The sequence below is a fragment of the Clinocottus analis genome, unplaced genomic scaffold, assembly GCF_023055335.1.
Source record: "Clinocottus analis isolate CAN_PGR_092001 unplaced genomic scaffold, fCliAna1.0.p SCAF_24, whole genome shotgun sequence".
NCBI classification, from domain to species: Eukaryota; Metazoa; Chordata; class Actinopteri; order Perciformes; family Cottidae; genus Clinocottus; species Clinocottus analis.
In genome coordinates, this window is record NW_027175976.1 from 10,308,734 (window position 1) to 10,368,124 (window position 59,391).

The following is a 59,391-nucleotide window of genomic DNA, read 5'->3' on the forward strand; positions in this document are numbered from 1 at the left end:
GATCTCTCCTTGTCTCTGTGTTGGATCATCTGTTGTGTCGCTGATTCGCTTTCTTCTTTCTACTTTCATGTGTGCTCCTGAACTTCTGTTGTTAGCATTTGTCTCCTTGCTGGATCCTTTAATATATTTGTATTTTAACTGGTCACTACAAGTACACTTGACACAGCAGCTCATGAAACAATCACAACATGGACCCCATTGTTCTGTGGCGGGGACGAGAGTTAACGCCTCCTGAGGCCATGGCGCTCTGCCAGAAACCAGTGGATCGCCCCTCCAGGTGGGGACGGAGTGACTCTGAGATGAGGTTCCTCTGTAGGGCTCGGCCTTAGAGATTGAGTAAGGAGATGAGGTTCCTCTGTAGGGCTCGGCCTTAGAGATAGAATAAGGAGATGAGGTTCCTCTGTAGGGCTCAGCCTTAGAGATAGAGTAAGGAGATGAGGTTCCTCTGTAGGGCTCGGCCTTAGAGACAGAATAAGGAGATGAGGTTCCTCTGTAGGGCTCGGCCTTAGAGATAGAGTAAGGAGATGAGGTTCCTCTGTAGGGCTCGGCCTTAGAGATAGAGTAAGGAGATGAGGTTCCTCTGTAGGGCTCGGCCTTAGAGACAGAATAAGGAGATGAGGTTCCTCTGTAGGGCTCGGCCTTAGAGATAGAGTAAGGAGATGAGGTTCCTCCATAGGGCTCAGCCTTAGAGACAGAATAAGGAGATGAGGTTCCTCTGTAGGGCTCAGCCTTAGAGATAGGGTAAGGAGATGAGGTTCCTCTGTAGGGCTCGGCCTTGGAGATAGAGTAAGGAGATGAGGTTCCTCTGTAGGGCTCGGCCTTAGAGACAGAATAAGGAGATGAGGTTCCTCTGTAGGGCTCGGCCTTAGAGATAGAGTAAGGAGATGAGGTTCCTCTGTAGGGCTCAGCCTTAGAGACAGAATAAGGAGATGAGGTTCCTCTGTAGGGCTCAGCCTTAGATATAGGGTAAGGAGATGAGGTTCCTCTGTAGGGCTCAGCCTTAGAGACAGAATAAGGAGATGAGGTTCCTCTGTAGGGCTCAGCCTTAGATATAGGGTAAGGAGATGAGGTTCCTCTGTAGGGCTCGGCCTTAGAGATAGAGTAAGGAGATGAGGTTCCTCTGTAGGGCTCGGCCTTAGAGATAGAGTAAGGAGATGAGGTTCCTCTGTAGGGCTCGGCCTTAGAGATAGAGTAAGGAGATGAGGTTCCTCTGTAGGGCTCAGCCTTAGAGATAGAGTAAGGAGATGAGGTTCCTCTGTAGGGCTCGGCCTTAGAGATAGAGTAAGGAGATGAGGTTCCTCTGTAGGGCTCAGCCTTAGAGATAGAGTAAGGAGATGAGGTTCCTCTGTAGGGCTCAGCCTTAGAGATAGAGTAAGGAGATGAGGTTCCTCTGTAGGGCTCAGCCTTAGAGATAGAGTAAGGAGATAAGTCAGCTGGACTGGGAACGCCTCGGGGTCCCCAGAATGAGCTGGAAATGTTGCGCATGAAAGGGAAGCCTGGCTCGGCCTGCTGGACCTGCTGCCACCGAGACCCGACCCGGATAAGTGGGTGAAAGTGGATGGATGTTAAGGAAAATATCCCATTATTTGATATAAATATATTGTCGGGGTGAAGATATAATAACGTGTGAACCCTGAGATGCTGCAGAGATGAGGAGGTTCAGTCTCCATGTGACCAAATGTTAATTCCTAAAATTGTGTGAGAACTGTTAAAAAAAGCAACTTCCTGATGAAAGAAAGAAAAGGCCGTAGGAATTAAAGAGGAAATGAGAAGCGTACAAAGGAAGATCAAACCAGAATCAGGGGTTGCGAGGCAGCCCACAGGGCGAGGCACACTCCGAGGAAGCAGGAGGAAGAGTGTTCAGGGAGGAAACCAGAGGACGAGTCCTTCACTAACGACCTCCTCAAAGATCTGAAGCTGTGTTGGAGAACCAAGACCTCAGATTACAGCCAATGAGAGGAAGCAGAACAGAAGCACCGGGCTTCCTGTCAAACCTCCTCTGTGGGAGCACGACCCCGGAGGTGCTGGGGGTCACCTGGAGGTCACCTGGAGGTCACCTGGAGGTCACCTGGGAACAACAGCTGTGTTCTATACTTGAAATGACAAGGTCGTTCTCCATCATAAAGTAACAAGGAGATGATTATATCTATTTGTATGGATAGAGATGTGCTGACTCCTAAGACCTCGCATATTGCTCACTTATGCTTCCATATTTATCTCATTGTGTGGAGGGATAAACCTATAAAACATTCATAAATTCAACTTCTTCCAAAAACAAGCATACGTATTATGAATAACGCTGGTTACTACTTATGGTTTTATTGGACGAGCTCGTAGGGTTACAAAGAAGTGTCTTTTATTGAAATATGACTTTGTAACAGGTACTCATTATTAAAACTAAATTAATATCTAGGATCATGAGACCATGATCATGAATAAAAGCTATTCACATACATTCATGAATGCAGACTATTGATGTTTAGAGCAATACATTGCACCCACACACACACACACACACACACACACACACACACACACACACACACACACACACACACACACACACACACACACACACACACACCCACACACACACACACCCACACACACACACACACACACACGGTTTAGACACAGCTTGTTACCGTTTCTCAGTCCTCATAATGATTCTTCATCTTCATAACACACGGCATTTGTTCAAATGACGATGATGATGATGATGATGTCACCATGGCAACACACCGCCTCTCCTCTCTGCGTGACTGCTGAATATGATTTGTGTTGTTTCTTTATGTTATTGTATCATCATATCAGGAGAAGATCGAGGTAACGTTCTCTCGTTATAAACATTCTGAAGTCATCGTTTAGTTATGAATATTCTGATGTCATCGTTTAGTTATGAACATTCTGATGTCATGGTTAGTTATGAACATTCTGATGTCATCGTTTAGTTATGAATATTCTGATGTCATCGTTTAGTTATGAACATTCTGATGTCATCGTTTAGTTATGAATATTCTGATGTCATCGTTTAGTTATGAACATTCTGATGTCATCGTTTGGTTATGAACATTCTGGTGTCATCGTTTAGTTATGAACATTCTGATGTCATCGTTTAGTTATGAACATTCTGATGTCATCGTTTAGTTATGAACATTCTGATGTCATCGTTTAGTTATGAATATTCTGATGTCATCGTTTAGTTATGAACATTCTGATGTCATCGTTTAGTTATGAACATTCTGATGTCATCGTTTGGTTATGAACATTCTGATGTCATCGTTTAGTTATGAACATTCTGATGTCATCGTTTAGTTATGAACATTCTGATGTCATCGTTTAGTTATGAACATTCTGATGTCATCGTTTAGTTATGAACATTCTGATGTCATGGTTAGTTATGAATATTCTGATGTCATCGTTTAGTTATGAACATTCTGATGTCATCGTTTGGTTATGAATATTCTGATGTCATCGTTTAGTTATGAACATTCTGATGTCATCGTTTGGTTATGAACATTCTGATGTCATCGTTTGGTTATGAACATTCTGATGTCATCGTTTGGTTATGAACATTCTGATGTCATCGTTTGGTTATGAACATTCTGATGTCATCGTTTGGTTATGAACATTCTGATGTCATCGTTTGGTTATGAACATTCTGATGTCATGGTTAGTTTCATTAACGATGATCTTTTCATCAGTTTGAGACATTCTTGTGGTTCTGACTGAACAGCTGCTCCTCCCGTCGGGTCGGCTGCATGTTCTGATCGTTGGTTCCGTTTCGTTGGAATCGACTCTGGAACGACGGATTTGTAGTTTCTATCTGTGTTGCCGTGGTTACAGTGCCAGTGGGAGGGGCTATCTGTGGGTTCCAACATGGATACTTGCTTAAATAGAACACACATTACACAACTGAAGCAGGTCCAATTTATTGATCTTGATTGGTTTATTAATCACTCAGGAATGTTTCATGTTTCATGCTTTATGTTTTATGCTTCATGTTTAATGCTTCATGCTTCAAGTTTAATGCTTCATGTTTCATGTTTTATGCTTCATGCTTAATGTTTCATGCTTCAAGTTTCATGTTTCATGCTTCATGTTTCAAGTTTCATGTTTCATGTTTCATGTTTCATGTTTCAAGTTTCAAGTTTCATGTTTCATGTTTCATGTTTCATGCTTCATGTTTCATGTTTCAAGTTTCATGTTTCATGTTTCATGCTTCATGCTTCATGTTTCATGCTTCATGTTTCAAGTTTCATGTTTCATGTTTCATGTTTCATGTTTCAAGTTTCAAGTTTCATGTTTCATGTTTCATGTTTCATGCTTCATGTTTCATGTTTCAAGTTTCATGTTTCATGTTTCATGCTTCATGCTTCATGTTTCATGCTTCATGTTTCATGTTTCATGCTTCATGTTTCATGTTTCATGTTTTATGCTTCATGCTTTATGTTTCATGCTTCAAGTTTCATGTTTCATGCTTCATGTTTCAAGTTTCAAGTTTCATGTTTCATGTTTCATGTTTCAAGTTTCATGTTTCATGTTTCATGTTTCATGCTTCATGTTTCATGTTTCATGTTTCATGCTTCATGCTTCATCCATCCATCCATTTTCCGCTGCTTATCCGGGTCGGGTCGCGGTGGCAGCACCCAGCAGACCGACCCAGGCTTCCCTCTCACCCGCAACATGTTCCAGCTCGTTCTGGGGACCCGAGACGTTCCCAGACCAGCTGGGAGATATAATCCCTCCAGCGTGTCCTGGGCCTCCAGACACCAACATATAGATCTGATTCATCCTCTAAATGAAATGAAATAGATCTGATGAGTGGTTGTGTGTTTGAGTCTTTGTGTTCTGTGTTCTGTATGTTCTGTGTTCTGTATGTTCTGTGTTCTGTATGTTCTGTGTTCTGTGTTCTGTATGTTCTGTGTTCTGTGTGTTCTGTATGTTCTGTGTTCTGTATGTTCTGTATGTTCTGTGTTCTGTGTTCTGTGTTCTGTATGTTCTGTGTTCTGTGTGTTCTGTATGTTCTGTGTTCTGTATGTTCTGTGTTCTGTATGTTCTGTGTTCTGTGTGTTCTGTATGTTCTGTGTTCTGTATGTTCTGTATGTTCTGTATGTTCTGTGTTCTGTATGTTCTGTGTTCTGTGTTCTGTATGTTCTGTGTTCTGTGTGTTCTGTGTTCTGTATGTTCTGTATGTTCTGTGTTCTGTATGTTCTGTGTTCTGTGTTCTGTATGTTCTGTGTTCTGTATGTTCTGTATGTTCTGTGTTCTGTGTTCTGTATGTTCTGTGTTCTGTGTTCTGTATGTTCTGTGTTCTGTGTTCTGTATGTTCTGTGTTCTGTGTTCTGTATGTTCTGTGTTCTGTGTTCTGTATGTTCTGTGTTCTGTATGTTCTGTGTTCTGTATGTTCTGTATGTTCTGTATGTTCTGTGTTCTGTATGTTCTGTGTTCTGTGTTCTGTATGTTCTGTGTTCTGTATGTTCTGTATGTTCTGTGTTCTGTGTTCTGTATGTTCTGTGTTCTGTATGTTCTGTGTTCTGTGTTCTGTATGTTCTGTATGTTCTGTATGTTCTGTGTTCTGTGTTCTGTATGTTCTGTGTTCTGTATGTTCTGTGTTCTGTATGTTCTGTGTGTTCTGTGTTCTGTATGTTCTGTGTTCTGTGTTCTGTATGTTCTGTGTTCTGTATGTTCTGTGTTCTGTGTTCTGTATGTTCTGTGTTCTGTGTTCTGTATGTTCTGTATGTTCTGTATGTTCTGTGTTATGTGTTCTGTATGTTCTGTGTTCTGTGTTCTGTATGTTCTGTGTTATGTGTTCTGTATGTTCTGTGTTCTGTATGTTCTGTGTTCTGTATGTTCTGTATGTTCTGTGTTCTGTATGTTCTGTATGTTCTGTGTTATGTGTTCTGTATGTTCTGTGTTCTGTGTTATGTGTTCTGTATGTTCTGTGTTCTGTGTTCTGTATGTTCTGTGTTCTGTGTTCTGCATGTTCTGTATGTTCTGTATGTTCTGTGTTCTGTATGTTCTGTGTTCTGTATGTTCTGTGTTCTGTGTTCTGTATGTTCTGTATGTTCTGTGTTCTGTATGTTCTGTATGTTCTGTGTTCTGTATGTTCTGCATGTTCTGTATGTTCTGTATGTTCTGTGTTCTGTATGTTCTGTATGTTCTGTGTTCTGTGTTCTGCATGTTCTGCATGTTCTGTATGTTCTGTGTTCTGTATGTTCTGTGTTCTGTATGTTCTGTGTTCTGTGTTCTGTATGTTCTGTATGTTCTGTGTTCTGTATGTTCTGTATGTTCTGTATGTTCTGTATGTTCTGTGTTCTGTGTTCTGTATGTTCTGTGTTCTGTGTTATGTGTTCTGTATGTTCTGCATGTTCTGTGTTCTGTGTTCTGTATGTTCTGTATGTTCTGTATGTTCTGTGTTCTGTATGTTCTGTGTTCTGTATGTTCTGTATGTTCTGTATGTTCTGTGTTCTGTGTTCTGTGTTCTGTGTTCTGAGCAGATGCACAATCCAATGTAATGACAGCGTTTGGATTGACAGGTTGATGGAGCACATATATATTTACGTGTTCATGGCTGCTCAGAGCCGGCTGGAGGCCGTCTGCTGTGCTTCCGTCGCTCGTGGCCTCCGACCCTGCGGCCGTCGCTGGAGCTGTGTCCGTTAACCCTTCACCCTCACATGGGAGGGTCCGGCCAAAACCAAACCCTCACACTGAGCTTATAAAAATATGTATTTTCATCACTTGGGGAGCTCTTTCTAGTCATGTTCGAGTCCTTTGAGTCATATTGATGTTTCATGTTATTATTTATGGTTAAATTATTTTTAAAAACATGTCAAATGGACTCGTCTGCTCTTTGCCGTCACAGCAGCGTCTCTGGTGTGGACTCATGGAGAGTGAGGAAGACCTGATGAAGAGTTCAGCCCGCTCCTGGAGGCTGCATGAATACTACTGGTAATGAGCCGTCATGGTCACGGCTCCCCCTGGCTCCAGATACACTACTGAGACAATACAGGAGGCGGGCTCGTCTTTGAACAGCTGACTTACACAAACCGATTGTTTCCATCGTGAGCAGTTTGTCTTCGTCCAGCAGCGCTGCGTTGCATCCAGCACGTCCAGGACACAGCAGGACGTGAGCATGAGACGCCTTTCATTTCTTACTCATTTAATATCATCACTGCAGAATCATCATCTTCTGAACTCTGAGAATTTCATATTATTTTTACATTTGTGTCCAAATGTAAAATGCCCCTCCTGCGTTACATGACTGTTTACTTCCACACGCGTGTGTTCAGCTCGGTGAGGACCAACCAGAGGACCACACACTGTTAAAGCTGCTCAACACACACTGAGCTACACACATGTAGAGAAAGAACATGATGTGTGTAACATATAATGTGTATTAGACACTTCATCGTCTATATTCATCCTTAATGGATATGTTCAGATCAGCTCATTGAATGTAGTTGAAGACACACACACACACACACACGCACACACCTCCAACGTTTCAACAATACGTGTTTATTAGCATTACAGTGGTGTATCCACGCACATGGTTTTAATATACCTTCAATACATTTCATTTCACAGTAATGAGTGCTGTGCAGGCGTCTGCTGCTGGAGATCTATTCAAATACTGCTTTACATGACAAACAGGAAGTACACAGCCACGGAGCATCCTGCTGAACAACACAACCACCTGACAGGTTTCCCAGAAGCCAAGAGAACCCGACGACAGTGCTACTCCTGGAGGTAGATGCAGATCTCATGAGGAAGAGCATCATCTTCATCATCACTTCGTGTGGACTCCCTCTCCGGAGGGTCTCTGGTGGGGTCCTGTGTGCGGTTGGAGGAGCATGTAGTACATATACAGATGGGAACATCACGGCGGTGTTTCCTTCAGTTGACGTTACATCACAGATGGCCAGCTCTCCATATCAAACATGTCGGTCTCCTGAAGAAGCGTCAGCTGCTCTCCACGTGGTGAACATGAGTTTGAAAAGCAAACTGACAAAGTATACGACTACAATGTCTTTAGATCACTAACACGCATGCTCTGTACATCGGGAGCTAAATATATTTCATGACTTTGAAAGAACACAAAGACCACGTGTCCTCTCTTTGGAATGATTCAGTATGTGATACAGTATTAATATTCATAAGTATTGTGAGCAGTATTTACAGAAATGAACCAACAGAACTCTAAACTAGTGGCTAGTTACTACCTTTGAATTCTACTCTACGTTGACTTTTACACACAGATCTTTAATAGGTTTGGAGTTTCTCAGTGAAACTAAATGGAGGTTTCTGCAGGCGACGGCTTCACTGGCACCAGAGCAGTTATTATACAGAACATGTGATATTAAACATGCCGAACAAGAGCGATGATGCAGCGGCTCCTGAGCGGCTCCTGAGCCGCTGAGCTCTGGCTTTGCTAAACGTTCTGCTGTCTGAACCTCGTTACATCCTGGCGTCATGCAGCAGCAGGGCCGGCGGCATGAGTCCCGGGGGCCGCGGCGCGTCCAGAACCCGGGACAGAGCTTCCTGTGCTCAGACCTCAGGCCTCGACGCCTTCGTCCTCCTGGGTCTTGTTACTGTTCCTGTACAATGTCTTCTCTACTGCCGTTTTGAAAGTTAGGGGAAGTTGAAAAATGTACCAATACTTTTTCAACCATGGCAAACAAGCATCCAGAATGGCTCTTTGATTTATAACAACTTGGTTTTTATTCTGGCTCTGAGGTCATCCCGCTGGGCCCCGCCCGGCTGACCTTCAAGCAGGAGGCCGGGGGTTAGAGACCGGTTCTGTCCGGCAACCGTGAGTCAGGATGACGAGGCGGGACGAGGACAGCGGCCATAACACCGCTCTCACCAACGTAAAGGCTTGCTGTCTTAGTTTCCCTGTAAGCTGTAGAACACAGCTCACCTCTGTACAACCTTTCTCCTCCTCATCCTCACAGAGCTGAGACTAATAGCTGCTTTCTGCTTTGTGTCTGAGGCCGAGCTGATTAAAGTCAATATCTGGACAGACGATGACTTCCAGCAGCTCAACCCTCATCAGACTTGAGAGCATCAAAGCTCGTCCTGCTGCCTGGGGGTCTCCACCACTCCACCATCTGCTCAGAGGGATCAGCTGTCCTGGACCCGAAGGCACCTGGACCCAGAACGAAGCCTCTGAACGCAGCACGAGCTCTCAGCTGATCGGACCAGGGCCGAGGCCAGTAGATGGCCTGAGTCTTCAAAGCCCAGATCCCCATTGTTGAGAGCCCTGATGGAAGGAGGCCTCCTGCTGATGGGGATGGATGAGTCCAGACTGAGGATCAGTTCAACGCTCCACAGTACCGACTGGGTTGATCATGCATTCCTCTGGTCAGTCCAGTTCAACATGGAGGACCTGCTGGTGAAAACTGTCTAGTGAAGCTTTCAGTCTCCCAGTCAGAGAAGAAGTCAGCAGTCAGAGCAGTTTTCCTAAAGATGTGTTTATCTTTCATGCTGAGATCTAGTCAATGAAGTGTCTCTGCAGTCTGCTGATGTGAGCTCTCCTCCTGAGCACCGAGCAGCCTTCCCACCTCCATAGAGATGGAGGGAGAGAGAGAGAGAGAGAGAGAGAGAGAGAGAGAGAGAGAGAGAGAGAGAGAGAGGGGGAGGGAGAGAAAGAGGGAGAGAGAGAGAGAGAGAGGGGGAGGGAGAGAAAGATGGAGAGAGAGAGAGAGAGAGAGAGAGAGAGAGAGAGAGAGAGAGAGGGAGAGAGAGAGAGAGAGGGGGGGAGGGAGAGAAAGATGGAGAGAGAGAGTGAGAGGGGGGGGGGGGGGGTCGCCAACAGCTTAAAAACAGCGTTAGTTCAACGCAGGGCTCTGATTGGCTGATCTTCAGCCCCCTGTGCTTGTTGGTCCATTACTTTTTATTGGAGGACGAATCAGTCCCCTGGAGCTGGTGGAGTGGGCGGAGTCAGAGCTTTGTGTTTGTTCTCAGTACAAAGCAGCGTGACGTTCCTTCAGAGCGTGTCCTCCTCCTCTGAGGCTACGCTCCTCTAGAGCGCCACTAAACAAAGGCACTGTTGTCATTGATTCAAACCCCTCTAACTATATTCAAATATGGAAATCTGATTTTAAGGTTGAATAGGGGATGGTCTAACTCTAACTCCAATAACTCCGTACAAACACCTGTAGATGTTTGAACCTTCTCTGTCTTATAGTTCACAATGATGTAGGAAGCTTGAAACAGACACATAATGGGAAATAATCTGCTGCACTTGCAACGGAGAGAACAGTGAAGTCAAATGAAAGGATGTTGCTCTGCATGTGGAAGTGACTGGATGTTCCTCAAAAGGAATACGATCCTTCATGAATATGAGAAAGACAGCAGAATCAATGTTAATAAGAGCTGAGGAACTCTTCCAACTAAAAAGATGCTTCTGGCGTACTGCATGGGCTCCTGCTTTTAGATGAATGATTGTTTTCAGCATTTCTGTCTGACTTCATCTCCATCATGATGATGCATCCAGGACGGAAGGAGGAACGCATGTAGTTCCTTTTCCTTCCCATTGTGCCTCGGTTCCTTCCTCCAGCTCATCCTTCCTTTTCCTAAATCACTTCTTCCTTCTTCCTCTGAGTGACAGTGCTGTCCTGGTTAGTGCACGTGAGGGTTCTGTACTGGTTAGTGCACGTGAGGGTTCTGTACTGGTTAGTGCACGTGAGGGTTCTGTACTGGTTAGTGCACGTGAGGGTTCTGTACTGGTTAGTGCACGTGAGGGTCCTGTCCTGGTTAGTGCACGTGACATTGCTGTACTGGTTAGTGCACGTGAGGGTTCTGTACTGGTTAGTGCACGTGAGGGTTCTGTACTGGTTAGTGCACGTGAGGGTTCTGTACTGGTTAGTGCACGTGTGGGTTCTGTACTGGTTAGTGCACGTGACATTGCTGTACTGGTTAGTGCACGTGAGGGTTCTGTACTGGTTAGTGCACGTGAGGGTTCTGTACTGGTTAGTGCACGTGTGGGTTCTGTACTGGTTAGTGCACGTGAGGGTTCTGTACTGGTTAGTGCACGTGTGGGTTCTGTACTGGTTAGTGCACGTGACATTGCTGTACTGGTTAGTGCACGTGAGGGTTCTGTACTGGTTAGTGCACGTGAGGGTTCTGTCCTGGTTAGTGCACGTGAGGGTTCTGTACTGGTTAGTGCACGTGAGGGTTCTGTACGGGTTAGTGCACGTGAGGGTTCTGTACTGGTTAGTGCACGTGACAGTGCTGTCCTGGTTAGTGCACGTGAGGGTTCTGTACTGGTTAGTGCACGTGAGGGTTCTGTACTGGTTAGTGCACGTGAGGGTTCTGTACGGGTTAGTGCACGTGAGGGTTCTGTACTGGTTAGTGCACGTGAGGGTTCTGTACTGGTTAGTGCACGTGACAGTGCTGTCCTGGTTAGTGCACGTGAGGGTTCTGTACTGGTTAGTGCACGTGAGGGTTCTGTACTGGTTAGTGCACGTGAGGGTTCTGTACGGGTTAGTGCACGTGAGGGTTCTGTACTGGTTAGTGCACGTGAGGGTTCTGTACGGGTTAGTGCACGTGAGGGTTCTGTACTGGTTAGTGCACGTGAGGGTTCTGTACTGGTCAGCTTCAGCTCTGGTTCCCCCACTCAACACTGTTAGCTCTGTCAGCACTGTGGCTGCTCTTTGCACTGTTAGAAATCTTAGCACTGTTAGCGCTGTTAGCACTGTTAGCACTGTTAGCGCTGTTAGCGCCGCGCGTCAGTCCCTCAATCATAACCTGGAAGTCAGCGTCTTTAACGAACAGCTGTGGCTATGTACCTGCAGGGGAAGTTGTCCAGTCGCCTGTTTGAGGACACAGAGCTCAGCTGCTTCTTTTGCTAACCTCCATCATAACATGCGAGTATGCAAACCAGACCTTGATGGTTTTCACACCAGATTGTTATCTGGCGGTGTGTGAACTGGAACGACGTAAACACAAAGTGATCGCATGCTGTGGGGGAAACCACCACTATGTATGAAGCAGAAGCTCCGAGAGTGCTAGGAGCACGGTTAGCTTATCTACAATTAGCTGCTATTGTTGCCTTCCAACATGGCTGCCACAGTGTGTGCTACGCTACTTCAGCTCTCCGTCCTCCCCGTATCATCTGTACGCTCCTCATTGGTCTCAGTCGTCCCTTTCTCTGCTCTAAATGTACATTTCATCTATTTATATTTCATTTTTAATTTACTTTTGTCGTGTCTGTAGCATAGAACCAATGACACAATTTGAGGTATCGATCAGAATCGCAGTAGAAAAAAACTGAAAATTATGCTTAAATAAAAATGATGACTGAAAGGCCACGAGGGGATTTCCTTCTGACCTACTTTTGCATTTAATGGATTCACGTTCGAGCTACCTCGCAATACTTTATGCATTTCTACTGATCCATGAAGGAGGTTAAGATGCATCCAGCATTGATACATTATTATATGGCGTAATATCATTAATTATACTTAGTTATTGATTACGAGCCCAAATCTGAATCATCGTAGCATATTTTTGACACAGTGTGCATTGGAAGCACATCTGCTATGTATATATATATATATATATATATATATATATATATATATATATATATATATATATATATATATATATATATATATATATAGCAGCGTGGCCATCATTCCATCTTGGGGATCTGGTCTCAGGAGTCACTGGTTCACGCTCACATTCCACTCTGATTCTATTGGTACCAACTGGGATGACTGGCATCATTTACAGAATGAACTAGACGCTGTCTCTGGTCTTTCTCTCCTCCACTCACCTCTCTACAACCTTCCTCTCTCTGTGTCCCATGCCCTCATGCATCATCCTCAGTCTTCTGCTTCCATCTCATCTGGTTCCTATGTTTTTGTACTGGCACAGCAGCAGGTTCTTGAATGTCTTTTTGAAAGTGGCGTTGCACAGCGCGTAACACGCTGGGTTGATGGTGGAGTTGACGTAGCACAGCCAGTAGCCGATGGCCCACACGGTGTCAGGGACACACGACTGGCAGAAGGTTGAGATCAACACCATGACGTTGTACGGCGTCCATGTGATGATGAAAGCCAGCAGGATGGCGAAGATGGTCTTGGTCACCTGTAGAGAAAGAGGTGAACAGAGACGAGGAATATGAGAACACTGAGGAGCATTTGATTTCATTCATTTCACTGCGGAGGAAAATCAATTTGGTGAGAATTCAAACTGGATTGAGGTCGTTGTTCCTACCTTTTATTCCTAAACGTCTACTGGTTTAAAAGAAAGCAGCTAATTATAGCACTACAATGATGAAGCCGTTCACTCTGAAAGATTGATCACCTCAAGTCCTTTACCTCTGCAGGCTGATGGTTGAAATAAACTGAAATTGATGAAAGGCAATTTTGGAAGAAAATCCTTTAGAAATCTTAACAATTGAAATATATTCTTGGCTGAGCTCCAACATGCCAAAGTATTGTTGTGGTCCTTTTGATTTGAAGTACTGTGTGAAATAAAGAAGAGCCCTTTGTTACAAACCTTTTCTTCTAAAAGAACTGTTCTCTAACACAGAAGCCTTTCTGTTCAGTCACTACGGTCATGAACCCGGTTTACTGTCCAGGAGCCGCCATCGAGGCGTGGAGCTGATGTTGACGTCTCCTTCGTGGTGTTCTGCCGGTTACGATGGGTTTTATTCAGTAAAGTCGGCTCCTGTATTGTTGCCTCTCGGTTTCTATGGTCGACATGACGGCACCTTCTACTCTCACAGAAAAACAACCCTGCACGATGCAATGTGTCGGAGTAGCACATTGTTTCAGCTACTGCAGGAAAGAAGATCCATGAGCTCATCAGATACCAAAACAATAGACTGTTAGATATCATGTTACGCCTCGAGAAAGTCCTCCTGGCAGCAGATTATTGCACCGACTGAGGTAGAAATACACTGTTCCTGTCACAAAGACATCTGCCAGCAATGTACGTTTATGTTGTTTATGTTGCCGTCGCAAGGCCTGCCAGAGGACACCGACCGGCTGTCAGCGGGCTCGGGGGTTTGATCCTCGACCCCGAGTGCGGTTACAGAGCGAGGACGGCAGCTATTTTTTGATGATTGATTCTTTCGCACTAGAATATATAGTTTGCTCTAATGCTTTGAAGTCATATCTCTACTGTTCTCCACCACTGGGTTCTACTGAGGGCAATGGAACGTTCTGCTCAGGAACAAGAGTCATCTCTCATCTCCAACAATTTGAAGCGTTCACCATTAAATTGCAGATGTCTCATAACTTCCTGCAGTAGTTTAAAACGAGTGCGTTCATCAGAAACAGGAGGCTAGTGTGATTTATGTGTGCTGGACCGAAATCAGAGTGGTTGAAGATACCGCTCATTTAAAAGCTACGGGGACGTTTCTCAACGCCATCTGTCCTTCTGCTCACTAATGACTGAGACTCAGCAGCAACAGGTAGGCTGGCCGTCCCTCATGCAAAGCAGCCGAGCAGAAACACACTTCTAGCTTTGTTTGTTGTCAGAATCAAGCCGACTGCTCTCTTTTGTGGCTGGATAATTAGTGAGAAGGAAACTTGCATTTTGGAAGAGTTTGTTTAGACTGTGCTTCTTCACACGTTTCAGGGAAACTAATGTCCTTTTTGTTTCTTTGTCTGATCATTTATAAAACAAAGAAATAAAAAAATAGAAATCTAATAATGATTTGTATTTCCATTGTCCAACCGGATAAAGCAATGAATCTAAGAGTGAAAGAGCCACTCATATCTGCGTGTAAAGCAGCCGGTTCATGTCTCGTAGAGGTCAGCACAGCATGCGTTGTTGCCCTTATATTTAACGTACTTTCTTTTCTCTGGCAGCCATCTGTCTTTTCCTCTTCACTTGGCTTCGAGCAATGCTTGCAAACTTTCTGGCCACGGTCCGTGGCCGGCTGATTGGGATGGAATGCCTCTCGGCTCCCTCGACGGGGGGGACGATCTCTATCGCCGTGATGCATTCGTCCCCGGCCTGCTTGGTCACGATCTTTATCTTGGACCACCTCGAGCTGGAGCTGATCTTGGACGCTGCAGGATTGGAAGTTGTCGTGGCAACTGGGATGGGATTGGTTGCAGCCTGTAACAGAACCAAGAAAGTTGAGTGAGGATTGTTTCACCGAGGTGACGTGTTGGAGGTATCTGCCATATCGAGGCAGCCGGTTCATGTGAGCATCCCTCACCAGAGCTGCAGAAGCCTCCGTCTGTCAGAAACAGTCATCATGTTTATCATCATCATTGACTGCTCCGGGGAGGTTTGCTTTACAACGCCTGACAAACCCATGAGGGCGACGCCGTGGTTGATGGTTGCTGATTGCTAGAGCAACCTGCCCCAGGGTTGACTCTGCTGATGCTCAGCATGTGTGAGCCCTGTGGAGAAGACTGCTCTATAACTACCCTTTTGTCCTGTAATATTGAGTGCCATCTTCTATCAGGCTGATACGGAATACAGCGAATCAGGAACCAGGACACAGGACGGAGGAACCAGGACGCAAGAACCAGGGAGCAGGAACCAGGAAGCAGGAACCAGGAAGCAGGAACCGAGGAGCAGGTGTCAGAGGTAACTGCTCTGCCTGATTGTGTCCCTGGTGCAACTCCCACCAGCATGTTTCAACTGTGATGCTGTCACTGCACCGTGTTGTTGTCTTGGTCCTCGCTCTGTTGGTTTCTGTGTGCCCACCTTCCCCCGCGGACCAGAACCAGACGTACCTTTACATCCACTCTGTGTATGAGGTACCATGTTAAGCTCAAGACTCAGTAGTCGAAACATGTTTATGATAGCTGAAAAGTTCTACCCTTGAACAGTATCTGACAACATGGGGTACATGTCTTGGGGTATGAACAAAAAAATCGTTGGACATTGAGATAACCAGATAATTATAATGCCAAAAATACCTTGTTTTATTGTACAAACTACAATCTTATACTGATCTAAAATAGATAATAAACCTGCTATCACAAGGAAGAGATGGTCATCATTAGAAGGAGATGGCTTGTGGCGGCTGTGGCTTCGTGTTGGAGCGGGTCGTACAATCTGATGTCCATGTCGATGGAAAGACACTTCCTGTAACCCGAAACTGCTCCTGTAGGCTGGGCCTCATGGAGGGGAGTGTTAGCGAGTCTGATGGGCAAGCAGCACCTTCATGGATGCCTTCCGTGTGTATATGGGTGTGAATGGGGGAATGCCATGTATTATGAATATCCATACATTATTGGTATTTGAGTAGTAGCAAAGAGCTAAAAAGCAGGATTGGAGTCGGCCACAACTAGCCTTTAAAGATTTGTATTTGCTAATTATTCAAATGTTGCATACCAACCTCAGCTATCACCTCGTTGTTGGTGTTGTCCTTTGGTTCTGTGGGGGGAATAAAAGCTGTTGACGAGTCATTGGAGCTCTCTTTTTCCTCCTAGATATATAGAAAGAAAGATGGATAAATGAATATATAGATAGACAGATAGATCGGTAGATGATAGCTTCAGACTAGAAACAGCTAACACACAATACATGCACCTGTGTGAGTCCTGGACTAGGTTGTGGTGCAGCCTGAACTGGTTTTGGTTCCTCCACTGCGCCATTCTTCACTGCCTCCAGTGCAGTGGTAGTTGAATCTAGACTGACTTTGGGAGTAGAGCGGGGACTGGCCTGAGGACTGGTCTCATTGTTGTTGTTCTGCTTTAATAGGTGACTCTTTATCAAGCTGGGAGTTCTGGAAAAAAATTAAAATACAATGGCAATTTAATAAGCATACACTATTGGAAAATATCTGCTATGAAGTGTGCAAAATATTGTATTGTATCTATTTGTGGATTAGGGCAAATGCAACAGATCAAGTCTATGCTGATTGATTATTAGATGACATGAAACTGGTTCCAATTTGTGATTTATTGACACATATTTTGATTTAACTCTGAGCTTTGGAGCGTCATGGCAGGTGACAGTCACTGGTATTGAGTATTTAGCTCTTCCAAACTGTCCCATGTTATTTGTTATTATTTTCGTCACATGCAGTGTCTGTTGAACACTGTGGAGTCACTTTTTTGTCTTTTTAGTGAGATGTGGAACAACCATGCCAGTGCATCACAATTCTTTGCCAGATGTTGGAAGCTGAAAATCACAAATTAACTTCAAACTGGACTGGAAGATATTTCCGCTAAAGGCGGCTCTGACATCTTTTGGTACAGTGAATGACTGTTAATGTCATGGAATACAGCTAGACAGACTGCTTGGTGTGTTGTACAGTTCTGCTGCATGAGTAGCCAAGGAAGACAACATCTGGCTACTGTATTTTGTTGGCTATGAAGATTGTGACACCACGAGTGTAAACAACTCAGCCCTTATAGGTTATGCTCACCTCACAATGGGTATCGGGGCTGTTTGGTCATGAGCCATGCTGGCATGCAGCCACGTTTTGAACAGACCTCCCCGCCAGAATAACATTAGAAATTACCTGAATGACATATCCCTTGTGCCTGACAGTGTTTCATCCAGACTCACTTGCCTCAAAGTAAATTGGATAGGCTATAAGGAAATCCACTCAACACATTTTCAACATGCGCTTAGCACCTCGGGGGGACATCCCATAGGGCTAGAGAGCCTGCCACCGAGCTACAGCTGGACAGCTTGGAGTAGTGTGTTAGACTCCTGGGTTTTAGCAAATGGTTATAGAATCCAGTTTCTGCAACATCCCCCTCCCTTTGCAGGGTCCATGTGACTGGTTAAGGACCCGTTAGTGGCAAATATTTTGGCCCAAGAGATTCTCACCCGCCTGCAGAAGGAGGTGATATGGAGAGTAGACTGCAGCTTGCTGGGAGTTTAAACATGTTCTCATTCCCACAAAGACAGGGGCCTGCATCCCATCTTAGACTTAAGGTGACTAAGTTCCCTCACAGTGTCAGCGTTCCTGAACCTTCATGAAAGTGTTCTCCTTGTTAAAATATTTTCAGGTAGGCAGGTGGTTGGAAATGGAAAGCTCTCAGACGTTATTGGGTATTCCGCTGCAGTGGGGTTGACCTCTATGGCTCTTCTCAGGACTCGGTCACTGCAGAGGTCGTTAGACAATTTCTATTTCTATCCAAAACATGACAGGTGTGTGAAGATTAAGAAGATGCCATCATGTACCATGTCCTTTGGAAAGTCCCTTTAGATAACATAAGCATTTAATCCCAATAGATTTAAGTGTCTACGGATAGTGAGGATTGTGTGGAAGGCCACTGGGAAGGGCCAACACATCAATGTTTTGAAGTTGAGACCAATCTACTGGGCCATGCTAGCATCATCTTCCTATTAAGAACAGATAACTCCTCCATTTTGTACCACATAAATAAACAGAGGGGCCTCAGATCCCTTAGCTGTTTTCAGGTCGCCAAGAAGCTCTTACTGTGGGCCTTTCCTCTAGTGTGGGGCCTACTCCAAGAAAATACTTAATTTGGCGGTTGTAGCTTTACTATTGTCCCAATTTGGCAAACCATTGCGAAAGCTGGTTTTGGGGGTTAGCGAGCATTTCCGTCAAGGTAATGGAGAATTACCTTGACTGCCAAGGGCCAACTGTGGTCCTCGGCAGTCAAGGTAACGCTCCTTTTCCAGGCAGGCAGGAAGTCTGATTTGGCAAGCCAAACACTCACTGAGTTGAACACGGCTGTTTTTCAGACCATACGCAATGCTAGAGCGCCTTCCATTCACTGTTGCTTCTGTGTATGGGAAAGGTGAATGGACTTGCACTTTTTTAGCAGCTTTCTAGTTTACCATCAGGACTATCGAAGCTTTCACATCCATTCACACACCTTGGTGAAGTGAGTGACGTTGAAATAGACAGGTTGTAATTTGAACTATAGAAATATGACCATTGCCATCTCTTGTCACTCAAAACGAACTGGATGCACTGATAGATGGCGAGGCAAGTCTTCTAAGGTCTGTCACTGGACTGATATACAGTTCCAATGGTATAAAAGATGGCATAACTCAAGATGAAGTCTGTGGTATAAAAGATGGCATAACTCAAGATGAAGTCTGTGGTATAAAAGATGGCATAACTCAAGATGAAGTCTGTGGTATAAAAGATGGCATAACTCAAGATGAAGTCTGTGGTTTAAAAGATGGCATAACTCAAGATGAAGTCTGTGGTATAAAAGATGGCATAACTCAAGATGAAGTCTGTGGTATAAAAGATGGCATAACTCAAGATGAAGTCTGTGGTATAAAAGATGGCATAACTCAAGATGAAGTCTGTGGTATAAAAGATGGCATAACTCAAGATGAAGTCTGTGGGGATGGTCATTGTTTGGTGTAATTGATCCATGGTTGTAGCCACACATTTAAATTGGGAAAAGGTTAGTGCATTGTGATTTATCTATTTTGACATGCCATCTTGTCTTTTGTGGAGTTTTTTTTTCTCATATGAAGTTATTTGTTACTTCTATACTTCCATTAATTTCATTCCTTACTTTATTCCCTTCTTCTCTTTCTTCTCTGGCTTGTGTTTGGAGACCCTGCTCCTGGAGGCAAGGGAAATGTGGATGTACAGGACTGTCATAATGATGACAGGAAGATAGAATGCGGCTATAGCTGTCCCAAACGTCACTGCAGGGTTCGAAAGAAACTGTGGAAAGAAAGAAAACCCCTTCATGATCCATAGAAAAGGTTTATACATATGCATTTCATATAAACACTGAGTTACCAGTTCATTAGGTGCACATATACAGTCTAATGCAATCCAAAACTCCTGAAATCAATCCTGTCTTTAAGTTTTTGTTCATACTCTTTGGTTTAAATAGGCTGTTTATGTTCAAGGTTGCAGTGGTAGTGATTGTAGTGGTGGTCTTTTATTGCACTTCATCATAATAAAAGATAGTTAAGTAACCATACATTAGTGGTATTTGAGTAGTAGAACAAGTAGCAAAGAACAAAAAAGTGGGGTTGCAGTCAAGTCAAGCATGTCGGCCACAAATGGGGTAAGCGAGAGTTCAGGAAGGAAGAGCCAACACTAGTAAGCAATCAACCGATCCATCACTTTGTCTCCAAGCCAATCGTATTGTTGCTGACAAAAGTGTGCTCTGCTGCGGTCAGTTGTCATTCTCAGCTCTGAAACGAATGCAACCCTCCTCCACCCCAGTCACCTCCAGGCAGCAGGCCGCCATACTCCTTATTTATCATTGGATGACAGCAACTCCCTTCTTCACCACCACCACCAGTGTCTGGACTCCAGGGGATTCTGCCGGATCAGAACTCAGAGCCACGGCCCCGTGTTTGTCCTGCTTCAGGATGGAGTTCGATCGCCAAAGACTTTGCACTATTCATTGTTGTACCAATGTAATAAATGTAAATTCGGAACAAGTCTCTCCTGATTGAACTTGCCTTTAAAGTTTTTAATTTGCTGCTGATATGTTACATGAATGTTGGGGTACTAACGTTAAATGGATACCAATTTCATCATGAGATTGCCAAAGATCGTCTGTCACCTCCAGGGATACAATCCTCATGTTTTTTTGTGTTTGGATAATGTGTTTGCTTCCTATGAAGGGAACCAGCTCGTTTAAACAGTTTATGTCAGCATTTAAAGAAAATAGTTAGACATATCACATATATTTAACCTTTAAAGAGGTTTAGGGATTAAACCCCGGTGTTACTCAAGTTACAACCGGACTATTTTCCACTTCCCTGGAGTTAACACAAGGAGACAGCCAACTAGATATTTTACCCTAGGGGCTGCGAGTAAGCCAGAAGTTGGGTGTTGTTCTTCTCCGACTATATTTCCCCGGTGTAAGACTTGATACTAATTTACAACAATAATGGTACCGCCAGCAAAATACCTCTGCTAATTAGAGCCATGCTCTACTTTGCGGTTGTCGTGTCAAAGCAGGCGACTAATAGATATTCTTTGAAATTATCTCCAGTAAGTGCATCTTAACCCACACAGGCTCTGCCCTCTGCTAGACTCTATGGGTTATTGTATCCTCCAATCACGAGCATGCATTTGGCCACTGGACATTTGCATAAGCATAGCCAGCCAATCAGGATGCGCTACCTGAATACCCGCAGATCCCACAGTATTTACTGTAGGTCCATCCTTCTTCTCTACAGTGAAAGGGGAGCAGCAATGGGATCACAACAGCTGTTAATGAACTTGGGTGTGTTGGGTGTTTTACTGGCATCTGTCCAGCCTGATGCCACACATTTTCAGATTGACATTCTGGGCTGTAGCATCAAATTAATGGATTGATTCATGAATTTGCAGAAGCAGCAGGTTGTGTGGTGTATATCGCTCCTGTGGGCTAGGACTGTGATGATCTCCTGGGAGCCCCTGTCATCACATATTGGCTCTTCGGATTTCTTCTGTCAATCAGTGCTTTCAAAATCTGGAGGTGGAAAAATAATACCTCAGCCGCACGCTCACCTTTAGAGGGCAGCTGAGGCTAAACATAAAGTACGACAGAGAGGAGGAGGGAGCATTGGCAAGCAAAGCCCTGATGCCTCTGGCCTCCTCCACTTCCGTGTCAGCAGAAAGGTGCTGCTTGGAGTAGACATCTGGATGGTCCTGTGCTCCCCACCCCTACCTCAAGACCGTCAGCGCACAGCCCATCTGGTGGCACTGCTGGGGCTCGTACACAGCCTTCTTTTGATGCCGGGAAGCACAAACACATTTCTGTTACTTTCCCCATCAGTATGGCAAAGTGGGTCTGTTTATCAACAGACATACAACCAAAGCCTGGAACATCCCTTTTTGAGAGGGTGGGGCCATTCTGTTAGCTTCAGGTAGCCACGTTAGGTACGTTGAGAGTAGAGAGGAGGGTGTAGCCTGTGTAAGCTTGTAAGGAAGATCACAATATTGTAACCCTAGTTCTATAACAACAGACAGAGACCTCTACCAGGGGAGCCTTGTATCTCCGATGCCGCCTGCTGAAGAGGATGACGGATGGCATACAGCTGCGTGAGCTGGCGTATGTAACTGGGGGTCTGCATGGTCTCTGATAGGCACTTCCTGATTAGCTGGCTGTACCTACGCAAGCTTTCAGTGGACAAATGTGAGTTTGTTATGGCTCCACCTGTGCTCATAGAACTAGGGTTACAATAGCTGAACCTTCATTTCTGATCGCGAGTAGCTGCAACATTAAGTGATTAAAGGGCTGCAGGAAAACGCGGCCTTGTGTTCCTCGTTACCGTCTCTCTGACTGGGGATGTTGATACTAGCAGTGGCAGAATAAGTATTCCAAAGTAAAACTTCTAAGTGACTTCTGAAGCAAAACATTTTATAGTCAAACTTGTAAGAACATTGTCAGCACAATCTCACGGTTGAGCTTTCAATTCTAATCAAACACTTAGTAGTTTACTGATTTGAATTATTATTTGAATCACTTGAGGGGCCTTTTCTAAGTTATGTTAAGATACAGGGCATCAGAATAGTGATATAATTCCACAATCTAAACATCATAGCAACTCTTTTGGTTGGGCCCAGCTACGAGTAAAGTGTATTCCCAACATAGTCTAACAGCAGTTTGTGAAAAAGTAGTAATACTTCCACTTGCTAAGCACGACTTTCAAACTAATGCATTTATTCTAAGTCTTCTTTGTGGAGTCATGTGCAATATGAAGATAGGTTTAGGCACAAATGAACAAAGTGAAGGAAAGCCACTCAGTTTCAGAACGCTGTCACCAACACGTCAGTCAACAACAAAGCTTTGGACCTCACAGCCTCCAACACGGGTCCTGTGGTTCAAAGTCATGTGTTTGTTTGACGGAAAACAATCCTAATGACTACAAATTTGCATCGTTTTTAACACGAGTAAACTGGGAAAAAGGAACGTTCTTGTTCATGTACACAAAGCTCTATATTTTAATGATGTGACTATTTCCACAACTGCTGTGAGAGGGTGGTTTCACACTAGTGGTTCTGACCTTTTGTAGCTTTGGTATGTTTTCTAGTTTCAGTTTTTAATGACTTTACCTGAATATAACACTCTCCAGGTGGCACTGTTCGCTGTCCAACGATGAACTGCCAGAACAAGATGGCCGGAGCCCACAAGATAAAGGACAGGATCCAGGCGGCTGCAATCATTAATCCAGCCATCTTAGTTGTTCTTCTTGCCGGATATGTGAGGGGTTTGGTCACGCAGAAATAGCGATCAAAGCTGATGATCAATAAATTCATCACTGAGGCGTTTGAGACAACATAATCTAAAGCTAGCCACAGGTCACAAACCACCGGCCCAAGTGGCCAGTAGCCAACAATGATGTAGACCGTGTACAAGTTCATGCTGAAAGCCCCGATGATCAAGTCAGCACACGCTAATGAAAACAAGAAATAGTTATTGACAGTTTGTAGGTGGCGGTTTACTTTGATGGAAAGCATAACTAAAATATTCCCTGTGACAGTCACAAAGCTCAAGGATCCAGTAACCAGTGCAATAAAAAACATCTCCAGGGCTTTGTAGGAACTTCCTGCCCCGGCTTCTTCGTCCACCAGAGAGCAGAATGAGGAATCATTGGAGGACATGTTGCAGGAGCTGTTGGACATCATGTCCGCTGGTTGGATGAGCGATGACCCTGCAGGAGAAAGAGACACATGAGAAGATGGACAAAGACAGAGTGAGGTTGCGTCTGCATCAGCGTCATCATGCAGAACACCTGCCATTTCATTATAAGGCAAGCAATAAGCACTCATGCTGCTTCACAATAACAACACTCAACCTTTTGCCAATGCAATGCTATTAATGTGAAGGAGCAATGACAATGTATCTGTATCATTAAAACTGCTTTTAACGGTAGTTGTACTTTATTGACAAATTGTACTTTATTGATTCTTGTTGTTCTGACTTTGTTCTCATAGTAAAATGCACTTAGTCAAAGTCTATTTGGATAAAAGCATCAGCTAAATGTAATGTTTGGTAGACAGTAAGAACCAAAACTCAAAAATGCTGAGATTCCACATAAATACAAAGGTGCTCACAGCTGATAACACAAATAACAAACAGTAGTAGTAAAGAAAGTAGTAAAATGGTGTCTCATGTTGTGCACAGCCACACAACTACATAGGTCCTATTTTAGATACACACATTGTGGTACACACAGAAAATAATGTGAATGGACTAATATTTCTCATTGTCAGACCACCCAAAGCTCTTCAACACGACATGACACAATCCACACACTGATGGGAGGAGCCACCATGTGCCAATCAGAATGAACTAACATTAATGGGGTCATAGGGTTAATTGTCTCGTCCAGGGACATGTCACCATGGACCAGCGGAGCCGGGATTGAACGACCCTGTTCTCCCCAATGTGACTAAATAATGTGTGAGGATATGGTTTATACCACTGGATAAGCCTGACTGAAGTTCCTACATGAGTCATGTACTGGTGCTGATGGTGTCAGCTTTAAACCCTGAGATGAGCTTACCCCTTTGGCTCAGAGGAGAAGCTGCTCGCTCACAGCCACAGAATATTTTAATGACTATGGTGCAAATCAATCCTCACAGGCTTCATGGAGAGAGGCTGTTCACTGAGCACGCACTATCTTATGCCCAGCATGCAGTTAGGCTCATTGCAGCCAGTAGTCAGACTCATTGTAGTCAGGCTCATTGTAGTTAGGCTCATTGTAGTCAGGCTCATTGTAGCCAGGCTCATTGTAGCCAGGCTCATTGCAGCCAGTAGTCAGACTCATTGTAGTCAGGCTCATTGTAGTTAGGCTCATTGTAGTTAGGCTCATTGTAGTCAGGCTCATTGTAGCCAGGCTCATTGTAGTCAGGCTCATTGTAGCCAGGCTCATTGTAGTCAGGCTCATTGTAGCCAGGCTCATTGTAGCCAGGCTCATTGTAGCCAGGCTCATTGTAGCCAGGCTCATTGCAGCCAGACTCATTGTAGTCAGGCTCATTGTAGTTAGGCTCATTGTAGTCAGGCTCATTGTAGCCAGGCTCATTGTAGCCAGGCTCATTGCAGCCAGACTCATTGCAGCCAGACTCATTGCAGTTAGGCTCATTGTAGTCAGGCTCATTGTAGCCAGGCTCATTGCAGCCAGACTCATTGCAGTTAGGCTCATTGTAGTCAGGCTCACATGTCCCTTCTGTAATTGCAGTTGTAGCTATTGTAACTCCATTAAAAGGTATATTATATTTTCAATCTAAAAATAAGTAAAACTTTTCAGTACATTTTGCTTTGAAAATGATTTAAGTTTAAATAAAGAGTTTAGAGTGGTGATGTTTTGTATCTCCACCCCAGCTGGCCCGGTCGTATCACCTCGCTATTAGACCAGTACTGAGTACTGAGCAGAGTACTGAGTCCCTGGTGCTGAGTACCCGTCTGTCCTCAGTCCAGGGGACTTGTCAATCACATTGTCTGTGTGCATTTTGGATTAAATAAAGTAGCATCGTGGTTGTAGACCTATTGGTTCTGAGCATGTGGTCACATGCTCAGAACCAATAGGTCTACAACCACGATGCTACTAAAGGGAGGCTCAAGTTTAGAAGTAATAGTACTAATATAATAGTACTAATATAATAATAGTTGTATTTACAGAACACGTTTGACAGACAAAGAGGTCACAAAGTGATGTACAGATTAAAAAACACAGTAAAAAACACATTAAAAGACGTAGCAGCAAAAAATAAAACAAAACAAATAAAAAAACGGATAAAAGCAGATAAAAGCATGTCGTAGGTATTTAAACAAACGCCAACATAAACAAGTAAGTCTTTAGTTTTTTAAAAGACATCAATGAATCAGCAAACCAAATATGTAAAGAGTATATGTAAATACTGGTAAAGAGTCCCAAAGCTCAGGAGCGACCGACGTTAAAAGCTCGGTCACCACGGGTCTTAAAGCCAGTGTGTGGGACGGACTGAAGGGTTAGCTGGTTGGACCTGAGGCTGTTGTACATGTGCGCAGTACTTCAGCCACATATGATGGAGTCTGACCGTCAAGCGCTCTGTATGTGAGGGTGAGGATTTTAGGAGCCAGTGAATGGGGGTGATATGAGACCGTCTGTTTGTCCTCGTCAGTACTCTGGCAGCAGCATTCTGGATTATCTGAAACCGGTTTATTGCAGTTTTACTGAGTGCGGAGACAAGTGTGTCGCAGTAATCAATGCGTGGAGAGATAAAGGCGTGTATGATCATTTATAAATCAGCCGTAGATGAAATAGATCTCAATTTGGAAATTTTTTGTAGGTGGAAGAAACATGATCTAGACAGTTGTTTCACGTGGGGGTCCAGTGACAGGGATTTATCAAATATTACCCCTAGATTACGCAGATTTAGGCGGACAGCAGAGGAGAGTGGACCAATGCTCTGCTTGACCATAGACACAGCATCATCAGGTGCAATAACTAGAACCTCCCTCTTATTCTCATTTGGTTGTAAGCCATTTCCTGCTATCAAGTCCTTGGTGGCATTTACTAGCAGGCTGGTTAGCATGAACGCCTCACTGGGTTTAAAGGAGACATAGAGTTGGATATCATCTGCATACAGATGATAAGCAACATTATAGGTTTTAATGATCTGTCCTAGAGGTAATCAATATAAAGAAAATAACAGAGGCCTCAGGACCGAGCCCTGCGGTACCCCACAAGACAGTGGAGAGAGAGACAGTAAAACTTCTGTTAGCGAGGTAAGATATAAACCGCTCCAGCGCTGTGCCAGATATGCCAGAAATCACGTAGCCTCTCCATCAGGATGTGATGGTCTACGGTGTCGAACGCACAACTGCGGTCGAGGAGCACTAAAACAGAACAGTCACCTGCGTCAGATGACATTAAAAAGTCATTTGGAACCCTCAGGTGAGCGCTTTCAGTCTGTTTGTGAAACCCGGACTGGAATTTGTCAAGCACATTGTGCGTCTCCAATGCAGCAGTAAGTTAGCCGGCCACTACCTTCTCTAAGATTTTTGAAATATGCCTGTAGTTTGAGGGCAATGCAGGATGTAAGTTAGTTTTTTCAAAATAACGGCTGGATAGTAGCATGTTGGAAATAGGAGGGGACCCTTCCTTTTTTTGTGATCAATTTTTTTTATTGATTTCTAGATATGCAGATAAAGAAAAAAGATGTACAATACATAAAACGCAAAATCATAATAAATAATAATACAAATTAAAAATTAAAAAATACAAAGAAATAAAGAATAGTAATGAGAGATGGAAAATATAAAACATACATATGCATACCTACACATATACATATATCTATATACACACCTGTGTGTACACACCCATCTAAATACTCTCAAAACTATATATACATATGTATGTACACACATATCTACATATACCATATAACTACACACATTGTTTAAACCCCCTCCCACTGTTAGCGATACCCTCCCCCCTTATACATCTACAAATATAAGATAGTTATTAACCTAGCCTTAATATCAATATTACCTAACATCCATTTATTTTTCCAATAACCTTCAATGATACCAGCCATAAAATGTCCTTATATGCTGATGACATTTTAATATACGTTGATAAAGTCCCCACGTCCATTCCTCTATTTTAAGTCCCTTTACAGGATTCAGTTCCCTGTCAGGTTAGAAGTTTAATTGGACTAAATCAGCTCTCTTACCTTTAAATCAATATTTAATACCAAGTACCCTACCTACTAATATCCCTATCGTTAAACATTTCAAATACCTTGGCATAGAAATCTTTAAATCCCTAAACACAACCATCTCAAGAAACTACCTGGACATATATAAACGTATTGCATCTGACCTTAACAGATGGACTCAGAATCCTGAATCTATACAGACTCAGGTTTCAATTGTGAAGATGGATGTCCTACCGAGAGTTAATTTTTTCACATCTATGTCACCCTTATTCCCACCACCTAATTATTGGACTAAACTCCACTCCCTAATCTCCTAATTCATCTGGGGCGGGAAACAACCACGAATCAAGATGTCCACACTACCAAGGCAAAAACCTAAAGGTGGTCTCTCAGTTCCTCACTTTAAATATTGTTTTTGGTCTTTTGTTCTGAGACCACTCTCAATCTGGTTGAACCCTCAGGCGTCTTTATCTTGGAAGCTAATTGAAGAAAATCTAGCCGCACCACGCAGATTAGAGGACCTGATTTTTTCCAATATTCCACCTAAACAAGCTAAACTCTCACTTGGCCCAATTTTATCATTTGCACTATTAATATGGCAGATGGCTGAAAAAGAGACCAAAACAAATCTTAAATGGCATCGCGATACTCCAATCTTTAATAACTGTCGAATACTTACTGGTGGGGTCCCATTTTTTACATCTTCATCAACTTGGGCCAGCAAAAAGATACACAAACTAACAGATATCTTTAATGAAAATGGTTGAGGTCATTTAATGATATACATACTACCTATGAGATACAGGATCATCTTTTTATCTGTATCTATAACTAAAGGCTTCACTCAAAGCATACGGGGTACCATGGAAGGATCCTTTGGGATCACACCGCCTGCTTTCTATTTTCAACACTCAAGCGATTAATATCCAAACTGCACTTTTGGTTTTCTGTCTTCTTACAAACCCTTACATATCGAACAGGTCTGGGCCAAAGACCTCCAACACATGAGAATGTGCAGATAGACTGGGATTACATTTGGAAAGGTAAAACTGAGACCTCGAAGAAAAAAAAGAAGCTAAAATGCACGGCGCTAATGGAGGGGACCCTTCCTCTGGACATCCATCTTAACCGCTGGAGCCGATCCCAGCTGTCAAGGGGTGAAGGCAGAGTTCACCTGGACAAGTCTCCAGTCCATCACAGGACAGACAAAGAGACAGACATTCACGCTCACATTCACACCTACGGGACATTTACAGTCCAGTTAACCTGAGCAGCATGTCTTTGGACTGTGGGAGGAAGCCGGAGAACCCGGAGAGAACCCACGCTGCCACGGGGAGAACACGCAAACTCCACACAGAAGGACCTGCCAGACCAGTATCCGAACCACAGACCCTCTTGCTGTGAGGCGTCAGTGCCACTACACCACCGTGCAGCCCGACAATGACCTCCAGACAATGAGGAATTAAAAGTCTATGTCAAGGCAAGACCAAATACAGCGGGTCCTCCAAAAAACGACTGTAAAATATTTACATTTTTGTGATGATTAGATTAGCTGTCAGAACTATTAGCAAAAAAAGCCTCTTCCTGTTGAATATGAATGTGATCAGGTCATAACAGATCATCACAAACATAAAGACATAGAAAATGCTAATCTTAATGTTTATTCACACACTCTCACACCAGTATGGAGTGTCCTGCTGGTAGTTGGGTTGAGGGGCTGCTGGTGTCTCAGGGTGTCTGTGCAGTCTGCAGACCGTAAACCAGACTGAAGAACTATTTGAAGAAGTGTTTTTGTGATGACATGATGACCAGAGGTGGAGATCATGGATCCCTCTGACAGCACTGCTCATTGCGTCCATTACGGTGGCGATCCAGTGAGTCAGTTTACTTGAGGCGGCCAGATCCAATGACAATGAACAAAAACAGAATATTATAATCCATCTGAAATGTTGAAACCTGCAGGATGTAATCAGACAGCACTTCAAAGCACCAAGGCTATTGAAGCCAATGCGTCTACCGACCTGTGCTGGGAACCAGAGCTTTACACACATGTTCTTTCACAACACGCTGAGTCAACAGTTACTCTGTTGATGTTGAACTCTTTACACAGAGCAACTGTCTGGCTCTGATAACTCTGACTGCAGGAAGTGCACAAAAAATGCTGCAGAACCAAGTATTTAAATGTTTAAACATTAAAGCAGAACTGCAACCATTTTCCATCTCCAAACGTAATCTTTGCATGCCTTGTTGAAAACAATGATGAGAAATCTGTCAAATGACTTCATGTTAACTGGACATGATGGACGCCTCTGTGTCTCCCTGTTGCACCAAACCATCAGAGCATTCAGAAGATGCTCTCTCCCTCCAGCGGCACTGACACAGTTCACTTGTTTGCTTGTAGTTCGGCCTCACAGAGGCCCTCGACTGGATGTTCTGGGTAACCTTCTCCTCCAATCGCGGCCATCCGCCCACTGAAGATTTGCATACAGGTGGCCAGCCAATCAGGTCGTTCATACTATATAAAATGGAATATATCAAATATGTCAACTCAGATATTTATCCATGTCTTTAACTTCAACAGTTTTACTGGGACAGAGATCCTTGGAGTGCTAAAAGAATTGAATCCCAGTAAAGCCACTCGGCCAGGTAACTTACAGCCTGATTGACATCCGTTTTATTTTTTTTGCTGAACCTCTATGTCACTTTTTGTGTTTGACCTTATCAACAGATAAAAACCCAGAGGACAGCTGCCGTTGTTTTTCCCCTCTTGAAGGAGGCCAGCCGGCGGCCTGAACCAACAACTCTGTCTCGGCTCACACAAAGAAGTGCCTGTCTACCATACTCTCTACATTCAGTCAGGGTTTTGCATAATACAGAGCTGTCACTGCTGCAATAAAGGTCATACACAATATACCTGAAGCCCAGACAGCAAGCAGTGCTGTCTTTCTGGTCCTGGACCTCTTCAGGCCCTTTCTGACCACAACACTGGGACGATTTCAAGCTATTGCTTTTTCAGAACATGCAGTTCAGGGATCTCAGACACAGAATTCAGGCTTTTTAGTCAGAGGGTGCTACTTTGAAAGTTGCAAAGTTAGTTTCTGGGCCATTTATTATTTATTGTGTACAAAAATAGTCACGGGACAAAGGAAGGTACCTTTTGACTTCTTTGTGGCACAGATCTTGGGTTGACTCCTCTGTAGGAATATTGCGTTTCCTTTGCTATAAACCCATCATACGTGTCTGTGAAAAGGCTATTGTCAGAGCAAATTTATATGACATGGACATTTTAAGATCCCACGTCCACTGACCTGGCTGAGCTGCTGTGGTCCACGAGTCACCGAGATAACTTTAGACCTAAACGGCAGATAGAAATGTGGATGAAGAATGCAGTCGGAGAAGAAATGGGATTTGGAATTGGAAAGAGTGCGAAAGCAGATTTAGCGGATTTAGAGAAAGCTTTCGCAGTGGAACAAATGAGACGACAAACTGAAGGGCTGAATGGGAGCTAGAAGGCGAGAGCTCAGTTTGAGGAGGAAGGTGAGCTGGTGAGGAAGAGTCGGCTCACAGGACATTTTGAATAATTCACCTTTGGTGCCAAAGTTCAGTCAGAGAGATGTTGAGAGGTTTTCATGACGTTTGAATGTGCTGCAGACGCTGAAACACCCAGCAGCCTGGCTGCAGGGTGTTCATCACTGTGAAATCCCAAAACTACACTGAGACCAGGGACTGAGACCAGGGACTGAGACCAGGGACTGAGACCAGGGACTGAGACCAGATACTGAGACCAAGGACTGAGACCAGGGACTGAGACCAGAGACTGTATTCAGCACAACTCAGCAGCCTTTCTTGGCTTCTGCCTTTGAGGTCTGGACGACTCGGACAGTTGATCATTCGGGGTGGTCAGTAGATCATAAATGCAGGGTGTTTCAGAGGTTCAGGGCGTTTCAGAGGTTCAGTTAAGATGTTCAGGGTGTTTCAGAGGTTCAGGGCGTTTCAGAGGTTCAGTTAAGATGTTCAGGGTGTTTCAGATGTTCAGGGCGTTTCAGAGGTTCAGTTAAGATGTTCAGGGTGTTTCAGATGTTCAGGGCGTTTCAGAGGTTCAGTTAAGATGTTCAGGGTGTTTCAGATGTTCAGGGCGTTTCAGAGGTTCAGTTAAGATGTTCAGGGTGTTTCAGAGGTTCAGGGTGTTTCAGAGGTTCAGTTAAGATGTTCAGGGTGTTTCAGAGGTCCATCTTTATTCTCAGATCGTACATGAAGCCCTGGAGGAGGATCCCCACTGACCTCTGGAACACAAAAGGCCTTTTAGAGCTTGAAGCGCGAGCGCTCCCTTCTTCACATGTTGCTGTGCGTATCAGCACATGTCCTTATTCATATGTATTTCAATTAATTGTGGATTAAAATAACATGTCTTTCTTTTTTCTTGACAATCAACCCTTGAAATGATGCAGGTACTTGCAAATGACGTGGTAGTACAAAATGTAAACCATACTTTGGTGTTTCATTCTTACCTCTTGACTTAAGATTTCATGAAACGTGTTTTGGTGATGATTTGGTCAAAGTGCATTGAAGTCCTGATTGACGGTCATGTCTTTGAGGGATGGTGGGATTCTTTCTTGAAGCAGGGCTTCATGTGTCATAGTCTGTTGGGACTGTATTGTTGTATATTATACTTGAGCTGGACAGTGTCGTAGACCCTTCACAGCAGCTTCCATATGCACAGGATGGTCTAACGAGAGTGTCGTGAAAGCTACGAGCACGGAGGCTTTCCCTGGTCGGAGGACACAGATTGAGTTGCACACATCACTAGAAGGATAAAACCACTGGAGCGCAGGTTGCGAGCTTCGGACGCAGCCAGAACATGAGCCTCCACCTCCAGGACATAACGGGTCAATGTGAGAGGACATCATGGCCCATCTGGCATTAGTTCTCGCTTTATTGTGCAGATGATGTATGTATCAAGTCTAAAATAGAGCCCCATTTAGAACAACTCTAAGATCTGGGCCTCGGAGATTCTTACGTTTTCAAAGGTGTTTGGGTTGATTTTGTTATTGAGCTTGTGAATCTGGGATATCAATCCTCTGCTTCTCAAGTTCATATGTTCACCATGTGAAATCCTATTTTATAAATCAGAAAAGCAGATCAAGAAAAGGTACAAATATGAAAAGTACGGTGCGTTGCACATTGTTTTCTTTTTCTCACAGTCTATAGCGCTGCACCGCCATGAAGCCATCAAGGAGAGGATGGAGGAGATACCAGCAGTGAGAAGCACTGGCTCTGAAGACAAAGTCTCAGTTCCCTGAAGACTCGCCAACGAAGCAGGAGAAGACCAAGAGGTCCAAACCCGTCCAGAGCTCGCCGGTCATCGTCCGGTCTGAAAGGAGTCGTTCCGCAGCCGCTGCTGACCGACCACACGTCTCGGACCAACCAATGAAAGCGATGACGCCGACGCCACTGAACAGCCACCTGGAGCTGACGGTCACAGCTTAGGGTTAGTGTTTAGTAAACATAATAATGCTTTTCACGTTTCAGACAAAAATCTTACTATTGTGGACCAATTTAGAATGTTTTTGAAAACATTGCTGGGCAGTGTTTTGTAATAACATGTTGCATAACATGTTAATAACATGTTTTGTGATACATGTTACATAACATGTTAATAACATGTTTTGTGATAACATGTTACATAACATGTTAATAACATGTTTTGTACTAACATGTTACATAACATGTTAATAACATGTTTTGTAATAACATGTTACATAACATGTTAATAACATGTTTTGTGATACATGTTGCATAACATGTTAATAACATGTTTTGTGATAACATATTACATAACATGTTAATAACATGTTTTGTGATAACATATTGCATAACATGTTAATAACATGTTTTGTGATAACATGTTGCATAACATGTTAATAACATGTTTTGTGATACATGTTGCATAACATGTTAATAACATGTTTTGTGATACATGTTGCATAACATGTTAATAACATGTTTTGTAATAACATGTTACATAACATGTTAATAACATGTTTTGTGATACATGTTGCATAACATGTTAATAACATGTTTTGTGATACATGTTGCATAACATGTTAATAACATGTTTTGTGATACATGTTGCATAACATGTTAATAACATGTTTTGTGATAACATGTTCGACAGCGATACAGCTCAACAGCAGTGGCTGTGAAATACATTTCATGTATTTATTTAGATTTCTTTTGTTTAAAAGGTTCACGTTCCTGCAGAGATCAAACACTCTTCAGACTGAATACATAATAACCTGACGTTAAAAACTACTTTCTACGTATTCAGATTGTGACGAATAAATCAGACTGTGCTCGGTGCAGAGCTTCTTTTGAATGCACAGATATATCATTTCATGTTATAGATGAAACTAAACAGTATAATATGAAAGAAGTTCAGCACTATGAACACGCCGCTATATGTTTGAATGATGAAACAGTTGTATTTAATGTGAGCTGGATTACATGCTTCACAAAATACACATTTGAAATACTGTGACATCAATGTGTTCATAATGCATCAGCCCACATTTACATCCACACGCTGACCAGCACACAGCCATGAGCACATGGATGCACACGTTTCATACAATATATAATACACACGCAGAACTCCCTCAGGTAGGACTACACAGCATGGCGTGTTTAAACATGCATGTACTGCATCTGCAGTGTGGGAATCATGTATGTGCATCTCGAAGGCAACACATTGCTCTTGGACAACAACGTGCAACAAGCAATATGCTCTTTAAATGTTATTCTGCCGCTCTAGAAAGATTAGTCAACTCTTTATTATTGTTATTCTGGAGGATACACACAATATTATATTGGCAATAATGTAATATAGGTTAAGTGATATATGAACTTGATACAGAGTACAATGTTACTATGCACATATGCAATGTATATTTAATGTCTCGCATGATGTCTTGCATGTTTAAATGTTATACATAACGGCTACATTGCTGTTTAGAATTCATAATTTGTCTACTTTGTGTTGCTTCAAAACTTTATTTGGCACGTATTGTGTACTATTGGTGTTGTTACATTAAGGAGTTTTTTGTTGATTCATTTTCTGTCTCGTGAGCGTGAAAAACAAACATAGTTGCTTTGCGCTCCATGATTTTGGATTGAAAGCAGATGTCTCTCAATCAGCTGCTTCAAAATAAAACTGAAATGATTTGCGTGGGTAAATGCTACATGGAGGTCATGGACATAAATCATAAACATTGGGAACCCTTCAGCCAGGTTATATACAGTATTATAATTTTATTTTAAAAGTCTGATTTTTTATTTTTATTTTACAGTGTTATTAATATCCGGCCTGGCGCTGTGATAGGCGTGGCGGTGCGTTGATACGACCGTCAGCAGGCAGTAACATTCACGTATTATTATAATTATTCATGGCCCGTGTTCCACTGAGCCGAGCTACCTCGCTGTCAGCGATAGAACTTCAGTCAAAAATAATTGCCCCCTCTGGGCGAGAGGAAGAGGGCACGAGCCCATAGAGCTGTTGTGTTTCCATAACCTCATAACCGAGGAACAATATTATCACAGTTTCTGTCCCATCTGACATCATCGCAGGAAGCAACTCAAGCCGAGCTTCTTCTGTGGATCTGAGTCAGACGCCGTGATGCCGGACTTTCAACAACCAAATATCCAACAGGCCGCGCGACGTCGTGGTGTGAACCCGTTTTATCATCGCGCGAGCAAACTGACGCGGTTTGGTGTGAGCGCAGCATCAGGTAACGTGTACCCAGCATGCAGTTTGGCGTGCCATTTTATAAATGTACAATTGTTTGTGTTACATATTGTTTATGAGTCACAAAATGTTGTGTCGGGGTGTTTGCACTGTTAAAAAGTTAGTTTTAGGTTATTAATTGTTACTTGATTTTTTTCAAGTGAGGTTAACTTAACGGATTTTACAGTGTACAACAAAGTAGTTTTAAAGGAACTTAAACTCCAGGGGCCGTTTTTTCAAAAGTAATCTAATCGGATTACGGCGATTAGATTAAATCTTGAAAATGGGTTTTTCAAGAGAAAAAAAGGATCCAGGAGTTGGACGGGATCACGTAATCCAATCTTGTTGATCCAGATGAAACCTTGAGTTTGGGTTTTTCAAAACTTTTTGGTAGGTTTGGGATAATTTTGAGCCTAAAAATCAGGATTAAAGTGATCCCAGCATGAGGGTGGATTCATGGTGGACATCAGTTATAAAACTAGGTATCTAAAATTGGTTAGTTAAATAATACAACATTTATATCATGCAGTTTACATTATTTATATTTATTCATCAGTTTCACTTGAATTTATTCTTAATCTCAGGCCTGTAATCCAGGGAGAAGGTCAATCACAGGTGGAGCCAGAAGGCCTACAGGAGCCCCAGAGAGACTCAAAGCACCCAGAGAAAGACAGAAAGATGACTCCTACAGGACACTTCTGCAAAAAGAGACTGAAGGGGCAGAAGTCCAGATCCATCTGGCAGAGGAACAGATTATTGCTGCCAGTTCAATTCAATCCATCTTTGTTTGAAACCTGTTCAAAACATCCATAATGTATTTGTGGGTATGGTATGTGTTTATGTATGTGTTTCCAGGAAATGGACAATGGAGGGATGTTTCTAGTGTTCGCTTGCGGTTCCGTTCAGTCCTATTTTCTGTTCAGATGCAGCACACTGGAGTGACCCACAGGGTTACACTAGTGTAGTGTCAACAGTGTTACAGGTAGTGTAAACTCTACCTGTTCACATTGTGATAGTCCCATTTAGACCACAGGTAATCCAGATGTGGTGAACCTGAACAGTTTGAATCCAGATCAGAGTAATCCAATCCCACATTGCTTTGAAAACCTATCATGAAAATAAAATGGATGACGTGATCCTGGATAGCAGAAAAAGAGATTTCCAAATCTGGATTACTTTGATCCAGATTAAAACTTTTGAAAAAACGGCCCCAGGAGATCCGGGCGTGGGAAACAGGGTTTGGGGTTGCCGCGGTAACTTGGGTCGACTCTGGCTTTCAGTCCGACACGGGGGTTCGCTTCTGAGAGGTCGCTATAGCAACTGATGCTGAACAGCGAGCGTGAATCAAATGTGATGAAGACGAGGCTGAAATGAGTCTTATACTTCCTGTAGAATAAGATGGTGGAGGCGTTGGATTATAATATTATAATATGATAATAAGCCTTTCTCAAAACAGACGGATGTAAAAGAATCGCCAAATTCTCAACAAATATTCAGATTCAATCGACCAGCAGCATGAACGACCCAGAATCATCAACACTCTTGTGATGAAGACGCACGGCGTGCAGCAGAGCGACGCGTTGGAGCCTCGCGCTTGGCTTTATGTTTCTGTGGATGACAATCTGACGTGAAAGCACGCCTGCTAATTATCTTTTTATATGATTCTTCATTTCTCACTGCCGGAGGTTGCAGCTGAAAGAATACGATTAAACTCGTTTCATACGAGCCAGGAAACGAATCTGCAACACGAGTCTTCCTCTGAGAAGTCAAATCATTTACACGTTCTCACAGTCTGAGATTTCTAGCCAGCTTTAGTCCTGAGGACGAGTTCAACTTCCTGTTGTGTGATGTTTTCTCTCGTAAAGAACGCTCCGCTCTGCTGGCAGCTGATTGGTCCTCTGCGGTCACGTGATCATGCTCACAGCCCCACAGAGAAGACTCAGGGTTAGGCTCAGGCTCAGGGTCAGGTTTAGGGTTAAGCTTAGGGTTGGGCTTAGGGTTAGGTTTTGGGACTCGGCTTTGGGATTAGGTTTGGTTGAGGGTTAGGGTTAAATTTAGGGTTAAACTTAGGGTTAGGCTTAGAAGAACCCACCGTCGAGGACAGTTCAACAGGGTCCTGTTGGGAGTGTGAGACGCGGCGCCTGCACACAAACCAAACTACACAACTAAACTCTACGAGCTGAATGACTTGTTCTTTAAGTTTTATTCACAAAACTTGAAAAAATGTATTTCCAAGGAGCTGCAACAGAGGGGCGGAGTCTCTATTATTATTCAGTTATTTCATCGTTAAATTACCAAGTCCTAGAACTTGAATATAATAATTTGCACAATTCCTGAATTGCCAGATGTGCGTCTAATCATGTCCTGCATTGTTAAATCAAACTAACAATAACAACAATACTCAGTGTAGTACTCCTTCATGTACTTGTTGTATGAGCGTATCCAAACTAACTTTCATTCATGCTCAAACTCTTTGTGATGAATGTTGTGTGATTGTTGTTTGATTAATACACTCACAGGTCACATGGTCTAATCTTTTTTTACATATAAAAGACTCTTGCCAAAAACACGGAGATAAAAAAAAGACTTGGAGAGTGTATGAAATATACAACAGACACATTACCATTCATTTCATCATCAGCATCGTACACACACACACACACACACACACACACACACACACACACACACACACACACACTAACAGCAAGCAGCAACCAGGACGTCAACGCTCCAACACCAGCAAACACGATCATAACAGAGATATTACATTCATATCAACGCTCCAACACAGCTGCTCGCTGCTGGAATATTCATGACAGATATTATAAATCCTTCCTGTTACCTTCAACATTACTGACATGTTTTGCCCTTTGCACTTTAAAACATGACTATAATTGAAATGTTTTCCCAAGTTTAAGTGTCAGGTACTTTACTTTTGTTACCTAAATATTCTTTTCAATGAAACATTGATGCTGGTGTGAGCAGATCAAACGCTGTATTTCTTGGTCATGGCTGACTCTGATGGGCCTGCAACCATTTTGATGACATCAGCAGCACGAAGTCGACCCTGCAGTTCAAGTGGGGAGATGGACCTTAAACCTTTACATTTTTGGAGTGTGTGACAACAGGAGGGTCAACATGAGGGTCTCGTCCTCATCAGAGGAGGATGCCTCTTCATCAGGGACCTCATCTTCTGTCTCAGACACATTCTCCTCAAAGTCACTTTCATGGTCAGAGAGATGGAACAACACCTCACTGACAGAAAACCTTCCATTAAAAGTCATTTTCAGTTGAGAGAGAGCAGAACAAAAAGCACACAGCACCAAAGAATGCTGCCGTGTAAACTTCTACATGCTTCAAACACATCTTCCCCTCCCGATGTCATGAGGACTATCAGTGGTTCTTGCACTGCAGTTGCTTTCAGCATGAAACCTAAAGCTTCATAAAGATTGATCAGCAGAGCGCTGTCTCTGCAGAACAGTGTTAACAATGTCCTGACAGACAAATGCAGAACAGTCCAGTGCTGCTGAATTACAACAGCAACAACTGAGGATGGGCCAAAGGAGTGTTTAGAGGCACCAACCTTAACCAATGTTTCAGGTTAGAGCCACTAGGTGGGTGAACGGGAGAACACGTTCGGACGCGTGTTCTGCCATAAACAAATTCAATGTCCAGGTCCATGTGTATCATTTGTCCATTTATTCAACGAGAAGTGAATGTGCCACCCTGTGTTCAAATAGAAGAACTACATTCACCCAGTGAACATGGACCAAAGAAGGAGTGGTTTGTCCCTCACAGGGACCCTTACTACTGAACATGGACCAAAGAAGGAGTGGTTTGTCCCTCACAGGGACCCTTACTACTGAACATGGACCAAAGAAGGAGTGGTTTGTCCCTCACAGGGACCCTTACTACTGAACATGGACCAAAGAAGGAGTGGTTTGTCCCTCACAGGGACCCTTACTACTGAACATGGACCAAAGAAGGAGTGGTTTGTCCCTCACAGGGACCCTTACTACTGAACATGGACCAAAGAAGGAGTGGTTTGTCCCTCACAGGGACCCTTACTACTGAACATGGACCAAAGAAGGAGTGGTTTGTCCCTCACAGGGACCCTTACTACTGAACATGGACCAAAGAAGGAGTGGTTTGTCCCTCACAGGGACCCTTACTACTGAACATGGACCAAAGAAGGAGTGGTTTGTCCCTCACAGGGACCCTTACTACTGAACATGGACCAAAGAAGGAGTGGTTTGTCCCTCACAGGGACCCTTACTACTGAACATGGACCAAAGAAGGAGTGGTTTGTCCCTCACAGGGACCCTTACTACTGAACACACTGTTTATGTTGTTCCTGATGAAACATTAATGTTTCTTCTGGTCCCTGACATCTTATCAAGATGTATTTACTGTTGTTAACTTGTTGTTGCTCCAGAGTGTTGTTATATTGTTCTGGTAACATTACTTTAAAGTAAAAGCTGCAATACAATAGTCTTCACTTCATTGTTGAATCAATAAAATGTTACACCTCAGTGGTATTTTGCTCATTCTTGGCCGCTCAGTTGAAGCTAACTATAATAGTAACAATATTCGAACATCTTTCTGAAGCAACAGGAGGTGAAATATTAAAGGTGATGAGATCAGCTGTGCGATGTGGTGGTTCAAGAAGAGGAGCACACTGGAGCCAGCACCCCAGGACCTGCCATGCAAACGCACTGTCCTCTGTATTCCTGTTTTATTGGGTTCCTTGTGTTTCTATAGCATTTAAACATTCTCTCTTAATATTCATATTCTATCTGACAGCATAAGCCCTGAAAGCAGTGCTGTGACGAGAGGCGGTGCAGACTCTCAGGACTCCCTCCAGGGCCTGGTCCACGCAGAGGTTTACTGATAGAGCGGGATAACTTCCAGGATAAGATGACGTACATCCGGCTTTCGGTCCCACGAAGCCAGTTTAGATCAGTCACCATAGCAACACATCGAAATCCCCACTCCCACCGGACAGAAAGCAGCTCTCTTCCTCATTGATGAAGGAGCGATGCTAGTTTTATTAGTTTTATAGGGAGAGAGTTCTTTCAGATCACCAAGATCCGTTCTCACATCACGATGACTTCCTGTATGAGCATCATGATGACTTCCTGTATGAGCATCATGATGACTTCCTGTACGAGCATCATGATGACTTCCTGTATGAGCATCATGATGACTTCCTGTACGAGCATCATGATGACTTCCTGTACGAGCATCATGATGACTTCCTGTACGAGCATCATGATGACTTCCTGTATGAGCATCATGATGACTTCCTGTATGAGCATCATGATGACTTCCTGTACGAGCATCATGATGACTTCCTGTATGAGCATCATGATGACTTCCTGTACGAGCATCATGATGACTTCCTGTATGAGCATCATGATGACTTCCTGTATGAGCATCATGATGACTTCCTGTATGAGCATCATGATGACTTCCTGTATGAGCATCATGATGACTTCCTGTACGAGCATCATGATGACTTCCTGTACGAGCATCATGATGACTTCCTGTACGAGCATCATGATGACTTCCTGTATGAGCTCACGTCATGATGACTTCCTGTATGAGCTCACATCATGATGACTTCCTGTATGAGCATCATGATGACTTCCTGTATGAGCATCATGATGACTTCCTGTATGAGCATCATGATGACTTCCTGTATGAGCATCACGATGACTTCCTGTATGAGCATCACGATGACTTCCTGTATGAGCATCACGATGACTTCCTGTATGAGCATCACGATGACTTCCTGTATGAGCATCACGATGACTTCCTGTACGAGCATCACGATGACTTCCTGTACGAGCATCATGATGACTTCCTGTACGAGCATCACGATGACTTCCTGTACGAGCATCATGATGACTTCCTGTATGAGCATCATGATGACTTCCTGTATGAGCATCATGATGACTTCCTGTACGAGCATCACGATGACTTCCTGTACGAGCATCATGATGACTTCCTGTACGAGCATCATGATGACTTCCTGTACGAGCATCATGATGACTTCCTGTATGAGCATCATGATGACTTCCTGTATGAGCATCATGATGACTTCCTGTATGAGCATCATGATGACTTCCTGTATGAGCTCACGTCATGATGACTTCCTGTATGAGCATCATGATGACTTCCTGTATGAGCATCATGATGACTTCCTGTATGAGCATCATGATGACTTCCTGTATGAGCATCATGATGACTTCCTGTATGAGCATCATGATGACTTCCTGTACGAGCATCATGATGACTTCCTGTATGAGCATCATGATGACTTCCTGTATGAGCATCATGATGACTTCCTGTATGAGCATCATGATGACTTCCTGTATGAGCTCACGTCATGATGACTTCCTGTATGAGCTCACATCATGATGACTTCCTGTATGAGCATCATGATGACTTCCTGTATGAGCGTTATTGATTCTGCGACATGGAATCATTTCTTTGTGAGACTTTCTGGAGCCGTACATTGAACACCAGCGCAGCCGAGCTTTGACCGTCTCACAGACTGTATGCAGACTGGATCACAGACTAGATCACAGACTGGATCACAGACTGTATGCAGACTGGATCACAGACTAGATCACAGACTGTATGCAGACTGGATCACAGACTGTATGCAGACTGGATCACAGACTAGATCACAGACTGGATCACAGACTAGATCACAGACTGTATGCAGACTAGATCACAGACTGTATGCAGACTGGATCACAGACTGGATCACAGACTAGATTTCAGACTGGATCACAGACTAGATCACAGACTAGATCACAGACTGTATGCAGACTGGATCACAGACTGGATCACAGACTAGATTTCAGACTGGATCACAGACTGGATCACAGACTAGATCACAGCCTAGATCGGAGCTTGGTGTGTTTCAGTGAGTGCTACACGTTTGTGTTGTTGATGTGTAGAACATGGTGGAAGCCGCTGCATGTCGTGCTGTTCATAATGTTTATTTAGCGCTTAAGAAGCTTATGAATGTGTTGAAAGCACTCATAATTATAGGACAGTAATTAGTACGCCATACATATCATTATTGTAGAACATGATGTGGACTCGTGATAAGACTACTCATCACTGCTTCAACTGATTGAATTTCTGATTATGAATCATACATACTGATCCGCCCGTACACATATTCAAACTAATAGTGGTAATCTACACACACATAGGTTACATGAATATACACATAGTTTATGATACATACGTGCATACAGTACATATTTCCTCATAAGTATATATTCATTTGTATCCTACTACCAGCAGGCACATTTAAATATAGTCGGATTGATTTGGGGATGAGACGCAGCTTAAGTGACTCGTGTTACGCTGCATTCACAACAGTGTTGTGAATGTTCGCTAGGCTTGAATGTGAAGCACCATTAGACTTTACCATGATTATGGATTCAAATTCATTACATGTAGTCATGCTCAACTCCTGCTCATCAGCGGGGAAAAGAAACACTCTTTCTCTGATCTTATTTGTTATTGAAGCAAGAGAACATCATGAATTTGGCGTTTGACTTTTCTCCCTTCTGAAGAGGAGCGAGCATGCTGCGTTATCCTGAGGACGTCTGGTTAGAATGAAGGAGAGCGTTTGAGGGAGGATCCACCTTCAGGGAACCGACGTATCCTGTAGTCCATCATGTCATTAAGTTCAGCTGGAGAACAGGACATTTGATGGACTTTGCTGAACCAGGTACGAGGATCAGGGCCCTGAGGATGCAGGGCCTCAGAGTCCAGTGATGCTGAACCCCACAAGAGCAAAACATGGAGGACCACATGCTTCTGTCTGTCATGGCAATAGGACACATGCCTCATCATATCAGAGGATCTGGTTTCAACCGGATACGTTTGGACCATTAGAGGACAAGAGGATGTGGATGTTGTCTTTGACTTGAGCTCCTAGAATGGGAAGGGAATTTATGTATTTATATATTTCTGCTCCGGGCCACAAGGTAAACACATTCTGACATGTAACCTGAGAGGAGAGATACGAGAAGGTTATCTTTTATATCTTAAAATGGGAAAGTCACAGCCTCCTCCCAGAGTATATATATATATATATATATATATATATATATATATATATATATATATATATATATATATATATATATATATATATATATATATATATATTATGTGTGTGTGTGTGTGTGTGTGTGTGTGTGTGTGTGTGTGTGTGTGTGTGTGTGTAAAAGAGAGAGAGCTTCAAACGCCCAAGCACATCATAGCCAATCCAAACTTTACAGTGCAGGCCAGCAGCGCTCTGTGTGAGTTTGGTTGTACATGCAAGTGTGTGTGTGTGTGTGTGTGTGTGTGTGTGTGTGTGTGTGTGTGCATACTGGCAGCAGCATTAGCAATTCTATTTGACACGTTCACACTGTAATGGAGCTTCTGTCTCTCCAGCTTCTTTCTTTTTTCTCGTTCCCCTTTATTTTGCTCCAGTTCCACAAGGCAGCGCGACACGAGACCATCCACCATGAACCAGCTCCACCTGCCCCCAACCAGGGGTGAGGCTCATTGGTTTGAGGGGACCACAAACCCACTTTCTTGTCTCCCTGCTTCCAAAACACACTGATAATCCTGTTATCAACATATTTATAAAGAACAGAAAGACATAATCAACGTTTTTATGTGAACGAGGGTCTCGACACAATCGACTCTGAAACACTTGTTTTCTCCAGAAAACAGCTTAAACTGAAATGTTCATCAGACGTGGTGCCAGGCTCGACGCCGTGCGCCTTCTTCCACACCTTGTGCACCAGAGATGTCCCTTCAGCTTAGGTTGATTCAGCACAGGGATATTTCAAAAGCCACGATCCAAACATGTACTGTTCTCTCCCTCCATCCTCTAGAGCCATTCCATCAGGACACACTTCATGCTACTAAAGTGTGCTTTGTGATTAACATCAGGAACACGTTGTGGAGGGAAAGACTTTTGTGTCACTTCCACTGGAGCGACCCGTATCTGCATTTCATCAGCACGGCTCTGTTCCACGTCTGGTGCAGTGTTCTGCATCATCACTGCATATTCTGTGTCTGCACATTCACAGAGAAGCTTAATATACATCATCTCATGTTCCTCACATCCAGATGAGCGTGTGAATGGAGTGAGACTAAATGTTTTGCAGCCGTTGAATAACATTCAGTAAAATAGGTCACACATCATTCGAGCTGCTACAGTACACAACATATCGTATATCAGAGCCTACGCTACACTCATTCATTCAGATGTCCTCAAGTACAACAACACAGCGAGCACGAGGCGATAGCCTTCAGAAAAAGGTTGCAGAATGTGCATGTCCTCAGCATTAAATATGTCACAGTCATCTCTTTGTAAAGAAATGCTCTGGTCTATGAGCCAGGCTTCCCTCAGTGAGACACGTCTGATGGACTGACGGCTCGGAAGCGTTTCCTGAACACACGAGTCGTCGTCTCTTTGAACACTTGTCATAAATCCTTCTCTGCCTCTTGTCAAACTCCACAGCCTCTAATTCCTCTATCGGCCCTCTGCATCCACCCGCTACGCCGCTCTGTGCCCATTCTGATGCCAGCTCACGGGGAATGTGCCAGTTTCAACATCTGGGGCTGACACACACACACACACACACACACACATATAGACACACACACATAGACACACACACACACACACACACATATAGACACACACACACACACACACACATATAGACACACACACACATAGACACACACACACACACTCATATAGACACACACACACACACACACACACACACACACACACATGCGCACACACACTCATATAGACACACACACGCGCACACACACACACACGTGTACAGTAAATGCAACATGGCGGCTGCAGACGCTGCATAACGAGGTCATTGCAGGGTGGAGGCTCGTCCTGGAGGTTCGTCGTGGAGGCTCGTTACTGGAGGCTCGTCCTGGAGGCTCGTCCTGGAGGCTCGTCGTGGAGGCTCGTCCTGGAGGCTCGTCCTGGAGGCTCGTCCTGGAGGCTCGTCCTGGAGGCTCGTCGTGGAGGCTCGTCCTGGAGGCTCGTCCTGGAGGTTCGTCGTGGAGGCTCGTAACTGGAGGCTTGTTGTGGAGGCTCGTCCTGGAGGCTCGTCCTGGAGGCTCGTCGTGGAGGCTCGTCCTGGAGGCTCGTCGTGGAGGCTCGTCCTGGAGGCTCGTCCTGGAGGCTCGTCCTGGAAGCTCGTCCTGGAGGCTCGTCCTGGAGGCTCATCGTGGAGGCTCGTTGTGGATGCTCGTCCTGGAGGCTCGTCCTGGAGGCTCGTTGTGGATGCTCGTCCTGGAGGCTCGTCCTGGAGGCTCGTCCTGGAGGCTCATCGTGGAGGCTCGTTGTGGATGCTCGTCCTGGAGGCTCGTCCTGGAGGCTCGTCCTGGAGGCTCGTCCTGGAGGCTCGTCCTGGAGGCTCGTCCTAGAGGCTCGTCCTGGAGGCTCGTCATGGATGCTCGTCCTGGAGGCTCGTCCTGGAGGCTCGTTGTGGAGGCTCGTCCTGGAGGCTCGTCCTGGAGGCTCGTCCTGGAGGCTCGTTGTGGATGCTCGTCCTGGAGGCTCGTCCTGGAGGCTCGTCCTGGAGGCTCGTCCTAGAGGCTCGTCCTGGAGGCTCGTCGTGGATGCTCGTCCTGGAGGCTCGTCCTGGAGGCTCGTTGTGGAGGCTGGTGGCTCTGTGGCGCTTCATTAGCACGGTGTATTACTTCAACACGCAGACCCCACAAACAACAACAAAGACAATAATTCTGCACTTTCAATACATCCTCTCATATGACGCCAGACGACCCCGTTTAGTACCTCATGCAAACGTGTATGTTACTCACGAATTATGATGCTCAATAATTCATATTCAAACTATTTCTTTGTTTTATTAATTGTTCCTTTAGTCAATAAAAACATTGGAAAATCTGAAATATTTTTTAGTTATCTTGTTTCCAGAAGATATTCAGTTAAAATGACATAACCAAAGCAGTGAATGTTTTCATTGGTACTAAATGACTGCCAGATGAATTCAGCCCACATGATAGATCATAGATCATAGCTCATAGATCATAGATCAACTCAATCAGCTGCATATGTGAGTTCACTGCGTGAGATAAACCAATCAGGTTGATCTCCATAAGTGATCGCTGCTCAGCTGTCACTTGTCGATTCAGAACAACATCAATGTCAATATTAAATCTTCTCTCCTATTTCAGGATTTGGTTGTTGATGGCAAAGCCAATGTCTGATTTAGATTAACTTTCTCTTCCTGACAGGTCTCACCAACTGGGCTTTAATAAGCCTGGTCCTAACTGCTGAGCCGGTCTATGGTAAGAACACCGTTTAAAATAGACTTGACTAAACTACCATCTTAAGCCTAGCCTTAACTACTAGTTTAAGCCTAGCCTTAATGACCTGTTTAAGCCTAGCCTTAACTATCATATTAAGCTTTAAGCCTTAACTAGCAGCTTAAGCCTAGCCTTAACTACCATCTTAAGCTTCAAGCCTTAACTACCAGCTTAAGCCTAGCCTTAACTACTAGTTTAAGCATAGCCTTAATGACCTGTTTAAGCCTAGTCTTAACTAGCATATTAAGCTTTGAGCCTTAACTACCATCTTAAGCCTAGCCTTAACTACCATCTTAAGCCTAGCCTTAATGACCCATTTAAGCCTAGCCTTAACTACCATCTTAAGCTTTAAACCTTAACTACCAGCTTAAGCCTAGCCTTAACTAGCATCTAATGCCTAGCCTTAACTACCATCTTAAGCCTAGCCTTAATGACCCATTTAAGCCTAGCCTTAACTATCATATTAAGCTTTAAGTCTTAACTAGCAGCTTAAGCCTAGCCTTAACTACCATCTTAAGCCTCGCCTTAACTACCATTTTAAGCCTAGCCTTAACTACCATCTTAAGCTTTAAACCTTAACTACAAGCTTAAGCCTAGTCTTAACTACCAGCTTAAGCCTAGCCTTAACTAGCATCTAATGCCTAGCCTTGACTACCATTTTAAGCTTAGCCTTAACTACCAGCTTAAGCCTAGCCTTAACTACCAGCTTAAGCTTAGCCTTAACTACCAGCTTAAGCCTAACCTTAACTACCATTTTAAGCCTAGCCTTAACTAGCATCTTAAGCCTAGCCCAGTCGTAGCGATGCACATTCATGCGGCTATTGTGTTGCTAGGAAACACTGATAACAATCTGCCACTGCCTTGCTAATGTTAAGCACAAACTTCATCACTTGAGCAGATGAACAGAAAAAGACTTCTCATGGAGATGAGCCGCAACAGGAACATGAAGCAGTATGAAAGCATCTGGAAAGACTTCTGATCAAATCTCCTCACAGTGAATCTTATTGTCAACACAAACATTAACTTCCCCTCCACTGATGAAGAGCAGGCTCCATCAGCTTCATCATCATTTCCTTCGTCTCCGACATCGCAGCATCACTCCAGCTCCGCCTTCCTCTCTTCCGGCTCTGCAGACGGGCGGATCGAGCATCCGTCTGCGATCCTGCTGAGTATTCACGACCCCCGGGTCAAGACACACCTGCCTCATCGGGTCCGCCCCAAAACCAGTGCTTGAGGGGTCAGGACGTCAGGTCCTTCACCAGCGCCTGAGAGGAACCACTTGTCTTTTTCTCTCATTCTCTGGCGTCTCATCAGCTGCTCCATGCCATCGCCAAGACATTTGGCCAAGTCATGGGCGACTGTGGCTCAGTGGTGAACGAGGTCGTCTTTCAATCAGAGGATCGGTGGTTCGATCCCCGGCTCCGCTAGCCCATGTATATGTGTCCTTGAGCAAGACCCTTAACCCTGAATTGCTCCCGTAGCTGCGACTACGGAGTATGAATGTGTATGAACGGTCTCTGATACTGATGTGGCTCCTCCCATCAGGGTGTGAATGATGACTCGTAGTGTAAAAGTGCTTTGAGTGGTTGGAAGACTAGAAAAGTGCTTTACAGGTCCATTTAAATTTTGACCCATTGGTTGGTTTCTATCCAGAGAGAAGGCAATCATTTGATTCTTATTGGCCATCTCAAACACAAACATGGGAAAAATATTTTCCTTACAGATCACATTCAACAACTATGGAAAAGACAACAGTAGGTCCATTTCTGGGTTCCACCAGAATGTATATCCATCTCTTGATGTCTCTCCTGTCCTCTTGTCTGTCCGTCTTCTGAACCGTCTTCTAACAAAATACCATTATTTGGGTTTATTAATGATATTGTGTAGAGATGGGAGACCAGAGTGAACAGAGATGCTGCTGGTATTGTCCTGTGTCTCTGCCTTCTGGAGGTTTGATGCAGTGAAGCTGATGATACGTTTGGGGGCGTGTCTTTGGGGGCGTGTCTTTGGGGGGTGTTGAAGACTTTGAGTTTTTAGGTTACCCACCCTGCCTTTAATAAGACATTTTAAAAGAAGGTTTAGAATCAGAAACGCTTTCTGACTCAGGAAGCCAACAATATGCAATAAGATAATTTATGATTGAGCCTTAAATAAGGACACCGTTATGGCTTGGTGCCACTCAGTGTAATGAGACAGCATTGTTCTGTGTAAATATGGAGGCTGCTGCCAGTAATTAGCAGCCGGCAGTCGGCAGCCTGGTGACAGGGAGCCGCAGCACATCTGCTCAGCACGTTTCATGCTTTGTGCCAGAAGAAGCCTTTAGCTGCTGACCTGTGGAGCCGCGAGGCCACCGAGCTGCATGGGGGGCCAGAGATGAGCCCACATACACTCAGCTCAGTGCGGCCCTCCGGAAGGAGACGCCAAAGCCAGAAGAAGAGGCTTCAGTACGCGTACACGAGGCTCATCACTCCTGGACCCGGATGCTGCTTCAAAGAATTCATGGACGTTTAAGCTCTGAAAACGTGTCACTTATCAAATACTTAGTCAGCATCATAATACTCAGAAGACCACAGCCTCACAAGGAGCCGACAGCAGCGTTTACAGTGACAAGAAAGAAAAGATCTTTAAGGACATGTGTCTCTTTGCTTGCTTGTCAAGAGTTATGTGAGCTCAATATTGAGAGATCAATAAGAAGATACAGTCTCATGTTGGTCCTCTGAAGCTGCAATACAAGCTGCAGCCAGCTGGATAAGCTAAGAATAAAGATGGGAATAAAATAATTCATCTACGTTGGCTCTGTCTGAAAGTAAAACCCCAAAATTCCCAAACTGAGAAGAAAAATCTCATCTTTTGGTTCTCGAGAGCTGGTCGCCATGACGGCAAAGACTCTCTTCAAAAAAGCAAATATGAATATTTCCCAGATGCCACATAATGCGGCTTCAGCCCAGCTGATGTGGCACCATATGGACACGTGAGCAGCTCTGCTCACAGCATCTCTGTTTTAATAAAGAAAACTAAAGAACACATCACAATCTCATTATTAAAATGAATACTTGGTATTACTGCAGTAATTAAAGGTGGTTAATATCTCATTTAATTGATTCAAACATAGTAAGCTCTTTTTGTTTCCCTTGACCGAACGCACAGAGAATAGAAACTACAGCAGCTGAGTAGCCAGACTGTAACGAGCCACTAATGTACCATGAGCCAGACTGTAACGAGCCACTAATGTACCATGAGCCAGACTGTAACGAGCCGCTAATGTACCATGAGCCAGACTGTAACGAGCCGCTAATGAACCATGAGCCAGACTGTAACGAGCCACTAATGTACCATGAGCCAGACTGTAACGAGCCACTAATGTACCATGAGCCAGACTGTAACGAGCCGCTAATGTACCATGAGCCAGACTGTAACGAGCCGCTAATGTACCATGAGCCAGACTGTAACGAGCCGCTAATGTACCATGAGCCAGACTGTAACGAGCCGCTAATGTACCATGAGCCAGACTAACGAGCCGCTAATGTACCATGAGCCAGACTGTAACGAGCCGCTAATGTACCATGAGCCAGACTGTAACGAGCCGCTAATGTACCATGAGCCAGACTGTAACGAGCCACTAATGTACCATGAGCCAGACTGTAACGAGCCGCCAATGTACCATGAGCCAGACTGTAACGAGCCGCTAATGTACCATGAGCCAGACTGTAACGAGCCAGGAATGAACCATGAGCCAGACTGTAACGAGCCAGGAATGAACCATGAGCCAGACTGTAACGAGCCGCTAATGTACCATGAGCCAGACTGTAACGAGCCGCTAATGTACCATGAGCCAGACTGTAACGAGCCGCTAATGTACCATGAGCCAGACTGTAACGAGCCGCTAATGTACCATGAGCCAGACTGTAACATGCCACTAATGTACCATGAGCCAGACTGTAACGAGCCAGGAATGAACCATGAGCCAGACTGTAACGAGCCGCTAATGAACCATGAGCCAGACTGTAACGAGCCAGGAATGAACCATGAGCCAGACTGTAACGAGCCAGGAATGAACCATGAGCCAGACTGTAACGAGCCGCTAATGTACCATGAGCCAGACTGTAACGAGCCGCTAATGTACCATGAGCCAGACTGTAACGAGCCATTAATGTACCATGAGCCAGACTGTAACATGCCACTAATGTACCATGAGCCAGACTGTAACGTGCCACTAATGTACCATGAGCCAGACTGTAACATGCCACTAATGTACCATGAGCCAGACTGTAACGTGCCACTAATGTACCATGAGCCAGACTGTAACGAGCCATTAATGTACCATGAGCCAGACTGTAACATGCCACTAATGTACCATGAGCCAGACTGTAACGAGCCAGGAATGAACCATGAGCCAGACTGTAACGAGCCAGGAATGAACCATGAGCCAGACTGTAACGAGCCACTAATGAACCATGAGCCAGACTGTAACGAGCCACTAATGAACCATGAGCCAGACTGTAACGAGCCACTAATGTACCATGAGCCAGACTGTAACATGCCACTAATGTACCATGAGCCAGACTGTAACGAGCCGCTAATGTACCATGAGCCAGACTGTAACATGCCACTGATGAACCATGAGCCAGACTGTAACGTGCCACTAATGTACCATGAGCCAGACTGTAGCATGCCATTGATGTACCATGAGCCAGACTGTAACGAGCCACTAATGAACCATGAGCCAGACTGTAACGAGCCACTAATGAACCATGAGCCAGACTGTAACGAGCCGCTAATGTACCATGAGCCAGACTGTAACGAGCCACTAATGTACCATGAGCCAGACTGTAACATGCCACTAATGTACCATGAGCCAGACTGTAACGAGCCAGGAATGAACCATGAGCCAGACTGTAACGAGCCAGGAATGAACCATGAGCCAGACTGTAACGAGCCACTAATGAACCATGAGCCAGACTGTAACGAGCCACTAATGAACCATGAGCCAGACTGTAACGAGCCACTAATGTACCCTGAGCCAGACTGTAACATGCCACTAATGTACCATGAGCCAGACTGTAACATGCCACTAATGTACCATGAGCCAGACTGTAACATGCAATTAATGTACCATGAGCCAGACTGTAACGAGCCACGAATGTACCATGAGCCAGACTGTAACGTGCCACTAATGAACCATGAGCCAGACTGTAACGTGCCACTAATGTACCATGAGCCAGACTGTAACGAGCCACTAATGTACCATGAGCCAGACTGTAACGAGCCACTAATGTACCATGAGCCAGACTGTAACATGCCATTAATGTACCATGAGCCAGACTGTAACATGCCACTAATGTACCATGAGCCAGACTGTAACGAGCCACTAATGAACCATGAGCCAGACTGTAACGAGCCACTAATGTACCATGAGCCAGACTGTAACGAGCCACTAATGTACCCTGAGCCAGACTGTAACATGCCACTAATGAACCATGAGCCAGACTGTAACGAGCCACTAATGTACCATGAGCCAGACTGTAACGAGCCACTAATGAACCATGAGCCAGACTGTAACGTGCCACTAATGTACCATGAGCCAGACTGTAACATGCAATTAATGTACCATGAGCCAGACTGTAACGAGCCACGAATGTACCATGAGCCAGACTGTAACGTGCCACTAATGAACCATGAGCCAGACTGTAACATGCCACTAATGTACCATGAGCCAGACTGTAACATGCAATTAATGTACCATGAGCCAGACTGTAACGAGCCACGAATGTACCATGAGCCAGACTGTAACGTGCCACTAATGAACCATGAGCCAGACTGTAACGTGCCACTAATGTACCATGAGCCAGACTGTAACGAGCCACTAATGTACCATGAGCCAGACTGTAACGAGCCACTAATGTACCATGAGCCAGACTGTAACATGCCATTAATGTACCATGAGCCAGACTGTAACATGCCACTAATGTACCATGAGCCAGACTGTAACGAGCCACTAATGAACCATGAGCCAGACTGTAACGAGCCACTAATGTACCATGAGCCAGACTGTAACGAGCCACTAATGTACCCTGAGCCAGACTGTAACATGCCACTAATGAACCATGAGCCAGACTGTAACGAGCCACTAATGTACCCTGAGCCAGACTGTAACGAGCCACTAATGAACCATGTTGAACATTCCATCATCCATTATCTACACCACGAGGTCTCCATCAGGCCTCCATCAGGCCTCCATCAGGTCTCCATCAGGCCTCCATCAGGCCCCCATCAGGACTCCATCAGGCCTCCATCAGGACTCCATCAGGTCCCCATCAGGACTCCATCAGGCCTCCATCAGGACTCCATCAGGCCTCCATCAGGACTCCATCAGGTCCCCATCAGGACTCCATCAGGCCTCCATCAGGCCTCCATCAGGTCCCCATCAGGACTCCATCAGGCCTCCATCAGGCCTCCATCAGGCCCCCTCCCTCCAGAGCAGTCCAGCAGGGACCTTTGCACCAGCATTCAGACCTCTAGAAGATAAACTGTGAAGTTTGAATATAAACTTGTTTCTCTTACACATGCAGGTAATATCACCAAGAGTTATAGTTTAATAACAAGACCTCTTACACACACACACACACACACACACACACACACACACACACACACACACACACACACACACACACACACACACACACACACTGAAAACAGGCCTTTCCACCACAGGGATCCTTCTCTCTCCCTCAAACGAGAGAGGAGGAAAGGAGACATGAGGGGTGAGGAGAGAGGAGACGGGGAGGAATCAGAGGACAGGAACCACCATCAGCGCCCTGCGGTTCTCTCTAGAACTCGGTGCTGTCAGTCATTCTGCAGAGAGGAATTCTTTTCAGGTAACATCTGTAAACATGCTGATGATTAAAGCCTTCAATTACAGAATATTCACAAACTATGAAACATGTGATGGAGTCGTGGGTCGTGTTGTGTGGTGGTGTGTTGAGATGAAGCTCGTTATAACGTATCAACACCTCTCAGGACATGCAGTCTCATATCAATATTTAAACTAAAACCATAAGGCAGTGATGTCACATCCATCCATTTTTATTCATGCTGTGTTATCATTTTATACACTGGGAACTATTTCATACTTCTGTGTTTTCATATTCCAGTAAAGACGTGAAAGGAGGAGGCAGACGATGAGATGTGAGACAGGAGGAGAAACCTAATGCTTCTCTCCTCCTCCTCATCTTCACTCTTCCTTCTCCGCCTGAGGACATCTCATTGTTGTAATTTAGTGAAGAAGAAGAAGAAGAAGAAGAAGAAGAAGAAGAAGAAGAAGAAGAAGAAGATCTTTCCACATGACAGTGAATATTGATCAGATATCAAATCATCACTTACCAGCTGATCCAAGAACATTGAGTTGGTCAACCGTTTATAGGGCAACGATAACCTCATTATGAGCAGAGACGAGTATTATTATTATTATTATTATTATTATTATGCAGCCCAACAGCCGTGTCTCCACATCTTAACCTCTCTCCTTGTGGAATCTTGACCGTTAACAATGTTCCTATATTTCCACAACACTTTTTTAACTCATGACGTTCATCTGCAGAAACTTATATTTACTCAATCATCAATTTGTGTGTTTGTTTCTTCTTTTGATGTCCTGAACATGAATGAAATAATTGTTGCTTCACTTCGTCAATGAGCTGCAGCGTCTCCTGCAGCATGGAGCACCGAGCAGCATGGAGCGCCCTGCAGCATGGAGCACCAAGCAGCATGGAGCACCATGCAGCATGGAGCAGCATGGAGCGCCATGCAGCATGGAGCGCCATGCAGCATGGAGCGCCCTGCAGCATGGAGCGCCCTGCAGCATGGAGCACCATGCAGCATGGAGCAGCATGGAGCGCCATGCAGCATGGAGCGCCATGCAGCATGGAGCACCAAGCAGCATGGAGCACCATGCAGCATGCAGCATGGAGTGCCCCGCAGCATGGAGCGCCCCGCAGCATGGAGCGCCCTGCAGCCTCCGCTCTCTCTGGCTGTCAGAAGGATGGAGCTTCACTCACCGCTGGCGTTCCAGAGGGGCCGCGGCCCCTCGGCCCCGTGGCTGCCGTTACTCATGCCGACCTCCGCTCTCCACTTTGGGCTCCAAGGTGTTCGGTGGAGCAGCCTCCCGTAGTCCTGGAACTCTTTCTTTATCCTCTTCTGCTCCTCCGCTCCTCCTCTCCTCCTCTCCTCCTCTGCTCCTCTGCTCCTCTCCTCCTCTGCTCCTCTGCTCCTCTGCTCCTCTCCTCCTCTGCTCCTCTGCTCCTCTCCTCCTCTGCTCCTCTGCTCCTCTCCTCCTCTCCTCGGCAGCTCACTGCTCTCCGCGCTGCAGAGCTCGCGCTGCTCCGGCCACCAGAGCAACAGGAAGAACACTTGACACCAACATCAACTCCTCACTTCTCCTCACGTCTGAGCTGCTGAGCGGAGCGCCAGAGAGGATCCTCTCATTTGGAAGGGGGGGGGAGAGAGAGAGAGAGAGAGAGAGAGAGAGAGAGAGAGAGAGAGAGAGAGAGAGAGGGAAAGGGAGGGAGGGACGAGCGAGAGGGAGGGAGGGAGGGGAGAGACATAGCGAGAGAAAGTGAAGGGGAAAAGAGAAAGAGAGGGAGAGCGAGGAATGAAGTGAGAGAAAAAGAGCGCACGAGAGAGCGATGGATGGAGAGAGGGAGAGACCTGTGATGTCACTTCCCTCAGCCAATCCGTAGTGAGTGAATCTCTGGTTAGGTTACTTAGCAATTTTTCTCAGTGCTGCTCTTCTAATTTTATATTTGGTGTGTCATCACAAATATAATTCCCTCCTCAGAGAAGTTTTATATTATATAAATATTCCTGTTGTGAGGGAAAGTAAAGGCTGCGCCTGCTGTCCACAGGACAGGAGAATTATTGATGAACCTGCTTATTGGTGAACCTGCTTATTGATGAACCTGCTTATTGATAAGCCTGCTTATTGATAAACCTGCTTATTGATGAACCTGCTTATTGATGAACCTGCTTATTGATGAACCTGCTTATTGATGAACCTGCTGTAGTGCTGGAGGCTAACTCCTTTTGATTCATTCATTCAATTGAATGTTTCAAGAAGACGTTTAGAATTAATATCTTTTTCAGAACGGACCCTCCCTTGCTTCCCTGAGCTCCATGCACAGGTCCAAGAGCACCTGGCCAGTTGGTTGGACAGAAGGCAACCAAAAGGGAGCTGTGCACCTGGAGTTGCTCCACCTGGAGTTGCTCCACCTGGAGCTGCTCCACCTGGAGTTGCTCCACCTGGAGTTGCTCCACCATTGTCGAGGATGTGGAAACACACCCACATGCTCTGGCCAAGAAATACTTTAAACTTCAGTCACTACTCTCTGCCTTCTGCTCGCAGCTGACAGAGCGAACAGAGCGAACAGAGCTAAATGCTAACAGTGCAAACAGTACAAACAGAGCTAACGGAGCTAACGGATCCAGGGCTCTCAAGTGCTCTAAAGTGCCTTTAAAAAGACATTTTAAAAGAAGGTTTAGAATCAGAAACGCTTTCTGACTCAGGAAGCCAACAATATGCAATAAGATAATTTATGATTGAGCCTTAAATAAGGACACCGTTATGGCTTGGTGCCACTCAGTGTAATGAGACAGCATTGTTCTGTGTAAATATGGAGGCTGCTGCCAGTAATTAGCAGCCGGCAGTCGGCAGCCTGGTGACAGGGAGCCGCAGCACATCTGCTCAGCACGTTTCATGCTTTGTGCCAGAAGAAGCCTTTAGCTGCTGACCTGTGGAGCCGCGAGGCCACCGAGCTGCATGGGGGCCTCGCATGGTGGCCTGCAGCTCGAGCTGCACCGAGCTGCATGGGGGGCCAGACAGAACATTTTCACCGTCGCAACAAATCTGGCATTTAATTGATTTTTTTTTTTTAAATCTACCTAAATGAAATAGAAAACCATGTCTGTCATTAAGGACTCAGCAGGGAAGCCCAATTCACCCAAAGAGATGAATAAAATCCTCAAAGGTTTTCATGCCAATCTCTATTTTTCTGATGAAAACCCAAGTCAAGAGAATACCAGCATTGACCTACCACAAGTAGCATCAAAGAAACCAACACACTGGATTCACCAATAACACAGGACCTTTCTACTGCCCTCCATCTTAACCCTCTGGGTCATTTTCATTTCCATTGCGCCATTAGCTGCAGCTATTCAATAGAGCAGGGGTCACCAACCTTTTTGAAACCGAGAGCTACTTTGAGGTACAAAATAATCCGAAGGGCGACTTGTTTGATGCAAACTTCCTGAACAACAAAGTTGCACAGATCAGCTTTTAATTATACTATATGTGAACTGTCTGATCACATATCAATGTTAATTATTCCTCACAATGAATATTAACAATTTCCACAACAATGATGGTAGAAAAATATGTTTTTATCACTTTGTTAGCAAAAATGAAAATAAAGTTATATCCGTGCAAAAAATAACTCATATTGAGTTACTACTAAATAGCTTATTGTGGAAAACAAAAGGATATTTTTTTTGCGTTTGATGTGTGAGCATCAGGTGGCATCAGTGGCTCAGTGAGCTGCTTTCCTCTACACGCCTTTTAAAACGGGCTTGTAGATTTGATACGTACTCTCAATTCATGGTTAATGTTGAGCTGAGGTCTGTTTTCTGATGAAAGACGCAACAGCAGAAAAAACCTCACGGAGATCTCATGAAGATCGGCTTTTGGCAAAATGCAAGAATCAGCGAGTCGCGCATGCGCAGCAGCCTGTTAGCGACGTACGGTGAACTTTAAAATCATCATTTCCTGTCCGCCCAGACTCTCAATGTCGTCAGAAACGTTGTTCATGGAGCTGCAGGCTGCAGCCTGTTGTCTTGACCGCATGTACACGAACTGATAGGCTTTAAAATGATAGCTGTTAGCTTAAAATAGTGTTAGCTTAAAATAGTGTTAGCTTAAAATAGTGGTAGCTTAAAATAGTGTTAGCTTAAATAGTGATAGCTTAAAATAGTGTTAGCTTAAAATAGTGTTAGCTTAAAATAGTGTTAGCTTAAAATAGTGGTAGCTTAAAATAGTGTTAGCTTAAAGCAGCAAATCCCATTGAAAAGCACACAGCATATTTTTCGCAGCTCTCTCTCTCTCTGTCCACTGTGTGCACGCCCGTGTGTGTGTGTGTGTGTGTGTGTGTGTGTGTGTGCGTGCTCACCTGTGCGCGCGCTGTGTCCGTGTCTGTGTGTGCTCTGTGCGTGCCCGTGTGTGTGCTCTGTGTGTGCCTGTGTGTGTGTGTGTGTGTGTGTGTGTGTGTGTGTGTGCTCACCTCTGTGCGCGCTGTGTCCGTGTGTGTGTGCTCTGTGTGTGCCCGTGTGTGTGTGTGCCGTGTGTGTGTGTGTGTGTGTGTGTGTGTGTGTGTGTGTGTGTGTGTGTGTGTGTGTGCTCACCTGTGTGAGCGCCTGTGTTGGGGGCGGAACTCCGCTGCTTGCGATACAGAGATGTTAACTTTTTTCGTTGTAATTTTTTTTTGAACACGTCTCGCGGGCGACTCGCGTGGTCCCTGCGGGCCACAAGGTGCCCGCGGGTTGGCTACCGTGTTGGCTACCTCTGCAATAGACCATCTCTATCTCAGGAATTAAGACACATCATAAGATCAGTCTCTATGCAGATGATATATTCATGTTCCTTCAAACCCTCACTCATCATTTCAGCAAACTATTAAACTGACATAATCATTCTCTAATATCTCAAACTACTCCATTGACTAGAAATCATCTTCCATCCTTCCATGAGACAGGAACAGTTGAGATGTGGCAGTTGAGATGTGACGTGATCTGTGCAGAAGGAGACATCCTTCTGCACAGATCACGGATTAAAGAATACATATTTCCCCAAGGCGCTCTCTCTCTCTCTCTCTCTCTCTCTCTCTCTCTCTCTCTCTCTCTCTCTCTCTCTCTCTCTCTCTCTCTCTCTCTCGCCCTTGTTTACCTGAAATGTGCACTTTATAATTTTATTTTGATCCGCCCTGTTTGGCAGTTGTTTATTTTCAATAAAATAAAACATTTGCATAAAGCAAAACAATCCACTATTTCATGTTAAGAGCATTAAAATATTTTTAAAATGTGATAATTGCGATTAATCACAAGTTAACTATGACATAAATGTGATTAATCGCGATTAAATATTTGAATCGCTTGACAGCACTAATTATTACTTTATTGAGTTGTTTTGAGTGATCACGTATTAAAGAATACATATTTCCCCAAAGCTGTCAGAGATGTTTTACTCAACGTTCCTCCACCACTCAAAACAACAAACGATCATCTCCTTTGCTGGATGAACCTTCCACTCTCATTTATGAGCAGAAGAGCAACAGTTCAAATGGCTGTACTTCCTAAAATAAATGACCTTTTCACAATGACCCCTTCTCAACCCACTCCTGGTTCAAATCTCCACATTTAATCATTACTCAATTATATTGTTAAAATAAGACACCAAGAATTTAAAAAAATAAAAGACAAGGAGGACCTGAAGCCCACATGTTGCATTTACTGTCCAATCAACTTCAGTATCTCAAAGGGACACGACGCACAGCCAAGCACGGACGCATCTGTCACGCACAAACAGAGAGACACGTATATAGAGGTCCGTCCGTCCATCAGGGCGTGA

At 44.3% G+C, this 59,391-nt stretch overlaps 1 protein-coding gene across 1 annotated transcript; it reads right to left on the reverse strand.

The window, feature by feature from the left end:
- Nucleotides 1-12,607: 12,607 nt before the first annotated feature.
- On the reverse strand, nt 12,608-55,154 carry chrm4a (cholinergic receptor, muscarinic 4a). Its single transcript, XM_068590439.1, has 7 exons — nt 54,779-55,154; nt 22,946-23,544; nt 19,449-19,603; nt 16,519-16,714; nt 16,325-16,414; nt 14,818-15,087; nt 12,608-13,101 (listed from the first exon to the last, which is right to left on the reverse strand). Exons 1-7 carry the CDS (start codon nt 54,831-54,833, stop codon nt 12,856-12,858), a joined length of 1,611 nt encoding a protein of 536 aa, XP_068446540.1. The 5' UTR covers nt 54,834-55,154; the 3' UTR covers nt 12,608-12,855.
- Between the last annotated feature and the right edge of the window lie 4,237 nt (nt 55,155-59,391).

Excerpts from the sequence above, each read along its gene's own strand:
- chrm4a (XM_068590439.1), bottom strand. The coding sequence starts at position 54,833 with ATGAGTAACGGCAGCCACGGGGCCGAGGGGCCGCGGCCCCTCTGGAAC. Across the intron at positions 16,715-19,448 it reads AAAGAGAAGAAGGGAATAAA|AACTCCCAGCTTGATAAAGA; the intron begins GTAAGGAATGAA and ends ATTTTTTTCCAG. Across the intron at positions 15,088-16,324 it reads ACAACGAGGTGATAGCTGAG|GCTGCAACCAATCCCATCCC; the intron begins GTTGGTATGCAA and ends GTTCTGTTACAG.